Source organism: Emys orbicularis, chromosome 9 (assembly GCF_028017835.1).
Source record: "Emys orbicularis isolate rEmyOrb1 chromosome 9, rEmyOrb1.hap1, whole genome shotgun sequence".
Taxonomy (NCBI): domain Eukaryota; kingdom Metazoa; phylum Chordata; order Testudines; family Emydidae; genus Emys; species Emys orbicularis.
In genome coordinates this window covers 55576071-55648159 of record NC_088691.1, presented here as the reverse complement: position 1 = coordinate 55648159, position 72089 = coordinate 55576071, and the positions used below count along the sequence as shown (strand labels likewise).

General features: G+C 45.9%; 1 protein-coding gene across 1 annotated transcript; it reads left to right on the top strand.

Moving 5' to 3' along the window:
* Positions 1-18078: 18078 nt before the first annotated feature.
* MAP3K13 (mitogen-activated protein kinase kinase kinase 13) lies at positions 18079-61316 on the top strand. Its single transcript, XM_065410796.1, has 13 exons — positions 18079-18627; positions 28833-29016; positions 32114-32305; positions 34240-34398; positions 36532-36690; positions 40247-40355; positions 42510-42619; positions 43022-43138; positions 44116-44253; positions 46214-46976; positions 52030-52100; positions 56129-56426; positions 60299-61316. Exons 1-13 carry the CDS (start codon positions 18126-18128, stop codon positions 60398-60400), a joined length of 2904 nt encoding a protein of 967 aa, XP_065266868.1. The 5' UTR covers positions 18079-18125; the 3' UTR covers positions 60401-61316.
* Positions 61317-72089: the final 10773 nt, after the last annotated feature.

Below are 72089 nucleotides of genomic sequence, written 5' to 3'. Positions count from 1 at the left end.
AGCCCATTGTGTGAATAAAATAAAGGTCTTTTGACCTTGAAGTAAAGCAGCTCCCTTGAAAGAGTAGAAATGTAATTTTTTATCATGGTCAGATGATAATGTGTTCTTCCATTTTCCTTTCAAGGCCATTTCACTTCTGTAGGGCAAACGCACGGCACCAGGAGCCTGGGGGAGTAGACGCCTCCAACTACGTGCAGGGAGAAAGAGTCCAAGATGTATTGATGGGAGAGATTCTCGATAAAACCGGTCAGCAGACTGTGTACCAGAAGGACCAGATTGAGTACCAGAAAGAGGAGGATGCAAGAAAGGTGGAAAGAGAGAGAGGGTGCATAGCACAAGAAGCGATTGGTGGCACAGTTCTTGGAGCATGACCTCAGGTTGAGGAAGGAAGAGAGACCTCAGCAGAAGGAGCTGTTTGAGCATTTACTTATGGTTGTGGCCACCAGACTGCAGGTTGCAGCATCCGCTCCACTCCCACATTCACTTCCTGCTCCATCCCTATGTCCTGAGTCCCCTCCACGTTGTTATGTCTTGCAGACTGTACATCCTTTGGACAGTTCAGGGGTTGGCTGGACCGTGTCACAGCCATGAATACTATTAAAGGGAATGTTCAAATGTACACTGTGCTTTCCTCCGCTCCAGTCCAGTTGCAGGCTGCAAGTACAAAATACACTAGAAAGGTCAAGGAGAACAGAGGAACAGGGGCACCCAGAAACAGCTGTCAGTCTTATTTGGAAACATGCACTGTTCACTGTTTTTGCACTGTTTGGATATTGTGTTGTATGTTTGGATGGCAGCTGGTCTGCATGTCTGGGTTTTACACTGGTATTTCATGTTTAAAATAAATATTAAATTTGCACACATGGCTTCTTTAGCAAATTTTATTATATGTAATGAAGTAGAACTTCATCACAGTACCCTATAAGCTGTGGGTTCAAGTACATAGCTGGCCTCACTAAAGATTTTTTTTTAAATGCAATGTCATATTAATCCATAAGCATAAAAAATGTCCATACATTTCAGCACAGTGAGCAATACACTGTGTGTAGTGGTACAGTAAAGTGTTTACAAAACACACCCCAAATCAGAACAATTACAAATACCATTTCAGGCCCCCCGCCTCCCCCAGTGCATAGGACCATGTAAACCTATTATGTGGGTGCATGAAGCATCCCTGATTTCCACTATGCATGTGAATCCAGCCCTGGTAACAGATGCACTTTCCGGCTGTGTATACGAGTCCACTCTTGGTGAAAAGGTTTTCCCTTGTCCCCATAGACACTGTGCACAGCACAAAAGGCCACAACGTTGCAGACGTTGCACAATGGCATCCAAAAAGTTCTGAAGGCAGCGCCAATGATATTTCAATCTTCCAAATGCATATTCAACCACCATCATATAACTACTGAGTGTGTAGAATGAAACTTCTTTTACCAGGGCTTCTGCAAACAGGATAGGGTTTCATAAGTCATGGAAAAATAGGGTATGCAGGGTCCCCTAGAATAACATTGGGGACAGTGATTCCATTTATAACTGTTATTTGGTGGGAATAGTGTCCCAGCTTGTCCACAAAGGTAAAGTCCTGATCTCTGGAAAACCCTGGCATCATGCCCCTTGCCAGTGATCCCAGATTAGTGTCCATGAATCTGCCGCAGTAGTTGACGAGGGCCTGCATAACAATGGAGTAGTACCATTTGTGGTTTATATTCTCATGTGCTCCTTGTGGAGAGCAAACTATAGGCATATGAGTCCCATCAGTGGCTCCTGAGCAGTCTGGAAAGCCCATTCTCTCAAAGTCAGCAGTAATTTCAGGAACACTTATGCCTACCACCTTTGGCTATATCAGAATCCTGATTGCCTCACAAACCTCCACCACAACTACCTCCCGAGTCGACTTGTCAACTCCAAACTGGTTAGCAGCGAACCTGTAGCAGTGTGGGGCAGCCAGCTTCCAGACCGGCATGGCATGTTGTTTCCATAACTGGTATGGCACGTTGTCCCTCATGCATGTGTCCTGGTGCGGAAGGGTTAGGGGCAAGCTGATCACAAACCTCCAGGAACCTAAGTTCCCTGTAAGCTGCGTGGCTGTGCCGCGCAGGTGCTCAGGGAACCTGCCCAGGGACCTGACGGGGTGTGTGTGTGTGTGTGTGTGTGCGCGCGCGCACCTCCCCTGGCCCCAACCTAGCCCAGCTCCCAGTCTGCCATGGCAAGGGTGGCCCTGTGGCCCGGACCTGGCTTAGGACAGGGTGGCATGGCCCAGACCCAGCCACATCTGGGGCAGCCCGGCCCAAACCCGGGCGGCTCGGTCTGGACCTGTCGCAGGATGCCCCTCCCTAAACCCAGCCCTGGCTGGACCTGTGTGGGCCGGGGGAGGGGTGCCTATCCTGCGGCCCCAGCCCTGAAGCTGCCACGGTGGGGAGAGGCGCCTCTCCCCCGCAGCCCAGGTGCTGGTGCAGGGAGAGAGAGCTGAGGGGAATCCTCTCTCCCTGCTGTAGCCCCGGAGCACCCTCCTGCACCCCAAATCCCTCATCCCAATCCCAGAGCCTGCACCCCCAGCCAGAGCCCTCCCCCCAACTCTCTGCCCCAGCCCTGAGCCCCTCATCCTCGGCCCCACCCCAGAGCCCGCACCCCCAGCCAGAGCCCTCACACCCCTGCACTCCAACCCTCTGCCCCAGCCCTGAACCCCCTCCCACACTCCAAACTAATAATGTCCCATGTGGTTCCGTGGAAAATGCTTTACTGAAGTCCAAGAATATTAGCGCTACTGCACTTCACTTATCTAAAAAATCAGTTATTTTCTCAAAGAAAGAAATCAGGTTAGTCTGGCATGATCTACCTTTGGTAAATCCATGTTGCATTCCAGCCCCTTTAGCTCTGTGAATTTAGTTATTCTTTGTTTCACAATTTGTTCTGAAACCTTGTCATACTACTGAGGTCAGACTAACAGGTCTGTAATTGCCCAGATCACTTTCCCCCCCTCTTATATATAGGTAGGACATTAGCTATTCTCCAGTTACATGTTACTAACCCCAAATAGATAGATGTATTAAAAATCCTGGCTACTAACTAGACTAGCAATCTCAAGTGCCAGTTCTTTCAGTATTCTGGGATGGAAGTTTAGTCCCCCCAGTGAGTACACATTAAGCTCTACATGTTCCTTATTATTATTATCCTTATTGAAAACTGAGGCAAAGTATCATTGAGTTTTGGGGCCATACCTATATTAGACTTTCATCTCCTTCCTATCCATACTGCATAGCAGCCAAATTTCATCCATCCTTATTCTCTTTTTATCTATATAACTAAAAAACCTTCTTATTTATTTTAATGTCCTTGGAAAGTGCTGATTCAGCTTGACTTTTAGCAGTTCTCACTTTATTCCTGCATTTTCTAACCTCCATGATGTAGCTTTCTTTGCTGATCAACCACTTTTTCCATTCTGAATAGGCTCTCTGCTTACTTCTAATAAGCTTTTTGAGATGGTTCTTCATCCATCTGGGTTTGGAGCATTTCTCTACACCGTGTTTTTTTTCCCCTCTTTTACTTGGTATTCCTATTTTGGATTGTTTTGGATAGTTGATTTGAAGAAATTCCAAACCTTCTCCCCATTTAAATCCTTAAGCTTTTCAGTCCAGTTGACTTTAACTAATTCCCTTTACTTCCCAAAGTCTTCCCTTTTGAACTTAAAAAGCCTAGTTGATTACCTGGTTTTGATTATCCTTCCATTTAATTTAAACTGAATCAACTTGCGATTACTCAATCCAAAGTAATTCCTACGACCAACCCTTCTATGATGGCCTTACCAAAACCAAGTCTAAAATTGCATCAACTCAAAAATCTCTGCCAAAAGGTTTGCCAATGTCTCACAGATGCTCTGCCTGATTCCTGAAATAGGAGTGACCCAGTGAGCTGGAGAAATTCTTCCACCAGGTCGGAATCCATGTTGATGACTCTTGCTGCTGGGAGCATGCATATCTGAAAATGGCTCAGCTGGATGTGTCAGTGGGCTCAAATCCCTTCCTGTCAAATCATGGAGTATGGACACACAAGGTGTCCCACAGTCCACTATGAACCAAGCCCTAGAGTGGCGATAGCTGGCGAGGGTGCTAGGAAGGAACCCTGGGATAAGTTAGGGTATGGCACCAGAACTTGAAGCAGAAGGTCTGACTTGAGTCTGCATCATGCAGTATGGAGATGTCAGCTGTGTTGGGTGGCCCCTGCTTACAGTGCAGTGTGGATGCTTAAGTACGGGCTTGAAAACACCGAATCTGGAAGCCTGGGTCCCACAGACACAGGCTTACTATGCAGTGGAGCCAAAGCCACAAAGGCAGAGCATTCGTTAAGGTCACAGACTGCATTTACCTGACTGAGCTGTCCATTCAGAACAGATCATTACTTTTGAGTGCTGTTGTCATGCCAAACCCTCAGATGTTTGGCTTCAGTAGGCTGTGTGCGTGTATGTGGCTGCTGTTAATGTGTCTCTCTGTGTATGTGTGAGAAGCTCATTTATGAAATGGAAGCCACCAAGAGCAGAGATGGAATTTGGCTATTTAGCTAGAGGGAATTTCCTCTGAATTCCTGGGTTTTTCCCAAATGTGAGTTATGAGACTGACTCAGCTGCTCTTTTATTCTCTTCTGGCTGAACTGCCTTTTCTAATGCTTTTAAACTGCAGCTAAAGGCTATCTAATGTGCTGAGATATCAGGGATGTCAGGTCTGGCTCTTCCATAAACAAAGATGCACTTCCTGTTTCCTTCATTCAGGGAGCTAAATTGTAATGGTGTGGATGGAAGACTGTTTTCCATGCGACTGAGAATAATTTACAGCAGCTTGTGATCATACAAAATTATACTGTGCTTCAGAAATTCCGTTGTAGATTTAAAATACCTTTTTTCTTAGCTGCAAGAATAAGCATGAGCTGATCAAAATAGCTAAGCTCAAATCCGAGGTTTTGACTTGCAACATGCTGCTGCAGTAGCATTCAGTGAAGTCTGCATAGCTTAAATACATGCATAATCCTCCCCAAATACACACACATCTCAGAACTTTTGACTTGAAGACTGTTTCTGCAGAGGCATTATTAAGTTTGAAAAACAGAACACCCTCTGAGCAGGTTGCCTATTATAATTGTTCAGAATACCTTAACTAGTGATGGTATGATTGGCTGTAAAATCAGGTTCTAAGTGTTTACAGAGACCCACTATGTTGTACATTTCCTTACACCCTCCTCTAACTAAACACACAAGTCTTCAGATCTAAGCCTGGCTAAATCAAACTAGTATTTTTTCTACCTTATATCTTGATGTCAGTGACTCTAAAGATGTTAATGTGGTTCCTTGCTAAAGAAGTCCTTTTACAGAATACCGGTTTTTTAATCATGCTGGTCCAAATTCTCTGTTTCTCTTCCTGACACGCACATTATTACTGGATTGCTCAACAGCATTAATATACTTCTGGTGTAGGAATAAGGTATACATTTTAATACCTTTAATTTACCTATTATGAAAATACCATTGCAGTTTCACAGTTAAGATTGAGTTGAATTTTAGTCCTACAGCAGGGATTCAACTACTTTGTTACATACGAAGAATACAGCATATTCTCCTCAGAATTATAGCACTTGCTCTTTAAGGACAGGTTTTATTTTCTGGGCATTTACAAGTAAATCCATTAAGTTATTTAGTATTTAAAATTAAAAATGAGTCTACAATGAAGCAGAGAAACTGCCAGTTAGCCCTGCCCCATTATACCTGCAGCCAATTCCAGGCCTGTATGGTGGAGAAAAGGAGAGAGCCTGGCTCGTTTGGGGGCTGACTGGTGGAGCTAGGGCAGGAGCTAGCCTCCTCCCTATGTGAGGGGAAGGATCACTCAGCTGCCCACCAAGGCAGCCACCTGGGAGGAAGCACTGTCACTCTAGCCATGGGAGACTGGAGGAGACCTAGGAGCCTTCAGCTCTGGAGACAATTGAGTGGGCAAAGCCCTGGGACGTTGTAGGGCTCAGCCTGACCAACTTGCAGCTGCCCTGCCTGAAGGAGACTGAGACCGTGACAAGGTGTTGCTCACAACCGGTGAGAGGACCCTAAGGGAAGCAGGCCGCCCAACTAATTGGACTAGAGTGGCCACGCCCCAAAATGAACAGACACTGGTAGGAAGTAGCGCAGGGCAGCAAATTTGGACAAATTTGGGGCGTGGCCACTCTAGTCCAATTAGTTGGGCGGCCTGCTTCCCTTAGGGTCCTCTCACCGGTTGTGAGCAACACCTTGTCACGGTCTCAGTCTCCTTCAGGCAGGGCAGCTGCAAGTTGGTCAGGCTGAGCCCTACAACGTCCCAGGGCTTTGCCCACTCAATTGTCTCCAGAGCTGAAGGCTCCTAGGTCTCCTCCAGTCTCCCATGGCTAGGGTGACAGTGCTTCCTCCCAGGTGGCTGCCTTGGTGGGCAGCTGAGTGATCCTTCCCCTCACATAGGGAGGAGGCTAGCTCCTGCCCTAGCTCCACCAGTCAGCCCCCAAACGAGCCAGGCTCTCTCCTTTTCTCCACCCTACAGGCCTGGAATTGGCTGCAGGTATAACGGGGCAGGGCTAGCTGGCAGTTTCTCTTAACTTTCTCTGCTTAACTCCCCATCTGGGAACAGTTTCTACAGTTTACCATTACAATTAACTCTCACCCTTATCTCTCGAGGTGGGGAGGGGCTTAACTGCAATCATGCCGGGCTCAACAGGATTTAAAAAGTGTGACTGCTGCCGTGAACCGATGCCAGTCTCTGACGGCCACACATCCTGCATTTGCTGTCTGGGAGAAACTCGTATCTCCCAGAAATGCATACATTGCACCAACTTAACAACAAGGGCAAGATGTAACAGGGATCTCTGCTTGAAAATGCTTCTGCTGGAGAAATCCCTCCAACTTCCGCAAGAGACGTCCTCCGGGGAGTCTCATAAACCGAGATCCCTGAGCTCGGATAAGGCTCCGACTTCCAAAACTGTCAGGAAGCGAGACTCAACCTCTCCAGCAAGGGTCTCTCAGAAAAAGAGAGCTTCCCCAGCAAGGTCTTTACCCTCAGTGCTCCACTCATCCAGAGTGAGCACTTACGAGGCACCGGGCTCCTCTGGCACCGTCCCTCAGCGGACCCCTGCTGAGTCCCAACGCACGGCACCGGAGTTGAGACATCAAGTCTCCTCCACAGCACCGACTACCCCGGTTAAGAGCGCGGCACAGGCAGTGGCACCGCAATCAATGCTGCTGCCACCGGCACCGACCCAAGACTTGCTGCCGCCTAACAAGCTGAATCCAGCACCGGTCAGCACTCCAGCGGTCGACCCCAAGGCAGGACCAGTGCAACTCCTGTGTCCTGCTGACATAGCAGTTTCTTCGGCACGGCAGTCACCACTGCTTGGCATTGAACACTCCCCGAGCTACATAGCATGGTACCATCCTTCATCTCCTGCACCACTCTCCATGCATAGTGGCGAGGAACGAGACGTGCAGAACAACCGCTTCTCCTCTTAACGTTCATCACAGATGAGACCTACATGGAATGCTGTGAAGCCTAAGCCTCATCCCTCCGAGGATTCACAGCCCTGGTATGCACAGCACTGGCCTTACCCATTATCACCTTACCCCATGCAATGGCCACAATGGGGTCCTTGGCCCACATACCAGAACCCCTATTCTGGTCCCCCTTCCCCAGCAACAAGAGGTTCCAGAGTACACCCATCGTTACCACACAGAGAAATCTCTGACCCCCCGATACAGAGATAGAAGAGGAAGAGATACTATCTCAGGCAGACCTGGATGATTTACCACCTGCCCCACACTCGTCTTCCGTATCAGACGAAGCGGTGACGCCATCTACCCCTACGACACCAGGTGACCTGAAACAGTTCCAAGAACTCTTCAAAAGAGTAGCAAACAGCCAATAAATTGCCTTACATGAGATGCAGGAGAAACAACATAAGTTGTTAAAAATCTTACAATCAGCATCATCGACCAAGATTGCCCTCCCCATGGATGAGGCTATAATGGAGCCTGCAGAGGTAATATGGCAAACACCAGCATCAGCAGCACCCACCAACAAAAGGGCTGACAGAATATACTTCGTTCCAGCCAAAGGCACGGAATTTTTGTTTTCACACCCTCAAGCCTGTTCTCTGGTAGTAGAGGCTGCTAATCAGCGCAGTAAACAGACTCATTTCCGCTCCTTGCTGCAAGATAAAGAACACGAGAGACTGGACCTCTTTGGGCGGAAAGCTTACTCGTCAGCCACCCTTCTGCTTAGAGTTGCCAACTATTCTGCTCTACTAGCAAATTACGACTACTCTAACTATAGTAAAATACAAGAGCTTGTGGAGGACCTCCCCGAGTATAAATGTCCTCAGCTCAGCGCCATTATCAACAAGGGTCAGTTAATAGCCCGCACAGCGCTGCAAGCCTCAATGGATGTAGTGGACACAGCTGCCTGAACAACCGCAACAGCTGTGATTATGAGAAGAACATCATGGTTGCAGGCTTCGGGAATTCCAAAAGAACTACAACTAAAAGTGGAGGACCTACCCTTCGATAGGGATAAACTATTCTCGTCTCAAACAGACGATGTCTTCCATACCATGAAGGCCTCCCGAGTGACGCTGCGTACACTAGGCATACACTCACCGTCTGACAAACGCCCTCGCTTTACACCATACCAAAGGTCACGAGACACCTCGTTTAACAGTCAACCATGATATTTCACTCAGAACAGACCCAAACAACAGGCTCAGCGACGACGAGCGCCACAGAACCAGGCCTTGTCCACCTGTCCGTCTACATCTAAGCCACAATTTTGAAGTCTTGGTCGAGGGTATGCACGACCTCCCCACACCTCTAGCACCAACAGATACCCCATCCCACAATTTTGGTCACCGCCTACGCCCATTTTACCATGCCTGGGCTGCAATAATCACAGATCAATGGGTTTTGGAGATCATACAATCTGGCTATACCATTCCTTTTACAGCCATCCCCCCCTTCCCCGTCCCTCTTCAGGGACCCCTCTCATGAGCACCTTCTGCAACAGGAAGTAGACCACCTCCTACTGCTGGGTGCTGTAGAACCAGTACCACATCAATACCGAAGGACGGATTTTTATTCCAAATATTTCCTGACAGAGAAGAAAGGAGGGGGATGGAGACCAATCTTAGATCTCCGAAAACTCAACAGGTTCGTACGCAACCACAGGTTCAAAATGGTCACTCTGGCTACAATAATCCCAGCGCTAGATGTGGGAGACCGGTTTGCAGCCCTTGATCTCCAAGATGCATACTTCCATATTACAATACATCCTGCCCGCAGATGGTTCCTGCGGTTCACAGTAGGACCCAACCACTACCAATACAGGGTCCTTCCCTTCGGACTGTCCACCACTCCCTGCATATTCTCAAAAACGCTCGCGGTAGTAGCAGCACATTTACGATGCAAAGGAGTCATAATCTTCCCCTATTTGGACGATTGCCTTCTCAAGGGTGCCAACCGACAAGAAACGGCAGGCATGCTGAAGACCACAATAGACCTGTTTCACCAGCTAGGTCTACAGATAAATGAAAAGAAGTCCACACTGGAACCAACCCGGCGATTGGAGTTTATCGGACCCAACCTAGACTCCATACAAGCCAAAGCAATATTGCCAAACCACAGATTCACTACATTGACCAATCTTATTTCCACGGTGACCATCAGCCCACAAACTTCAGTGAGGACATGCCTTCAGATTCTGGGACATATGGCAGCTACGACTTTCGTAGTAAAGTATGCCAGACTCCATATGCGCTGTCTGCAGCACTGGTTGAGCACAGTCTATGCACCCAGCAAACACTCTCTCAACAGGTTTATGACACTACCACTACCACTATCCTCTCCCTACAGTGGTGGATGCAGCCAGGGGATGTATGCTTTGGGATTCCCTTTCAACAACACCCCCCATCAGTGACTATTACAAACGATGCCTCCCTGATAGGTTGGGGCACCCACTTGGGTCATCACAACATACAAGGCAAGTGGTCTGCGACGGAAACCCGACTACATATCAATCTCCTGGAACTTCGCGCGGTACACAACACATGCCGACACTTCCTCCAACTCATACGAGAAACCTCAATCTCTAGTCTCACCGACAATGTGGCATGCATGTTTTACATCAGTCGCCAAGGAGAAGACAGGTCTCACTCGCTATGCGTAGAAGCCATGAATTTATGGAACTTCTGCATCCGCAACAATATAAACATCACAGCATCATACCTATAAGGGTGCCAAAACACTACAGCCGACAACCTCAGCAGGCACTTCTCACAGGAACACACGTGGGAAATCCACGACAGTGTTCTCGGCACGATATTCCAAAAATGGGGTCACCCAGTAATTGACCGTTTCGCCTCAGCAACAAATCACAAATGTCCACTATTTTGTTCCAGGGCAGGCCTGGCACCAGGATCGTTAGGGGATGCCTTCCTCATCCCGTGGAACGCGTCATTCATGTATGCCTTCCCGCCCATACCACTGATCCCACGCGTCATCCGCAAGATACGACTCGACAGAGCATACATCATTCTCATTGTCCCCACGTGGCCCAGACAGACTTGGTTTCCATACCTCTCACATCTAGCAGTCTGTGCCCCACAACTGCTGCCTTTCCGGACGGACCTCCTTTCCCAGAACAAGGGCCTGATGCTCCATCCAGACCCAGCGAAACTCCATCTCGAAGCGTGGCTCCTCTCTGGTTCCAACATGGGGAATTGAACTGTTCGGAGAAAGTAAAACAGGTATTACTAAATAGCCGTCGCCTCACCACTAGAAATACTTACCGCCACAAGTGGAGAAGATTCTCCCTTTGGTGTCAGCAAAAACAGCTGGACGCGACCACGGCGCCTCTATCTATGATCCTAGACTACCTACTAGAACTGAAGGAAACGGGGTTAGCCATAAGTTCTATTAAAGTACACCTGGCTGCCATCACGGCCCTCCACGAACAGATAGAAGGGGCTGCAATATTCGCTCACCCGATTACACGGCGCTTTCTAGCAGGTATACAGAACATGTACCCAGAAGTACGCCAACCTGCACCACCATGGGATCTCAATCATGTGCTCAAATGTCTCACAAGACCACCCTTCGAACCTCTAGCAACCTGCTCGCTCCTTCATATGTCAATGAAGGTCGCATTCCTAGTGGCAATCACGTCTGCCAGACGTGTCAGCGAAATAGGAGCATTGATGGCTGAACCACCGTACACTGTATTTACCAAAGACAAAATCATGTTACATCCTCACCCAAAATTCTTGCCCAGAGTGTCTACAAATTTTCATATTAACCAAACCATACACTTACCTGCCTTCTATCCCAAGCCACATAACGACTCTTGAGAAGCAACGTTGCACGTGCTAGATGTCAGATGGGCTGTAGCCTTCTACTTGGACAGAACTAAACCATTTCACAAGTCACCAAGACTACTCATCTCTACAGCAGAGCGCACCAAGGGCTCTACAATATCGACCCAGAGACTCTCCAAAGGGTCTCTACCTGTGTTCAAACTTGCTACCGCCTGCATCACAAAGAACCCCACGTGGGCATCAGATCCCACTCAACGCGAGCCATGGCGACGTCGATTGTATTCTTGAACAATGTCCCCTTAATAGATATTTGTTGAGCTGCAACCTGGACATCGCAGCACACTTTTGCAAAGCATTACGCTATCACCCAGGGCCTTGTCTCAGACTCTATCATTGGCCTCACAGTGCTCTCATCACACACTTATACATAACTCCGAACCCTTACCACCCCTGGTGGGGTACTGCTCTACAAGCACCTAGAGTGGAGCACCCACAGGGACACCACTCGAAGAAGAAGAAGAAGTTACTCACCTTGTGCAGTAATGATGGTTCTTCGAGATGTGTGTCCCTGTGGGTGCTCCACTACCCACCCTCCTCCCCTCTACTTCGGAGATCACACAGCCGAGCTCTGCGGTAGAGAAGGAACAGAGGGGACGGTCGGGGGTGCGCGTGCCACAGGAGGTGCCAATGGCTGCACGAGACAACTCCTGTGTGCACCCTTCCCCCGACCAAGTATTGCTGCGAGAAATCTCCAATCTCTGGCTCAGGGACGCACCGACACCTAGAGTGGAACACGCACAGGGACACACATCTCGAAGAACCATCATTACTGCACAAGGTGAGTAACTTCTTCTTTATTGCAAGTCTGTCAAATTAAAGCTAATGTTCTAAATTAATTTCAAGATATATCTAATTAAAAATCAAGATTGATTGATTGATCAGGAATTAAATACCATGGATTAGGGAGGATAAAAAGTCTTGATTAGAATAAATCAGTTGCTTTTATTTAAATTTTTCAAATTTAAATCAAATTTTTATTTGTATTGTAAGTTCTTTTCTTTCTTTATATTTTATAGTCTTAAGTGGATGCTTTATACTTGTTTCTTTCATTAGTTTCCTAATTGTTAGGGTAATTTCAGATTTTACAGATTATTTTCATTAAGAAGTTTCATTTAAAATGCTTATCTATACTGAAGAAGACAAGTTCAGGCCTCATTAATATCCTCACTGCCTGAACAACTCACTCAGACGCAAAGTAGATAGGGAAATCGGTTGTGCTGTATTTGCAACCAACACCTCACCTTGCACAAGTCGAGAAAGTGGAAATGCCTCAACTAGGCTATACTCCTCTATCAGCTTTTGCAGTTTGAAGACAATGAGACGTTTGCTGCTAGATCATTTATGTACTTTGAAGACCCCACCCTTAGGTGCCTAAATGGGAGCCTAACTTAAAAATGTTGGCCTGTGCACATAAAAAAGTTCACAATAACTTTGTTAATAACTTTTCATTGTTAACAGTGAAGCAATTTTGTTTTCAAGTGACAAAAATTTTACGCTATGAAGAGAAAAGCTTTAAAAAATTTTAGCCCCTGATGCTACAAACATGGGATCAATCATGTGAGTAACATACCTGCTCAAGTGTTTGTAGGAACAGGGCCTTTATTTTCAATGTTTTGGTTTTTGTCTAGAGCAGTTTTGTAAAATTTAAATTAAATTCCCTACCACCTTGTCATGGGGTCTGCTCCCTACCCATGGCAAAGATGAGAGTGGTGTTAATTCAACCAACAACTGACTAAAAATGTTGCCTGTGGCAGCAGAACCCTCTCCCCACTGTAGAGCCTTATGGCCTTGCAAAGAGTGCTGGAGAGTCCACATGTGTGGATATCAGGCTTCTTAGTGGCAGTAACTTGGTATCTTTTATTAATGGCTGATAACGGTAATAGTGTTGATATAATAGATTTCTGTACGGCCTTTCACTTGGTACAGCATGCTATTTTGATTAAAAAACTAGAAAGATAAAAAATTAACATGGCATACATTAAATAGACTAAAAGCAGGCTAACTGATGTAGGCTTTGCATGAACAATGAGTGAAAACAGAAGTTAATGGACAAAGCAAGAATTCACAGGTGGCCTTGTAAATAACATGTAGTTAGTAGATAAAGAAATAGTAAGACAAGTAAGTGATAAGTTTGCTGCTGCAGCTTTGTTTACTAGCATATTTTGTAGCTTGTGGACAATTCAGGATTTGTTTATGTATTGTGCCTGTGTTAGTCTATGTATATAAACTGATTTATATTTATGTGCTTTTGGATTTGTAGTAAACCCCCTATACCCACCCTACTGCATTTGAGCTTGATCACCTCAGTGTAGTGTTGCTGTATGCCAGTAAAGAAACTTCAGTGACAAGTCTGGATTCAAACCAAGTTTTTGGATTCCAGGGACCGGGATAAAGTGTCATCCAGAACTGGATGAGGTGTTCTGGATAAGCAGTGCGGAAAAGGTCTCAGATGGAATCCCAACAACTGATAGGTCTCAAAATGTAATTGTAATCCGGGAATCATCATAGAATTGGTGTGTTTCTAATAGGGTCACTCAGGGATTGGTTCTTGGCCCTGCACTATTTAACCTTTTTATTAATGACCTGGAAGAAAGCATAAATTCATCATTGATAAAATTTTGCAGATGACACAAAAATTGGGGGAGTAATAAACAATGAAGAGGACAGGTCACTGATTCAAAGCAAAATGGATTGTTTGGTAGACTGGGTGCAAGAAAATAATGTGTTTTATATGGCTAAATATACATATATACATCTATGAACAAAGAATGTAGGCTATACTTACAGGATGAGGGATTCTATCCTGGGAAGCAGTGACTGAAAAAGATTTGGGGGTCATGGTGGATAATCAGCTGAATGTGAGCTCCCAAGGTTATGCTGTGGCCAAAATGGCTAATGCAATCCTTGGATGCATAAACAGGGGAATCTCAAATAGGGGTAGAGAAGTTATTTTACCTCTGTATTTGGCATGCTGGAATACTGCAATCAGTTCTGATGCCCACAATTCAAGAAGGATGTTGATAAATTGGAGAGGATTGAGAGAAGAGACATGAGAATGATGAAAGGATTAGAATACTTGCCTTAGAGTGATAGACTCAAGGAGCTCAATCTATTTATTTTAACAAAGCAAAGGTTAAGGGGAGACTTGATTAGAGCCTGTAAATGTCTACATGGGGAACAAATATATAATAATGGGCTCTTCAACCTAGCAGACAAAGGTATACCATGATCCAATGGCTAGACGTGGAAACTGGACAAATTCAGATTGTAAATAAGATGTAAATTTTTAATGGTGAGGATAATTAACCATTGGAACAATTTACCAAGGGTTGTGGTAGATTCTCCATCACTGACGACTTTTAAATTAAGTTTGGATGTTTTTCTAAAAATATCTACTCTAGGAATGATTTTGGGGAAGTTCTATGTCCTGTGTTATACAGGAAGTCAGACTAGATGATCACAGTGATCCCTTCTGGCTTTGGAATCTGTGAACCTATGTGTATGGGGGAGTACAGTCTGGCACACTGCTTTCCCAGAACTTCTCTCATTCTCCAGCCTTCTATCCTTCTCAGTACATTTGATTTAAAGCCAAAAGTCAGTGTAACACTACTGAGTTTTAATTAACCAGTTTATTATTATGTATGTCTCATTTAATCTTTTATGCAATCTCCTTTAGCTGTTTGAGTAAAAGTTTGAGCCACTTTTGTTGAGAGACTGCTTTTCCTTACTAATTTTTTTCCAATACTAATTTCTCCCTATTGTTACTCACACCTTCTTGTCAACTGTCTGTAATGGGCAACTCCCTTATCACTTCAAAAGTTATTTTTCCTCCCTTGGTATCCTGCTGTTAATTGATTTATCTTGTTAGACTGACCTAACACTTGGTAAAGCACCCCCATCCTTTCATGTATTTATACCTGCTCCTGTATTTTTTACCTCATACATCTGATGAAGTGGGTTCTAGCCCATGAAAGCTTATGCCCAAATAAATTTGTTAGTCTCTAAGGTGCCATAAGGACTCGTTTTTTTTGCTGATACAGACTAACACGGCTACCACTGAAACCTGTTTTTCCTTAATCCCTTGTCTGATCTTTTAGATCAGGCCTCATTACTGGGGAAGCAACCCCTAAGTTTAGGTTGTTTTCCAGTATAAAAGATTCTGGAGATTTTTATTTTATTTTTAGAAGCTCTAACACCTCAGTTGTTTGCAGCAAGCTTTTGGAATTTGGTAAGGAGAAAGCTCTGGGGCCAGAGGAAATGCCCTTAGTTTGTCTCATGAAATTCTGTTCAGGCTTGAATGAAAGATGAACTATTGAAAATTTTAATTTCCTTTCTCTTGCTTGCATTGTCAATAAAAAATTGGGAGTCTGCCAAAATTCTAACTAAACATGAGCTCATCTAAGGTCATGACCATGCTGCTGCAACCGTCACATAGCACACAGTGCTGGAAAACTTGGGAACAGCCTCTCTGGGAGGGAGAGAAAATGAGATGGACTCTTCCTGTCCATCTCCCCAACCCCAAAACAAGCCCCAATGGCCAATCCCCTCCCCCTGCCCCGGAATGGTAACCTGCTGTGAGCGAATGTAGTTAGTCCTATAGCGCAGACTATGCTATTCAAAGTTCATACCCTGCTGATGATGCATGATGGGGTTGTTAGAGGTGCAACAAATATAATTTACTTTTACTTTTTTCCTTTAAAAAACCCTAGGAAATGACATGCAGTTCTTTAAAGAATGTTATTTAGGTTGCAAAGTCAAACACTCAAAAGTTAGGAAATGCCAGAATTCAGGTTGCCTGTGCAATCTTAATTCAGCCTCCTGTGCTCATGCATTATGATAGTCTTTAATTACACGATTACATACTATTTTTGTTACTTTCAAGTACTTGACTTTGTAACCTTAATAGCATCCTTTTAGTGTGTGCTTTATATATAAAACTGTATGTGTATTCAGAGAAAGAGATGAATGATACCAAAAAAAACCCTCAGGCTTTTGAACTTCCCCCTGTGATATTCTTATTATTTTATCTATGCAATGTGCTGCTCCCTCAAAGAGGGGTAGAACACAAGCTCAGGGGTGACGATTTTCAAACATCCTGATGTTAGCTGTCTAACACCATATTTAGTCACTTGAATTAAGTGGTCTGATTTTCAAAAGTACAGAATGCCCAGCACCTCCCATTGAGGTTCTGTGGTCTCCAACCTCCTCCATTTCTTCCTTTGGTGACTGTTTTCAGACTTCAGGACCTTTGTTCTTTGCCTAGGGAAACTTTTCTGGCTTTTTAATCAAAAATCTCCTGTTGACATATTGAAATCAAGGGGAGTCTTTCCATTAACTTCAGTGAGATTTGGCTTGGGCCCTCAGAGCAGAGGGAGTGGGATAAGCATTTTGTCTCTGACTAGCGTGTGATGGTGGGTTATGTCTGTATAAAAGGGGGAACTCCATTTTGTATTATGTGCTGAACTCATGTCTAACCCAGCCCAGCCAAGGTTAATGAATTGCATTCCCGGTAACTTCCCTCCTCAGGAAAGGTGCTTGACACCAGCACTGAGAAGCCATCAGGGGCTATAATTCTGGAATGGCTCTCTATTACTACCCCACCTCCATGGAACAATGGGTGTTCGTCCCCCTTCCCCAGGCTGGAGCACTCCAGGGGAGCACATGGCAAGGAGAGGAATAGTCTTTTAAAGAGGGTGTGCTGCTCTGAGCAGGGGGGGCTGACTGTCACCACATCAGCAGGCGAGAGAACGCAGAAGGGACGGGACAGGGGGTGGGGGATAATAGGAGCCCCTATATAAGAAAAAGACCCAAAAATCAGGACTGTCCCTTTAAAATCGGGACATCTGGTCACCCTAGCCTGAAATGCTGACAAACCTTGGACTCACAGAAGGGACACAGATCAGACTAAGGGAGGCTGTGTCTCTGGACTTCCGTTGTGTTTGAGGAGATCTGTAACTCTTGATGCTGTCAAGAGTAAAGTGACTTTGGTCAAGAAATTTGTTTGCTAATCCTTTGTTCTTTGATGTCCCTGAAGGGGCTGAACTAGAAGCCAGAGTGACCACATCAAGGTGGAACTCTGGAGGAATGCATGTAAGCAACTGGGGGGGCTCAGGAGGTCTGAGGCACTGGTTTCAAGGTCTGGGGTGGCTGGACCATCCCAAGGGAAGGGCTCAGACAAAGGGTCTGTCCTACATAGCCAGAATCTTTACCCAGACCCAGTTGACATGGAAACACGTGAGACCGAGCAGTTGGGTCCACTTAGAACAGACTGGTGTCTGTGCAGAGGGGTACTGGGCCTGGTGGTAACATAGTGGACACAGGCCTTTCCTGTAAGAAGACTCACAGGTCAGCCTTTGCCAGTTATTTGCGTTTCCCAGAAAAGACTCATGGTGGGTAACCCAGAGGAGAAATAACAAGGACCATCCCATTGATGATGTGCACAAAGTTAAGTGTCAAAGGGAACAAATGTTGTCATTTGTTAATTTCAATAATCATTTACCAAATATTATTGGGCCTCCAGTTTTCAAGTTAAACTTATTATCAGGCCTTCTCCAGAAAAGAGCACACAACAGAAATACCATACAGTAGTGATTAAGAAAAGAAAAAATATTTCTTATCCCATTTTCTTTCATTTCAGGTCCTGGGGCCATTTGTTGCATCTGAATTGTGTATCATTAGTTCTCTAAGCACCGTATCGTACTACCTGCTTCATGCACATGCACGGCACCATGGCCAGTCCTCAGGAGCACCTGAGCTGGCCTTCCTCTACAAACTTGATCAACAAAACTTTCAGTGAAGACAAAGACTTCAGTGGGATACATGGTGATCATGCACCCACCGGAAACCATCCTTCACCTGAGATCATAGAGGATGTGCGAGAGAAGGGCTTACTTCAGGCAGATCTAATAGAAAGTGTGGGCAGTCCAGTCACCACAGCGGTGTTGACCAGCGTCAGCGAGGACTCTAGGGACCAATTTGAGAACAGTGTGCTGCAGTTGAGAGAACAGGATGAAGCTGAAACAGCTGTGCCTCAGGGCAACAGTAACACGATGGATGTAGAGAATAACAGTGGGACAGATGACATTAAAATCCAGTTCAGCAGATCCGGGAGTGGGAGCAGTGGGTTTCTTGAGGGACTTTTTGGCTGTTTGAGGCCAGTATGGAACATCATAGGGAAAGCATACTCCACGGACTACAAACTGCAGCAACAAGGTAAGCCTGCACCACAGAAATGCTCCCAATGCATTTCTTCTTCCCTTCATTTCTTTTAAAGTGGAGTTTGTGAGGATGAGGATGCTAAAAGCAATGAAATCCCTTTCCCAGCTTTCCACATGACCATTTGTCTGACACTCTCTCATACCTAACACAAAGAGTTGCACAGAAAACAGTTACTCCGTAGTGAACCACAAGCGTGGAATTGTATAAGCTAGAGCTGGAAAAGACCACTTACATGATCTACTCCATCCCCTGAACTGGGAGGTGACAGACATTGAAGTTGAGACAATTATTTAAATTAGTCAGGACTAGAGAAATCTATGGGGAACCTCAGGGACATAATCAAGTTAGGTGATTGGGCAGCACATGGCTGATTAAAAATAATGTTGACAAATGCAAGGTAAGGTACAGTGGAGGAATAGTTGGAACTGCTCACACACTTTCCACCATACAATCTTAATGCAGGATTTTCCCATGCTGTATGTATTAGTTAGTGTTGTGTCCAGTCTGGTACTAAATATCTGAGACACTGGGGCTTCCATCACTTCCCTGTGAGAATATTCCACCGCCTCACACATCTTGTTGTCAGGAAGACTTTCAGCATTTAACATTTCGCTCCACTCCTTCCTTTTACTTCCCCTCCCTCCCACACAGAACAATTTTTCTGTGATCTTGGTGTTTACACTTTTCATATATTTGTGGACAGTTATCATGCCCTGCATCCTTTAATTCTGATATAAAAGAGCAGGACAGAGAGAGGTGATGTGAGAACAAATGGATCGCCAAAAATTGTGGATATTAATGAAAATTTTTAATATGGGTTAATAAGGTTATGAGCTTACGGCCTATGTATATTATATCTTTAAAAATATAACCTGTCCCCAGCTTTGGGAAAGGAAAAATGCAGATTAGAAGAACAAGCTGTCATTTGAAATAGGGAAGTGTGATGGGGTGAACTCACCCCGCACTGGACTGGGAAGGATTAACTCCTCACTGTGGGCAGAGGAAGCCACACCCCCACGTCCCTACTGGGCATGCTCCAGGTGTAGCACCAGTATAAGAGGGAGCAGCCCAGCTCAGTCTGGGCTGACCGCTGGAGAGGAAGGACGCTCCTTGTCAGCTCCTGCCCAGGAACCACTGATGCCCTGGACCGCAGAAGCCAGAGGCGCCAAGACCCAAGCAGATACCCATCTACCTGTGGATGCCCCAGGGAGGTCTGAGCTACAGGGAGTTGCACCGCCCAAGGAACCCGGAGACCCCAAAGATGCGCAGACTGCCACCAGGTAGGAAGTAGCCCAGAGGGGGACTAGCCATCCAGTTGAGCAGGGAGGACCCAGTCCCCCTTCCTGTCCACCACCCTCAGGTGGTGGCCCACACACCCCAACGGGCCTCTAGGTCATACAGCCCCGCCTGGAGGGCAACTCTGTTGACTCCAGCTGCTAGGCCATACAGCCCTGCCTGGAGGGCAACTCTGTTGAGTCTGGCTGCCAGGCCTTACTGCCCCATGAACCCGGGGTATCTCTGTTGACTCTGGCCACTAGGCCTTGCTGCCCTACAAACCCAGGATATCTCTATGGACTTTGGCCCCTAGGACTCACTGCCCTACAGAGAAGGGCTACCCCCCTGACATAGGTCATGTGACCCTACCACCCTGTGGATCAGGGCAATTACATTGGGCCTTAGAGCCCTGCAGTTTGGGGCAACTCTATGGACTTCAGCCCTTAGGTCTCACTGTCTAGAGACAGAGGGCAGCTCGAAGGATGGGGTGAACTCACTCTGCACTGGACGGAGTCTCCCCCACCCGTCAAAGGAAGTAAAACTGTTGTAAGGGTATCTGCTAATGTTACTTTGGCATAGAGCTATACTGCACATCACTGTGTTGGATCCAGACAGATACTTGCTGTCAACCAAATAATTTACTGGAATATGGACATTGACCAAGCGATTTATCAGATATATGGTGAAGAACACCTACATCAGCATCTGAAAATGGGTTATGTCTGGACCCCAGAATTTTTAAAAACACTGACAGTTGGTGAAACCTGCTAACCTGTGAGATTCTGTGATTTTCAGGAGAATGAATGAATCTGGACTCCCATTAGCTGTGTCAGATGAATTGGTTTTAATGTTGATCCCTGGAGGATCCCAGAGGATATGCTACAGGGAGGAATAGCAGAGATATTGATGGCTAGAACTAGATCCAAACACCAAAACATGACTCCACAATCTAAACAGCTGAATGTGACTCCAGCAACTTCACTTCTGAGCTAAGTACCTGATAGAAAGGGGAGAGCAAAGGATGGGCCAAGCTGCAAGAGCTTGGCATGCAGGAACACAAAACGACCTGTAAAGTAACTCTCCATCTCTCCAAGTCTAGTGTAAGGGGATCTGCTAATGAGAAACAACAAAACCACAACAACACAGCTGTAAATACCACCTTGGATGATTGAACTGAACTTGATTGACCCCTGACTGAACTGAACTTCTTATCTTGAAAATCAGTCACTGCTAACTCTCAGACTCAACTGGGAAATCCACATCTACCCTGCTTCTACCTGATAAGTAGTAGAGGCTCTTGTAAATATATTTTCTTCTACTGAGTGGCAGTTTCATTAATTGACATTAAATACTTCTTACAAATTATGTAAATCTGTTCCTATTCATGGGAAAGACAGTTCTAAGTCTCCTCTGTGGGGTTTAGTGTGTGCTGTTGGTGAGTGCCACCTTTTCCTAGAAGAGGAGAACAAAGGTGAGACAAAATTATGATGGTCAACAAATAGCTACGACAGTGGTGCTCTAAGGAGGGCTTTGGGATGTTTGACCACTGGGAGGCATTCATGGACAGAGGACTGTTATCATGGGATGGACTCCACCTGAGTAGGGAGGGAAATAGACTTCTGGGATAGAGGTTGGCACAAATGATAAAGAGCACTTTAAACTAGGAACTCGGGGAAGATGGTTGGGAGATGCTAATGTAATCTCCACGCCCGATTTTAATGTTACAAGGGAGGAAAATCAAGTAAGAAAGGATACAGCAATGGAGAAAGGAACAGCAGTGGGCATAACATAAGAGGAATGATAGCTTCGTTGTTATCAGTACTAACAGTCAGGTAGGTGATACTGGCAGTAGAATGACTGTACCTAATTGGGAAAGGAATGTGGGCAAAGCCAAGCAGCAACAATGAAGATGTTTGTACACCAATGCAAGGAGCCTAGATAACAAAATGGAGGAACTAGAACTACTGGTGCAGGAAGTGAAACAAGATATTATAAAAAGCAACAAAGAGTCCTGTGGCACCTTATAGACTAATAAATGTATTGGAGCATAAGCTTTCGTGGGTCTGTACATGCATCTGATGAAGTGGGTATTCACCCACGAAAGCTTATGCTCCAATACATTTATTAGTCTATAAGGTGCCACAGGACTCCTTGTTGCTTTTTACAGATCCAGACTAACAAGGCTACCCCTCTGATACCAGATATTATAAGGATAACAGAAATATGGTGGAATAGTAGTCATGACTGGAGTACAGGTATTGAAGGATGCGTGCTGTGCAGGAAAGACAGAAATAAAGGCAAAGGTGGTGGCGTAGCATTGTATATTAATGATGAGGTAGACTAAAGAAATTAGAAGTGATTGAATGAATAAGACAGAGCCTGTTTGGGCCAAAATCACTTTGGGAAAGAAAGCTACTAGAGGTTCCCCTGGGATAGTGTTTGGCATATTCTGCAGACCCCCAGGATCTGATTTGGATATGGATAGAGACTTCATTAATGTTTTTAATGAAATAAATACTACTGGGAATTGTGTGATTATGGGAGACTTTAACTTCCCGGCTATAGCTTTGAGGACAAGTGCTGCTAATAATAGTAGGGCCTAGATTTTCCTGGATGTGATAGTTGACAGATTTCTTCACCAAATAGTCAGTGACCCAACAAGGGTGATGCCCTTTTAGATTTGGTATTGGTGAGTAGTGAGGACTGCATGGAAGAAATGGTTGTAGGGGACAACTTTGGTTCAAGTGATCATGAGCTAATTCACTTTGAACTAAATGGAAAGCTAAATAGATCTAAAAGTAGATCTGCAAGTAGGGTCCTTGATTTCAAAAGGGCTAACTTAAAAAAAAAAATAAGGGAATTAGTTAGGGAAGTGGACTGGACTGAAGAACTCAAGGATCTGAATGTGGAGGAGTCTTGGAATTACTTTATCAAAGTTGCAGGAACTATCTGAAGCCTGCATCCCAAGCAAGGGGGAAAAATTCATAGGGAATTGTTGCAGACCCAGCTGGATGAGCAAACATCTCAAACAGGTGATTAAGAGAGAGCCTACAAGGAATGGAAGATTGGATGGATGAGCAAGGAAAGCTACCTCTTGGAGGTCAGAAAGTGTAGGGATGAAGTGAGGACAGTCAAAAGCCAAGCAGAGTAGGACCTTGTAAAAGGGAATCAAAACCAATAGTAAAAGGTTCTATAGCCATATAAATAAAAAGAAAACAAGGAAAGAAGTGGGACCGCTAAGCACTGAGGATGGAGTGGAGATTAAAGATAATCTAGGCATGGCCCAACACCTAAACAAATACTTTGCCTCAGTTTTTAATAAGGCTAATGAAGAGTTTAGAGGTAGTGGCAGGGTGGCTAATGGGAACGAGGATATTGAGGTAGAAATTAGTACATCCGAAGTGGAAGTCAAACTCAAACAGCCTAATGGGATGAAATTGTGGGGTTTAGATAATTTTCATCCAAGAATATTAAAGGAAATATTAAATGAAATTGCAAGCCCAATAGCAAGGATTTTTAATGAATCTGTGAACTCGGGGATCGAACCCTATGAATGGAGAATTGCTAATATAGTTCCTATTTTTAAGAAAGGGAAAAAATGTGATCTGAGAAACTACAGACCTGTTAGTTTGACCTCAGTTGTATGCAAGGCCTTGGAACAAATTTTGAAAGAGAAAGTAGTTAAGGACATAGAGATGAACGGTAATTGGGATAAAATACAACATGGTTTTACAAAAGGTAGACCATGCCAGACCAACCTGATCTCCTTTTTTTGAGATAACTGGTTTTTTAGACAAAGGAAATGCAGTAGATCTAATCTACCTGGATTTCAGTAAGGCATTTGATACAGTTTCACATGGGAAATGATTATTAAATTGGAGAAGATGGGGATTAATATGAGAATTGAAAGGTGGATAAGAAACTGGCTGAAGGGGAGACTAGAGACTACAATAGGTCATACTGAAAGGTGAACTGTCAGGGTAGAGGGAGGTTACTAATGGAGTTCCTCAGGGATCAGTCTTGGGATCAATCTTATTTAACATTGTTACTAAAGACCTTGACACAAAAAGTGGAATTGTGCTAATAAAATTTGTGGATGACACAAAGTTGGGATGTATTACTAATATGGAGAAGGACCAGAATATCATACAAGAAGATCTGGATGACCTTGTAAACTGGAGTAATAGAAATGGGATGAAATTTAATAGTGTAAAGTGCAAGGTCATACATTTAGGGACTAACAACAAGAATTTTTGCTATAGGCTGAGGACATATCAGTTGGAAGTGACGAGGAAGAGAAAGACCTGGGTGTACTGGTTGATCACAGGATGACTGAGCCACCAATGTGGTGTGGCTGTGAAAAGGGCTAATGCAGTCTTAGGATGCATCAGGTGAGATATCTCCAGTAGAGACAGGGCAGTGTTAGTACCATTATACAAGGCACTGATGAGACCTCGTCTGGAATACTGTGTGCAGTTCTGGTCTCCCATGTTTAAGAAAGATGAATTCAAACTGGAACAGGTGCCAAGAAGGGCTACTAGGATGATCCGAGGAAAGGAAAACTTATCTTATGAGACTCAAAGAGTTTGGCTTGTTTAGCCTAACCAAAAGAAGTCTGAGGGGGAGATATGATTGCTCTCTATAAATACATCAGAGGGATACATCCAGGAGAGAGAGAAAAGTTATTTAAGTTAAGTGCCAGTGTGAACACAAGAAAAAATGAATATAAACTGGCCCTCAAAAGTTTAGGCTTGAAATTAGACAAAGGCTTCTAATGATCAGAGGAGTGAAGCTCTGGAACAGCCTTCCAAGGGGAGCAGTGGAGACAAAAAATCCTAACTGATTTAAAGACTGAGTTTGATAAGTTTATGGAGGGGATGGGTATAATGAGACTCCCTACAATGACATGTAGCCGATCTATGACTGCTAGCAGAAATTATCTCCAATGCTTGGTGATGGGACACTAGATGGGGAGGACTCTGAGTTAATACAGAGAATTCTTTCGCAGGTGTCTGGCTGGTGGGCCTTGCCCACATGTTCAGGGTCTAACTGATTGCCATACAATATTTGGGGTCAGGAAGGAATTTTACCCCTGGTCTGATTGGCAGAGACCCTGAGGGTTTTTCACCTTCCTCTGTAGCATGGGGCACGGGTCACTTTCAGGTTTAAACTAGTGTAAATGGCAGTCTCTCTGTAACTTGAAGTCTTTAAATCATGATTTGACAACTTCAGTACCTCAGCCAGAGGTTAGGGGTCTATTACAGGAGTGGATGGGTGTGGTTCTGTCGCCTGCAATGGGCTGGAGGTCAGACTAGATATGGGGTTCTCAAACTTTTTTTTTTGCTGAGCCCCTCTTTGAATATATTTCATGCTGTGATGACACACACACCCCAAAGTGAGAGCAAATTACTGTGCATACTCATAGGAGCACCAAATTAAGTATGTAATCTTTATCCCTGCAGTCAAAGGCAGTGAAGCCTTTCAATAAGTGTAAAGTAGGCTTACCATATTTCAATATTCCAAGTAGAGGACACTGCCGGGGAGAAAGGGAAGCTGGGGGTGAGTGGATACAGCAATACCATACCAGGCCACCCTTACTTCTGCACTGCTGCTGGCTGCAGTGCTGCCTTCAGAGCTGGGCAGCAGCCCCCACTCTCTGCTCCCCAGCTCTGAAGGATCGCTGCCGCCAGCAACATTACAGAAATAAGAGTGGCAATACAATACCATACCATCTCACGATGCCCTACAATAGCCTTGTGACCCTCTCTTGGGTCAGGACTGCCAGTTTGAAAAGCGCTGAACTAAATGATCACGATGGTCCCATTTGACCTTAAAGTCTACGAGTCTATGTGTGTAAATAAATATGATGGCTACAAATGTTCCTTGGAAAATTTTAATTGTTTGTTGAATAATAGAAAATCAAATTTTTAGAGGAAACTGTCCAGACTGCATCTTCCATAAAATGCCATAGTCTCCCTGTCTTGATGATGCATCCTGAGAGTCCATTAGACATGGTGTGTCATGGAAAATGTAGTCTTGCTAGGGAACCTGGCCCATACAGGAGACTCTGGTCAGAAGACCCTATTGCAGTGTTGTGGAAGAATATCTGAATCAAACTTTTTGGATTTTCGATGTTTGGATTTTGGCAAAAAACTTTCCACCGAAATCAGACACAGCCCATTCCATGATGCAATCTGCTTCTCAGGTGGAGTGTCCTTGTTTGGTGAAGGCAGTTTTAAAACCACCAGAGAAGTAGATTGCATCATGGAACAGGCCATCCAGATACCCAGGAGAACCTGTTTCAATATAAAGGGAAAAAATCCCACTAGCCACACTCCGCTAGTTGTCACCTGTCACCCCACACTAGACTCCATATGGGATGTCATCAAACAATTACAACCCATATTTGATGGGGACCACTTCCTGATACAAATCTTTCCCAAACCTCTTCTTCTGGCTTTCAAACAACCCCTCACCCCCAACCTCATGAAGCTTATCAGAAACAAGCTCTCCATAGACCAGGACTCACCAATTCAAAGTGGTACCAGATTCTGCCAGAACAACAGATGCAAAACCTGTAGACATCTCTCCACTGCTACAATGATCAATACCATTTCAAGATCCATGGGTCTTATGCATGCCTATCACAATGTGTAGTGTACCTCATCAAATACCCAAACAACCACTATGTGGGTGAAATGAGACAATTCTTATGCTCTCGAATGAACTCACACAGAAAAATGATAAGACAAAAATACCATACCTTTCATGGGCAGATACTCTTCATAAAGCAATCACTTGATGTCTGACCTCTCAGTCCTCATCCTTAAAGGAAATCTGCACAGCACCTTCAAAAGAGCCTGAGAACTTAAATTCATAACTCTGCTGGACACTAAAAACCATGGACTTAACAGAGACACTGGTTTTGTGGCCACTTATAGCAACTTGTAACACATGCTGCTTCCTACTAACCCACCATTCTTCTACCGACTGCAGAGGTGTTAATTGTACTCTTCATTTTAAGTGGTCTCTTACAACATGTGACCCATTTATGCTTAACAATCTATCCCACTTGTATTTATCTTTGACACTGTAGTTTCCTTCTCTAGACCTGAAGAGGAGTTCTGTGAAGTGTGAAAGCTTTCCATCAACAGAAGTTGGTCCAATAAAAGATATTGTCTCATCCACTTTGTCTCTCATATCCTGGGACCAACATGATTACAACACTGCAAACAAATACATTAACTGACATTTCCCATTTAACTATATGCCTTTAAAAATTAGAGATTCATAGATTCCAAGGCCAGAAGGGACCATTGTGATCATCCAGTCTGACCTCCTGCATTACACAGGCCAGAGAACTTCACCAAAGTAATTCCTAGAGAAACACATCTTTTAGAAAAAACATCCAATCTTGATTTAAAAATTGTCAATGACAGAGAATACACCATAACCCTTGATAAATTGTTCCAGTGCTTGCTTACTCTATTAAAAATTTATGCCTTATATTGAAATCAAGATGATAAAAATAGTATATATCAAAGCACAATTTGGGGGGCAGAGTTCAAGTTGCGATGTGAGGAAACATGCATTTCTTTGTAGTTCTGAAGAAAAATATGTGTGTTTTATTATGTGGTCAGTGTAACACTTATGATGTAAAAAGCGACAAAGAGTCCTGTGGCACCTTATAGACTAACAGAATTATTGGAGCATAAGCTTTCGTGGGTGAATACCCACTTCATCAGACGTATTCACCCACGAAAGCTTATGCTCCAATACTTCTGTTAGTCTATAAGGTGCCACAGGACTCTTTGTCGCTTTTTACAGATCCAGACTAACACGGCTACCCCTCTGATTCTTATGACGTACTTAACTTATCTTGCTTTAAGTGCTTGGGTTTTCCAAATGATGTGTTAGGTAACTTAGCTGTTGTCACTGAGCAACCTTAGCTAGCTTTTTAAACAGTTTTTAGTTTGTATACCCGTGGTTGGCAACTTGCGGCCCATCAGGGTAATCTGATTGCAAGCCGCAGGTTGCCCACCACTGTTTTATACTCTGCCCACTGTTGGCTCCATATTTATTGCCTTCCCTTCTATGCCCTGTTTTACCCCATTTAAACAAAAATGATTAAAGGTCTAGAAAACATGATCTATGAGGAAAGATTGAAAAAATTGGGGTTGTTTAGTCTGGAGAAGAGAAGACTGGGGAAGGCAGGAGGGAACATGTCAACAGTTTTCAAGTACATTAAAGGTTGTTACAAGAAGGAGGGTAAAAAATTGTTGTCCTTAACTTCTGAGGGTAGGGCAAGAAACAATGGGCTTAAATTGCAGCAAGGGAGGTTTAGGTTGGACATCAGGAAAAGCTTCCTAACTGTCATGGTAGTTAAGCACTGGAACAAATTGCCTAGGGAGGTTATGGAATCTCTGTCATTAGAGGTTTTTAAGAACAGATTAGACAATGGTCTAGTTATAGCTTAGCCCTGCCTTGAGTGCAGAGGACTGGACTAGATGACTAATGAGGTCCCTTCCAGTTCTACACTTCTATGGTTCTGTGATTTTCCTGTAGAAAAACCCTTCAATTTGTTTTGGCCATTGTGGATTTTAAACGTTTCCTTTTATCGGAGTATTTGGATTGTCTATAGTTATATGTTTAATGTTGTACAGCCCTCCTCCCTCCCTCCTTGAACTTCACCGAAGAAGGGACACTCTCCAAATCCTCAGATGTGAAAGTCTCTAGTATATTAACTTATTGTATCGCATCAGCAGCTCACAAAGATTTTGAATGTGTTACTGAGCTACTTCGTGAAAAGGTCATAAGAGATGACAGAGGAGTTGACAGTTGCTGTCTCTGGTATGACCTTGCAGCAGAGCATTGCATGAACTTGGAGATTTTCTAAGCTGTGTGCCTTGCTTGTGTATTACCAGATACATGGGAAGTTCCATTTGAGGAGATCTCAGAGCTGCAGTGGTTGGGCAGTGGAGCACAAGGAGCTGTCTTCTTAGGCAAATTCCGAGCGGAGGAGGTGGCAATCAAGAAAGTGAGAGAACAGAATGAAACAGACATCAAGCACTTGCGGAAGCTGAAGCATCCTAACATCATCGCCTTCAAGTAGGTCATGACTTCTGTTATCTAGATAATTACTAGAAAAGTAATAACCTGTTTTTTCCCAAGAGAAGGCATTGTTAGCCATCATGTCCTGGCCAATTGGTGAGACCCGAGTACAGGAATTACCTTCTGGTTTATCCAATCTTCTATAGTTAAAACTGGAAATGCATTCTGCCCCTCCTCTCACAAAGAGATATGTAGTGTTGTGGGCACTGTTAAGTGGCGTGCAACATTCCAACCCAGAGAGGTCTTATTGACATTCATACACACAAAAACACAGTCCTGTGAACTTCGCACATCTACAGGAAAAGGAAAGACCAGAGAAACTATTGCCACAGAGATTTCCCCCTGCACAAAGCCCATGGGAAACTTTTCCTGTCCTGTCCATCGGGGAGAGCCTCACTACTGGGTAGAAGGAAGGCAATGCGTAGAGCTGTAGTCAGGCAGAGTGAACAGATCTGATCAGAAGAGCAACTCCTCTCCCCCTTGAGTGAGTATGAGTTGCTCCTTCGACTGTGCTCCACGGGCTCCAGCTATGCTTAGTGAAGCTATTTAAAGACAATGGTGAGAACCAAGAACATTCAGACAAGAGAACAGGAACAGCTTCAGGTTTATGGTGGGCAGCAACAACTACCAGTACAAAATGCTCCCTTTCCAACTGGCAGCAATCCGTGGGTGATCACTGAATAACTGGCTGGGGTGGTGCCTAATCCATGTCACTGGGGCATGCAGGTCTATCCTTATCTAGATGACTGGCACAAGAGCACAGTCTTGCAATTGGTGTAGCTCACACTCTGTCGAAGGTGCATTCTCTAGTCATAACTGTCTGGGAGCGAACAAAGAAAGATCTACTGTAGTCCTTATTTAGGTTTTAAAATTCCCAGGGACTACCAAGGATTCCTCCTGGGCTGTAGCTTGCCTGCATCAGGACAGGTTCAGGGTCTCATCCTAGGAGCAGATCTCGGCAGGACAAGTTTGCAAGGCTCTGTGAAATGTGATTTGAGAGGGCCATGTGATGGTGTGCTCTCCTCAGCAGGTTGAGGACTCTCTGAGATGGCCCATACGCCAGAGAATGTCTTAAAGGACATGGCCTTTTTTCCAACCTGCTTTTTAGTTAAATCCCGACTTTTCAAGGTACTTAAGCACAAGCCTAACTCTGTGTTATGCGAGTATCCCATGAAAGTGTGAACACTCAGGGCAACTTGCGTTCTATGTTGCACAGGTGTGTTTAAATCAGAAGAGCTCTGAGGGTGCTTCTTCCTCTCTCTCACAGCAAGTGGGGAGGATTTCCTTGTCAGTGTCTATTGAGTGCTAGGTCAGGGCGTGGCTGATGCACTGATGGGGTGTGTGCTGGCTGTGTTGGTGTGGGCCCATCCACCTGCATGTATACTGTAGTCAGCAGCATACGTGGGGATTGGAAATGCTGCTTTTTAGGGGACAGAATGAGGTATTCTGCACACTGCATTCAGCCTGGGCTGGCAGGATGGTGTATGGACCCTTCCTAAAGCCAAAACTTTATTGCTTCCCTCCAACAATGTTCTTGCTGCAAGGGCAGAATTTTGCCATTAACCAGATCTGAATTCATGTTATTGCAAAACATAAAGGCAAGAGCTCCCTCAGTACTATCAGTCTCTACTGCCCTCGTCCTCTTAAAGGACTGAACTGAATTGTACTTGAACTTGCAACAGATCTTCTCGGAGCAGGCATAACACTAGAGTGTGCATAAAGCAAAACCAGGTCTTGCAGATCTGTGGTGTAAGTAGGTAATTTATTACTGGAGTTACTTACTGGACATGGTTGATATGCTCAGTGCTGTACAAAACATGGACACAGTCCATGTCCTAAGGAGACAAACCATATAGTACAGACATTTAATCTAAGTAGATTTTACTCCTAACCCCATTTGTTATCCAAGTGATGCCTGCAGATACTTCCCAACCTAATTTCACTTTTGCTGCAAGAGGATTTTTGAATAGTACTAAAATATATGGTGGACAGAAATGATTTCCTTACTGGAAGGAGTGTTAGTAAGAATTTAGCTCCAAATGGAGTGGAGATGAACCCTTATTCTGTTAACCTGGCTGAATACTAATACAAGGTCCAGGTTAGAGCTGCTTTAATGTGGAATTCCTGCTGATTCGGTGGGAGCTCTTCATGTGACGCAACTGTAAAACTGAGCCCAGAGTGACTTAGTAGAAGGCAAGCCAACCAAACGAATTATGTGACAAGTTAGAAGGTGACTGCAGTGGTTGAATGAACACAAGCCGTGTTTCTCCAAAGCATGTCTGACAATATATGGAATAAATATAAAACCTACTATTTTGACCTAACTTTGACGTAGGAACACCACACAAACAAATACAAACAAACCCGAAGTAAAAAATAAAGTCTAAGTCCTGCTGACTAGAGATGGATCTGTTTTCTGTAATCTTAGTGGGAAGGGAGGAGGAGAAAATGTAGAGGAAATAGTAACAGAAATATTACTTTTAAGCTAATAGTGTCACATTATTAGCTGGTTAATCAAAATGCTGGGAGACTAATGGGGTCTCATAGAATGGAAGTTTTCTGATGGAAGGTTAGCTCTCTTCAGGCATTTTGGCAATGAACTACACTAAAGTTTGTATTTGCTATGTGTCTGGTGTTCCAGAGCTCTTCCTGATTGAGCATTTACTAAGGCATATTTTTTGTTTTCCTGTGAAGCATTGGAAGCCCCTGTCATTGCTTGACCAGGAGGCTCTGTAGTCTGATCTGGACCTGTATGGCAATGTCTGCGTTCCTGTGCCTGTATCCCTGGAGAATGAAGGTCAATACCAGAACATAAAAGCCAAAGACATAAACCTACAGAGCAGCTTCTGCTTCTATAGAGAAACTTAATTTCTCCACGTATGAGTCAGGTGCACAGTTGACACGTTCCAGATAAAGAACAATGGTCTAATTTTCATATGTGCTGAGCCCCTACAGCTCCCTGCCATGAAAGTCAGTGAGCTGTGAGCATTCAGATCACAATGGTATATTTTTGAGTTCAGAGAATCCCTTTGATACTGAGTGTTGGGTTTGATTTGCAGTAATGTGTATGGTGTTTGTGTGTGTTCTCTGACAGGGGAGTTTGCACTCAAGCCCCATGTTACTGTATTATCATGGAGTACTGTGCACATGGACAGCTCTATGAAGTGCTACGAGCAGGTCGGAAAGTCACGCCTCGGCTGCTTGTGGACTGGTCCACAGGGATCGCAAGTGGAATGAATTATTTACACCTTCATAAAATCATCCACCGAGACCTCAAGTCACCAAAGTGAGTCCTTGGGTGCTTAAAACTAACAAAGTAGATTTTTGAGTGAATTCCTCCAGCAAATGGATATCGAGCTAAATCAGGGGCCCTTAAACTTTCTCATGGTCTGGCCCATAACTTGAGAGAGATTTGTCCTGTGGTTCCTCTGACTTGTTTTTAACTGCCTGGACCATCTCTGCTCCCATTTATACTAGCATAACATCCCTGTGGCAACTGAACCAGTTGCTTATGTGGGAAAGTAATAGTAGGGAAACGTCTGCTAATGAGATGGCTATTTTGCCCTTTTGAAAAAGTGAATCACTCTGTCTCCTTCTGCTCTTTATTTTGTCTGTCCTTCGTGTCTGTTTTGTTCTGGTCTCATCTCCTGCTCTCGTGAATGTGTATCTCCCTCTTCTCCTACACCTGCTCCCCTGCTGATACTGCCCAGCTGCCTTATCTCGTTCACCCTGGACATTGCTTCAGCCTCACCCTTCCTTCACTGTTTACAGCACGCGGTGTGACTGTGGTTCTGTTATTGTATCTGTATTTGACTGTAAATGTTTTAAATGGTATGTTACATTGTTTGGGCAGTGAGGTTATTATTATTACATCACTTATTATTTTTATTATTGCTAGTTTGAATATCAAGATAAATTTTCCAACAAATAGTTCTACATTTTTCTGTAATTGTTACCTCTAATTATACTGTATACCAGGGATTGGCAACCTTTAGCACACGGCCCGCCAGTAAGCACCCTGGCGGGCCGGGCCGGTATGTTTACCTGCCGCATCCGCAGGTTCGGCCGATCGCGGCTCCCACTGGCCGCAATTTGCCGTCCCAGGCCAATGGGGGCTGCGGAAAGCGGCGCAGGCCGAGGGATGTGCTGGCCACCGCTTCCCGCAGCCCCCGTTGGTCTGGAGCGGCGAACCACAGCCAGTGGGAGCCGCGATCAGCCGAACCTGCGGATGTGGCAGGTACCGGCCCAGCCCGCCAGGGTGCTTACCCTGGCGGGCCATGGGCCAAAGGTTGCCGATCCCTGCTGTATACAGTATATACCTGTATATGGCTAATTACATCTTCTATCTTAGTAGTCATTTTGTGTTAAAACATGCATTTACAAGAAGTTTGAAAGTCCCCCAAATATAGTCAACCTTGATGTTCCCAGTTATGACTCTGTTACAGTCCGTTTACACCAGGATGGAATTTGGCCCCTAGAATTTAGAATCAGAGTTTGGAAAAAAATCAAAAGAATTTTGTGGTAACTCATCTGTGAAGCTGCAGTATTATTAACCCTGTACTCTGACCCTGTCAAACAGCCTCACCAATGCTTCATACTGATTTGAAACAGAGCGTTTGCTAACAACAGCTATTGCACTAAGATCTTGAGTGACTGTGGTTAAAATTGAGGTTTTATATAGGAAATGTTTGAACTGGATTCCAAGAGGGAGGAGCTTTGTTTCCAGAACAGTGTAGTTTATGGGGCAGTGGGTTTTAGCAATGATAGAAACCAGGAGCCCTTGATCAGTAGGGTTGGAGACAGACAAGCAAAAATGTTAGTGTAGATTGCTTTACTGATTTTATTTCAGCACTACCTCATTTATGATGCAAAGCAAGGAAGAGGTAATTGTGACTCCCTTCCGTGTTGGCAGAACAACTGGATCTGGTGTTGTTACACAGGAAAAAGTTGTTCTGAACAGAGGGAGAGAATTTACTGAAACTAGCAAATTAATTCCATTTACTGATCAAACTGTTTTAAAGCTTTAGTTCCTTGCTGCTAGGTCCAGATAAACCACTAATTCCTACACCATCACTTTGCCCATTGATAAAATAGGTATAGTTTATACCTGGCAGTGTTAGTAGATGACAAAGAACTTTAAGATCCACTTCTGAAAGTTGCTATGGAAGTGCAAAGCGTTTTCTCATTGCTGATACCTTGTGTTTTTCCCTCTCTCTCCAGTGTATTAGTCACTCATACAGATGCAGTAAAAATTTCAGATTTTGGTACATCTAAAGAACTCAGTGATAAAAGTACAAAAATGTCCTTCGCGGGCACCGTGGCTTGGATGGCCCCAGAGGTGATACGGAATGAGCCCGTCTCTGAAAAAGTGGATATCTGGTAAGCATGAATATCCTAGGGTCCTACCAAATTCACAGTCCATTTTGGTCAATTTCACGGTCATAGGATTTTAAAAATCATAAATTTCATGATTTCAGATATTTAAATCTGAAATTTCATGGTGTTGTAACTGTAGGGGTCCTGACCCAAAAAGGGTGCGGAGGGGCGCAAGGTTATTGTAGGGGGGGTCACGGTATTGCCACGCTTAGTTCTTTGCTGCTGGCAGCGGCGCTGCCTTCAGAGGTGGGCAGCCAGAGAGCAGCAGCTGCTAGCCAGGAGCTCAGCTCTGAAGGCAGTGCCACGGCCAGCAGTAGCGCAGAAAAAAGGATGGCATGAGATGGTATTGCCACCCTTATTTCTGCACTGCTGCCTTCAGAGCTGGGCCCTTGGCCAGCAGCTGCCACTGTCCGGCCACCCAGCTCTGAAGGCAGTGCAGAAGTAAGGGTGGCAGTACCACAACCCTCTCCAATAATCTTGTAACCTTTTGGATTGGGACCCCCAGTTTGAGAAACGCTGGTCTCCCTTGTGAAATCTGTATATTATAGGGTAAAGGTACACAAAAGACCAGATTTCATGGGGGAGACCAGATTTCATGGTCTGTGATGCATTTTTCCTGGCCGTGAATTTGGTAGGGCCCTAATTATATGCTCCACAATGAGGAGTGGGGCTATGAAAGCAATAAAAATTCAGTGTATTTAGATGTTTGATGAAGTTGAGAGATGAAGGTCCTTAGCACCTCACAGAAGTGAGCCCCAAAAACCTGCCCCTTTAAGAATTAAAACAGTGAATATACACAGGATCATGTTCTTCTGTTCCATGCAACGTTGTTGTAGCCAGGTTGGTCCCAGGATATGAGAAAGACAAGGTGGGTGAGGTAATATCTTTTACTGGACCAGCTTCTGTTGGTGAAAGAGACAAGCTTTCGAGCTTACACAGAGCTCTTCTTCAGGTCTGGGAAATGTAGTCAGTGTGCAAGGATACGTAGAGAAAGAGATAGAAAGATGCTATTCCTTCTGGGATATAGTAATTTTGGACTTTGAAACTCACTACCACATCTCTGCATCTCAGGCTAATTCTAGCTTCTGGAACGGTTATTCAGTGAGTGCTTTTCTTTGTCTCTTGGTTACCTCTCTTTTGTCTTTGTACTAACCGTTTTGGCATCAGTTTACTATTTTATGATGCTCTCTATGTGGTTGGTAGATGGCAGTCATTCCTTGCTACCTTTTGTGAATTATGACTTCTCTCTGGAGCCTTGGATTCATTACAGGAGAAAGACAAATTTAGTTTTCTTATCTGTAATTTTCATTTCTTGTAGTGTGGATTGCCTGCTCTGGACAGACCCTCCTTATACTTCTCTAGCCATGATTGGCTTTAACACAATTCTCGTTCATCTTTCTTCAAGTTAGAACTAGAGGGAATCTCCAATGGAGTCTGAAATGTCCAAATAGTGGCACCTACACAGTGGCTGTGTTTGTTTCCTCACTTTCACATTGTAATAATTGCTGCTGTTTTGTGTTTCATTAGCTTTGGAAGCATTTGTCTGCAGAGGGAATGGATAGTTCAGCAAACACGCCAGCAGGGGGAGTGTTTGCTTTAAAAAAAAAAAAACCCAAAGGAAATCTGTTAGCTGGTTTATAATGAATACACATAAATTCTCACTTTGTCCCAAAGCAAAGGAGCCCTGATCAACAATGATTACAGCTTGGAAAACTAACTTTGCCATTTAGTTTACTGGAATTGGCAAGACTATGACCTTCCATTGTAGATTTTACCCATATTCCATTGTATTTTGCTCATAACTTCATGTCTTTTTGAGATTAAAAACCCCAAAAGGAGGAGGATTTGGTTTAGCTTTTCAGTGTAAAGTGAAAGTTAAAACCGATGCAGCTGTGGATAAGAGGCTAGGACTTAGGACAGTGGCAGAGAGAGGCTGCACAAAGTGTAAAATATCCCTGGATAACACCCTTATGAATATATGAACATTACCATTCTTGAATCCATTTTCAAGATCCAAAATCAGATGTAACCTGCTGCCCATTTTGATAACCAAACAGAAAGTCTGAGTCTGTTACAGAATTTTTTCACAACCTGTGTAACTCACTGTGAAGGTTTGTCCTTATGTTTCTACAACAGGTCGTTTGGGGTAGTTTTGTGGGAGCTGCTTACAGGAGAGATTCCATACAAGGATGTAGACTCCTCAGCTATCATCTGGGGAGTGGGCAGTAACAGCCTGCACCTTCCTGTCCCTTCCACCTGTCCAGATGGGTTCAAAATCCTCATGAAGCAAACATGGTAAGAGCCACATCTCCTGCACAGACTTGGTGCTTGATCCTGCAGTCCTGGCTCTGCCAAACTCCCAATGGGGTCAGTGGGAATGGTGCCTGAGTAAGGACTGGAGGGTGGGATCCAGAGCAAAGTTCTCTTTTTAAAAAACACCACTGCTGCTGAGAGAGCGACCGTGTGCTGGTGGCACACTATGCTGGATTTGACATCCCATGTCCCGCTGCCATGAAGCAAAATGACTTGTGATCAGCAAGGCATTGGAGTTCCTACAAACAGCATGCACTTACTTATGCTGTTGATGTTGAAAGAGACCAGGGTGGTCAGAGAAAGGAACTCAGCGATGGAGAGATCAGACACGGCAGGGCTTGGGGACGACCTGGGCAAGTGAGAGAGATGCTGGAGAGCTGCAGATCGAATGGGGAGGTGAGGGCGAAGAGGCAGGTGGCCAAAGGCTAATCCTGACCATGGCTGAGTATGGGAGAACCAGGAGTCACTCAGAGAGGACTGTGGATCTGGAGCTAGGTGGGTGGTACGTAACAGCTGCTCGGAGGGTGGGAAGAGAGGAGAGTTGAGTGGAGTGCTGTTCAGAAGAGGAGGAGGAAGAGGGAAGAATTGGAAGCAATAGGAGCAAAGGAGGAGGAACCCAGTTCCCAGCCTTGGCATGGTTCTAGGTGGCGAAAGAAGGGGAGGCTGCGATCTGCAGCAGAGGCAGTCTGCTCTCTGTTTCCGCTGGGAGCTGGAGAGGTGCGCCCTCTCTGTGCTGTAGCTAATTCTCTTTGTCAATTTGAGGATGATGCTGCCTCTTGGCTCCCTGAGCTATATTATTCCCGGCCTCAGGACACCTTCTCAAGCCCCTCCCTGCAAATTCTGTGGTCTGAGGGTGAAAATATCCAAATTAGCAAGAATGTTTAAGAGCTTAGAAGCCCCAACAATCTTGTCTGACTCTGTCCCGTCTGTGTTAGCAGTCATGTCTCCCCTCTTTCTGGTCCTTTATATGGGGAATCATCATTGAGTAGGTGTGTTCCAGTGGGGTCGCACAAGACTCAGTTCTTGGCCCTACACTGTTTAACATTTTTATCAATGACCCGGAAGAAAAACAAAATCATCACTGATAAAGTTTGCAGACACAAAAATTGAGGGAGTGATAAATTATACGCTGATACAGAGTGATCTAGATCATTTGGTAAACTAGGCACAAGCAAACAAATATGCGTGTTGATATGGCTAAATGTAAATGTATACAGCTAGGAACAAAGCATGCAGGCCATGCTTGCAGGATGGGAGACTCGATCCTGGAAAGCAGTGACTCTGATAAAGATTTGGGTCATGGTGGATAATCGGGTGAATAGGAGCTCCCAGTGCGATGCTGTGGCACAAAGGGCTAATGCAATCCTGGGATGCATAAACAAGGGAATCTCGAGTAGGAGTAGACAGGTTATATTACCTCTGTATTTGTCACTTGTCACTGCTGCTGGAATCCTGCATCCAGTTCTTGTGCCCACAATTCAAAAAGGATGTTGGTAAATTGGAGGGGTTCAGAGAAGAGCCTGAGAATGATTAAAAGAGTAGAAAACCTGCCTTATGGTGATAGACTCAAGAAGCTCAATCTATTTAGCTTAACTTAGGGCTGGTCTACACTGAGGGGGGGGGATCGATCCAAGATACGCAACTTCAGCTACGCAAATAGCGTAGCTGAAGTCGAAGTATCTTGGATCGAATTACCTGGGGTCCAGACGGCGCGGGATCGATGGCCGTGGCTCCCCCGTCGACTGCGCTACCGCCGCTTGCTCTGGTGGAGTTCCGGAGTCGACGGTGAGCGCGTTCGGGGATCGATATATCGCGTCTTAACGAGACGCGATATATCGAGCCCGGATAAATCGATTGCTACCCGCCGATACGGTGGGTAGTGAAGACGTACCCAAAAAAAAGGTTGAGAGTGACTTGATCAGGGTGTATAAGGACCTAAATGGGAAATAAATATTTGATAATGGGCTCTTCAATCTAGCAGACAAAGGTATAAAATGATCCAATAGCTGGAAGTTGAAGCTAGCCAAATTCAGACTGGAAATAAGCTGTAAATGTTTTCACAGTGAGAGTAATTAACCATTGGAACAATTTACCAAGGGTTGTGGTGGATTCTCCATCACCAGCAATTTTTAAATCACAATTGGATGTTTTTCTAAAAGAAATGCTTTAGGAATTATTTTGGGGAAGGTCTGTGTCCTGTGTTCTACAGGAGGTCAGACTAGATGATCACAATGGTCCCTGGAATCTGTGAATCCATTAATACGATCCTGGCAAATTCTTTTTCATCTGTTGGCTCCACAGCTACCAGCTCTTGGAGCAGTACAGTCTATGAGCTGTTCATTAGTTAAGAATTGCATACCTCCTCATATGCACAGAAACTCTCTATATGACATGCAGACAAATCCACCTATTTTTCGACCTGCGTCTCATACCTGCAAGTTTGACATCAACTTTTCCCAAGGAAATATGTTTCTATTGGGGACCTAGATGCTTCTGTCAAAATGGCTGGTCATGAGCTAGTTATAGAGGAAATCCAGCTGCATGCTGGACTGGGGACTTTACCCATGTGGTTGTGGGTCATGTTCTCCATATATTCCTCTTGCCAGGTTACAGAGCTAAAGTTCTTGTTCTTAGGAAGGGCATTAATGCTGAGTCTTCATACTTCAGGCTCACTAATGGCAGGGAATCCCTAAGGGAAATGGAATATTAAAGAATACCTTGATTCTCCTACATTAGCCAAGATGAGCAGTCATCCGTTCTGGCTAGTATACTAGGAAAATGAGGAAGAAATAATGCTGTGATGCTGACTATTCTTCACTGACCTGTAATTTTCAGGAGGGTGCTCTAAATATGTCAGTCACAGATTCAGAAACTCAAGGGGCACCAGGCTGAAATCTAGTCAGTTTCACCAAATGAGTTAGAGTAGATTCATTTTCTGCCTGCCTTGAGCCACCTGTTGACTTTTGTGATTTTACAATCACAGTTTCCTGTTTTACAAATGTTCTCTCTGCCCTGTTGTTGTAGAAGGGAAAACTGACTACAGCACAACAGTGAAAGGGCTTACACACAGCAAGCTGTCAAGTGCTCCAAGGAAACACACTGGGTGGGAAAGAGAATTCTTTGCTCTGCTCTTTTCCAGCTACAGCAATCTAAGGCCTGTTCTACACTGGGGGGGGATTGATCTAAGTTACGCAACTTCAGCTACGTGAATAACGTAGCTGAAGTCGACGTACTTAGATCTACTCACCGCAGTGTCTTCGCTACGGTGAGTCGACTGCTGCCACTCCCCCGTTGACTCTGCCTGCGCCTGTCACCGAGCTGGAGTACAGGAGTCGACGGGAGAGAGCTTGGGGATCGACTCATCACGTCTAGACTAGACACGATAAATCGATCCCCGCTTAATCGATCACTGCCCGCCAATCCGGCTAGTGAAGACAATACTCATAGGGTTGATTGTACCAGTAGTGGGTAAAACACTTTCAGTGTGATTTTAACGCTATAGCATGTCTCCTTAACTTGACTTTGTTGTTCTGTTCAGGCAGAGCAAGCCCCGGAACCGTCCCTCTTTCCGACAGACGCTGATGCACCTAGACATCGCATCTGCTGACGTTCTTGGCACCCCTCAGGAGACTTATTTCAAATCCCAGGTAAATACAGACTGGCCATAGCTGGTGGTGGTTGGAGTGCTATGGGGTCTCACAGCTATTACTGACTCATCCTGGAAGCCAGACCAAGTGGGATTCCAGCCCAGGATGAAATGGGTTGGTTTGTGTCTGAGGGGGAAAGAGAGGACTAGGGCAAGGACAGGAGGGTCTTGCAAGGGAAAATGCAATAATAAGCCAACCTCAGACAAATCTTAGGCTGAGGCATATGTTTTACTATTTATGTTAACAATAAAGGCTTGTGCTAGGAAGGGATTATGCTTTGGACACAAACCATGTGTGTATGCACCTGTTGTGTTCAGAAAACAGGGTGGGGACATTTTGTACCAGAAGTGGTGTTTCCAGACACCCTTTACCCAAAAGACAGAAGTGGAAGAAGTCTTGAATAGCACAACAATAGCTGCAGCAGCTACAAGTTCAGCCTGCAGCCCAATAGGCCTTGATGCAATTTACAAATGGCCAGCAAGCCTGGTCTGCAGTCCGGCATTTATAGCAGTTTACAGCATTTGCAGACCAGACAGACAGAACAATATCAGCAAGCTCAGGCTGCAGCCAAACCACAACTGTCCTAGAGCAGGGACACAAAGACAGCTGTGCAGAATCCCCAGGGTCCCAGCTCCCTGGCCCTATCAGCTGCTCACAGGGTGACAGACGGGGATGATCCCCTCTATCCTGTATGGTGAGTGAGCACACAAAGTGTGATTCTACACATTACGGCCACGAGGGCTAGGGAGGGTTAATACTGTGCCAGTAGACACACTACCAGGCCTCATAGACTTGGGAAGTGACCAAACACTCATTAAGATAGAACTACAATGGGCAGCAGAGCTTATGTCCATGGGGTTCCTGGGATTCTTGGCAGCAGCTTGAGACCTTGGGACTTGGGTCCTGGGTGGGCTGCACAGCGCAAAAATGCAGGCATGCCCTGGCTTTGATTTGTGGGGAACTGATGTGACAGGATGGGAGGGCTTAGTGAGAAACAGGACTATTCTGCTGATCTTATGCAGCTTCTGCAGGAAGCAGACTAGGTAGGGTTCATTACACAACCGACTTGGCATCTAGGGTTCATTACACAACCCGCTGTATGTGAGGGAGCAGGGGCAGAATACAGGAGTGCTGTAGGCATCACTTTCAGTCCCTGATGTCATAGTTCCTGAGAGAACTGCATTTCTCACTCCTTCGTGACCTCCTTGAAGGCAGGCACCAGGCTTAGGTCTCTAGCTATCATCTTACTTGGGGCAAGGTTCTGTGACTTTCTCCCTCTAGAGCAGGGAGTTAGGCTGCAATTCACTATGATCATTTTAGCAACCCCGGTTTAAGTTCAGCACCTGCCATCCTGTTCTTTTGAGAGCAATGACAGGGTTAACCAGTGACCAGCCAGCCTTTGTAGGCTTCATAAGTATTATTTATTCAGAACAAAGGCATTACTGAGAAAACATATCTTAAGATCACTAAACAGCGCATATGCAAGTCTTAGCTTACCAGGCAGTCACCCAATGTTGATGGCCCTAGTGCCTGCAATAGCCACTTAGAGCTGGAATCTCACAGTACATACTCACTGAGGGACAGTGAATGTTGCGGTTTTATGGCACAATTCAGATCTAACTCAGGGGCCATGTGAAATGACTTTGAGACGCCTAATGCCAGGTGGACATTTGCTTCCATATGATGTGCTTTGTAGTCTCTGTGGGGGAGCCGGAACCTGGAGAGCACTTCCATACTTGCAGGGTGGGTGAAGTTTGAGTCTCGATAGATTGAACACGGATAACAGGAAATTTTGCAGGTCAGGACTGAGTGCATTGCAGAGCTGTGTGTGCAAACGTGCATGATGCCTGCTTGCACTATACCTGGCTCTAAGTGGTACTACTAGGCATTGCTGAGGGCAGCCCTAATGCTGGAATAGCAAAAGAGAGCTGCAGGCCAGGACTGGGATGGATGGGCTGTAAGGTGGCTCCGTACTGCAGGGGTGTGGCAGTTCAGGACAGAGGCTCTTTGGTGGACAGGTGATGAGACACGCGTAAATGGTAGCCTGAGTATGGGAATGACCAGTAATAGAAGAATGAACTCCTGTGCTGCAGAGTTGTCTCTATCATGAATCATGAGGCTGTGTAACCATGAATATAAAATGCCATCCCACAGGCTGAATGGAGAGAAGAAGTAAAGAAGCACTTTGAGAAAATTAAGAGTGAAGGAACTTGCATACACCGGCTAGATGAAGAGCTAATTCGTCGCCGAAGAGAAGAGCTCAGGTCTGTCGAGGATCTCACCCCTCACCTCTCTACCCCCTTGGGGCTACTGACCACAGTGAGATGTAATGACCCCCCTGCCTCTCTCAGAGCTAATCAGGTCCCTTTGTTTCTAAATGTTAACCTCTAACTTGTCTCCTGATTTGCAAATGCATACTCCCAAGCAGAAATGCACTTCAAGAGCAACCCCACCAGGAAAACAGATGTGTTTTTAGCCACATTAGCTAAAGTGGTAGTTTTCACATGTGTTGGCCTGTCGAGATAAACCCTAGTGACAACTAGACCATAGACCGTTGCTGGTTTACCCCTCCCCCATTCTCAAATAAGACGTGTTTATTCTGCCCTTCTTGGGTCAGGATCCCCGGGTTGTCCAGCTGAGCCTTAGTTTTCCTTTCTTGTTAACAGGCACGCGTTAGATATCCGTGAACATTATGAGAGGAAGCTAGAGCGAGCCAATAACTTGTACATGGAGCTCAGCGCCATCATGCTGCAGCTGGAGGTCCGCGAGAAGGAGCTTATTAAGTATGTATATCTGGGGAGAGGGGAACATACATGCACATATGCTTGTATACAGGAGATGGTTCTGAACTGGGAATAAATAAACTATTCTGCATGCCTTCAGATTGAGCCTCTAGCAGCAAGCTTCCAGACATGGGTAAAGGACCAGGCGGCTGAGTCTCTGCTTGATTTCTCTAAGTCATTGTCCAGATTGGAGGGTATTCTTTTTAAGGATGGTGAATGACAGACTCCTTATTGTAAACATCCTCCTTTTCATCCTGCAGCTGATGACTGAGAGAAGAGAGCTTTCATATTTTGCTACCAGCTGTGTTAAATGGCCCCTTCTATCAGCCCCTCTGTAAAGAGAGGAGACAGTGTTCCCTAAACTGTGTACCAGGGCCACAGATAAGACACCTGCTCCCTGCAAAGAACGTAGAAAATAATTAGGCCCTTTCTAAGTGCAAAACACACCACACACCTTGTCAGTCCGTGAAACAAGCACACAGTATGCATCACCATTTATGCCACAGCTGCTTTTCCATCAAGCCAGAGATGGATTACAATTTTGTGGGGTCCTGGGCCAGAGCAATTCCCCCCACTCCCTCACCCCAGCGCTCCTGCCGAGAAGCAGGGTCAGGGCGCAGGGGCTTGCCCCGCTTCGCCCGCCTGCCCAGCACTCCTGCCGAGGAGTGGGGTCGGGGCTTGCCCTGCTCCCCCTGCCTGGCGCTCCTGCCGGAGAGTAGGGTTGGGGTGCAGAGGCTTGTCCTGCTCCACCCACCTGGCGCTCCTGCTGGGGAGCGGGGTTGGGATGTGGGGGCTTGCCCTGTTCTGCCACAAGAGGGGCGGGCAGAGCAGGGCAAGCCCCCGCGCTCCAACCCAATTGGCTGGGGCCCCTGGGCACAGGCTCCGTTGGCCCAGTGGCTAATCCGCCATTACATCCAGCAGTAACTTCCATTTTACAGAGAGGAGACTAGGGATTTATTCTTTGTTCCGTATTTCAGACGGGAACAAGCTGTGGAAAAGAAATATCCTGGGACTTACAAGCGTCATCCAGTCAGACCAATAATCCACCCCATTGCGGTAGAGAAGCTGATGAAGAGGAAAGGGGTCTCTCATAAGCCAGGGAGCCAGACGAAACGGTAGGAAACTTCTGCACAAAACAAAATCCTAGCCAGGGAAGCAAGTCCTACACAAGAGAGTGACAGTGTAGTTCGTCTTGGAAATGTGACTGGGTGAAAATGGCTGATTCTTGCACAACAGATCTGCTTCCTCTGTGTGTTCTGTAATATGCCTGCTTGCTTCAGTGCCAAGCGGGGCTCTGTCCTTTGAGTCCTGCTAGCAAAGCAGAACCAGCGCAGCTAGGAGTGAGTAAGCTGAACTCTAGTCTGACTGCCACACCATCAACACTGTTGTTAATTAAGTTCATGTTGTAGGGACAAATTCTGCCCTCAGTTACACGTGGGCAACCCTGTTGAAACATTGGGTCCACAGAATCTTTTTATTGGTGGTGATACAGGAGCCAGAAAGAACCCAGCATGACACTCAGAACCCCCTGGAGTTTGCAGGGCTGGCAGGGAGAAACAAATATCTTCTAGTCTGAGCAAATGTAATGCCAGCTCATCGCTGGCCCTGACGCTAATGCAGGAGGGAATGTGGAGAGTGGCCAGAAACAGGATCCAAGTCATCTGGAAGTATGGCCTTGTTGCTGAGGCACCTAGCTCAGCCCCACAGTCCCTGCGTGACCTGAGGCAACTCTCATGCAGACAGATTTTCAGTCGTTTTCCCTAGTTTTGTATTCCTCAGTGGTTGGGATTCTACACACTGATTAACAATCAGTGATTGATGTTTATTCTTGTGTAGCTGAAATGAACTGGCTGCTGTTATTGTTTGTCTTGTGCCACCTGGAGAGCCCATTGTGCTGGGCCCTGCTCAGACATGTCAAAAGATACAGTCCCTGCCTCAAGGCTTACAAGCTAAATAGACAAGACAAAGGGTGTGGGAAGGGGATAGAACATACAAGCAGATGTGTTAGTGTCATGATTATTGGTGGGAAGTTAATGGGTTTTTTAATTTAAAAACAAAAGAGGCTGTATTAGGAGGGGATTAACTAAATGGAAAGACAAAGGGCTGTGGAGGGGACAAAGAGGGAGGAGGGATGGGGAGGAGAGAAAGGTAGGAGGGGACTGTCACCGTTTCTGGGTAATTGCTCCTGTGCTCCTTCAAGGGCACCTGCCTAAGGTTTCCAGCTCCTAGCTGTCACCTCTCTTGGACGCAGACCTGAGTCTCTCTCCCTCCTGACTGAGCATTTTAAGGCTGCACAGCTCCCTGCCTTACACAGTGATATCCCCAGCAAGCCAGTCTGCATGAAGTCCAGTGCCTGTGCATTGCTTTCTCTCCAAGAGCCAGTGTATTGCCAGTAGTTACAAATTACCGCACAGCTCTTTCTAATCAAGCACATTTATTCTTAAGGGAAAGGCATTACAGAGAAAATATTAAAACAAAATATTAAAATATTAAAACAATAAAGGTCCTGCTGGATCAGAAAGAGGGCCCTGAGTCAGTTTAAACACAGCTTTTTTTATGCCCAAAGCCCTTTTTTGGTCTGTTGATCTCTGGAAAACGCAGCTTGAACCAGTATATGGAAGCCTCCCAATGGGTGGTACCTCTCTGCAGATGTTTACAGTCGTGAGTGATTCCCCTTAATCACCCCATACTGTTTTAGTTCCTGGAGGTGCTGTGGTAACGCTCCTGCATCAGTAGAACACAATCATACGAACCATCCCTGGCCCACAGTGATACGTAAACTTAACACAGTATGTTCTGCCAAAGATACTGCATGTGGTTGTGATATCGGTCACGGGGACCGTGGAGGGTGGTAGGAGAGAAGCAGAAGTGAAGGGACCATGAGTGGGGATAGAGGGAAGGGAGTTGGAGCCAACAGCCAATCAGCAGAAGGGAAAGAATGTCCATAGACTGTAGAGAACAGGGTCTGGTGCAGCTGCTTGTGCTTACTCCTGCTGACTGAGTCACTGGTCCCAGACTGATGCCATGGGTTAGTTCTACCTTCAAAGTTAAATCCTGTTTTCACCTGTCTCCCAGGCCAGACCTGCTGAAATCAGAGGGCATATCCAGTGCGGAGGTGGCACCCAATGGCTCACCAGTCTCAGGAAGTCCCAAAATGTCAACACTCAGTAACAAAGGCCGATACCGCTGCAAACCACGTCACCGACGAGGGAACAGCAAAGGCAGCTATAATGAATTTGCAGGGATCTTGAAAAATCAGCCAGCAGACGACAACTCACCCCAGCCACCTCATCATCATCATCATCATCCTCATTCTCATCTTCCCAGCCTACAGCAGCACCAGCAGCATAGCCACCCCCATTACCATGGCCATCACCCCAGGCTAAACATCCAGGGGCAAGACATCGCGAACTGTGCAAACAACCTGAGGTACTTTGGCCCTGCAGCAGCCCTGCGGAGCCCCCTCAGTAACCATGCCCAAAGGCGCATGTCCGGCTCCAGCCCCGATCTCATCTCTACTGCTATGGAAGCAGATTGTCGGAGGAATTTGGAGAATGAGGAACACAAGGTTGATCACTGGCAGTGTTGTAAAGCAGACCCACACAACCCCTGTCCTCAGGGCAGGCAGGTGAACAGTGGTCAGAAACAGATGCCGTCCATTGAACCAGGGATGAACCACCCTGAATCAACAACATGTGGTCCCTTGTATGAAAAGGCCCAGCTTCCTGAAAAGATGGAGGAGGAAGACCTCAACAGCTGCAAGTCAGTGTCCTTGCTAGGCACCCCTCAACACCAGGCTGCCCCAGTGCTACCTTGCAAACCCAGACCTATTCAAAAGGTAAAGACAGGAAAGTAGTCTTTAAAATAACAATAGTCTAATGTTTACAATTTTCCAGAAAAAAACTGTACAATGTGGTATAGTATTGTTTGAGAGATAGTATCTGACTATGTAAAAAAACTTTGTATAGCAATCCATACACAAAGGGGCAGAGTTAAGTGCATGCAACTTTAATTTTAATTTGTGTACTTTGTTTTGCAACCTTGACATCCTTTTTAAAGTAGTTTTTATTGGGAAGATTATGAGTGGAGTAGTAGTACAGCATATGGTTAATGTGGCCTAACACTTCCCATTATAAGACTCTTTTCAGTTACCTATAACTTTGCCAAACAGTAACTGTTTGGACTGAAACTTACGAGGCCAAGTGTCTGACTAAAGGTTTTTTTTAAAAAAAGAAAAAAAAATCAGAAAAAATGGTCCAGCCATTTCTCAGAACAGAGTCAGGGAAAATTATATTGTTTTGCCCATGTTAAAAAAAAATTCTTACAACCATTTCTTTGAAAAGCTTTTAGTTCCTCTATGCTTTGGAGTAGGAGCTCCAAATTTGCCACAGATATTGCCCTAGTGTCAGCAAAATGCCTTTTGGAATTCCTGTGAGATTGTCTAAATTTACCCAAGTTATAAGATTCCAAAAGTTGTGATTTGTTCATGCTCAATAGAGGCTTTGGCAGCTAAATACCCCAAAGATTCTGTTAGCACTGAGCATGCTCCAGCCTGGAGCTGAAGGATTTTCCCTGCAATTGCTCTTCTTTGCAGCCTGGGAGTGCTTTGGTGCCAGGAACAAGACCCGAGAGAAGGGATATAGTCTTCTGTGCTCTCAATACTTCCCCTGCTGGCACTCAGCAAGGAGGAGATGTGGGAACCAGCCTGGCTGGAATGCAGAGAACAGAGGAGCTGGGCTTGGGGAGGTGGCCAGAGGAGAGACTAGGACAAGGGTGGGGACTGGAACCAGGGCAAAGGGGATTGAAATGGGACTGGGTCGTGAAGGTGAAGTGAGATGGGGTGAAGACTGGTACTGGGACAAGCGTAGGTTGGTGGGGCCGGGCACAGAATATGTCAGACTTTGGGGGAATAGGACCCGAAGGGTCTCAACACTGAAGTGCACTCCTTTCAGAACCTGGAATAGAGTGGAGGATTCCCGAGTCGCAACATTTCCTGTACTGGCAACAAATAGCTATGAAACCCACTGACAAAATGTATGCCTCATTTCCCTCTTGTGACTGGTCCATATTGAGGACGACAACCTACTACTGCTATCAGTTACTTTGTTAGCTAAAGTGGAAGAGGTTAGTGCAATGGATCTAAAGCTTCCAACCTTACTGATGGCCCATGTGGTTGGCACTATGGTTCCACATGATGGATTTTTTTTTCCAGTTTGCTTTTTAAAAAAGCCCTAGAAAATTACACACACAAAACTACATTAAAATAACATTATTAAGGTTGCAAAGTCAAGCATTCCACAGTTTGGAAATGCCAAAATTCAGATTGCCTGTGCAACCTTAAATCAACCTTCCTGTGTGTATGCATTATGAGACAGTCTTTCATTACATGATCACATGCTATTTTTTTCCACAGGACCCCTGCCTCAGTCAGTACACAGGATGAATCATTGCTCTAGGGATGAATCATTGTTGCTTTTTTCTATAGGGCCCTGTCTCATTTGTTGTGGAAGTTGGAAGGTGTTTAGTGAACAAGGCAGGGGATTGCAGGAAGAGAAAGGATGGTGTCATGGTTAAGGCAGTCATATAATTAAAGAATGTATCATAATGCATATACACAAGGGAGGCAAATTAACGTTATGCAGGCAGCCTGGCATTTCCTAACTTTTCAGTGCTTGACTTTGCAACCTTAATAATGTTCTTTTAATGTAGTTTTTTGTGTGTAAGTTAATAAACAAAATAATCAATTTTTCAAGAGATAGAAAAGAAGATATAAGAAGGGAGTGTCACCACATAAAAGGACAAGCTACATTGGAGGAGAAATACAAAGGGTATTTGTATGAAGTCTGCCAGGAGGACATTAGATTTTGAGAAAAATACCGGAGAAAGCGGTTAAATCTCATTTGTAGTCAAATCTTAATACAAAAGCCATGCTTGATCATTTCTTGGCTGGATTATTGCACTCAGCATACTGTCAAAGCTAGCTTGCTCCCAGCTTCCAGTGATGCTGTCATGGCTACACGGCTAGCTGCACCTCTGTGCCATCTCTGGTCTCTCTGAGTGCAGCCCAGGTCTCGGGCCCTATGCCTTTACCTGGTGCCACTCTTACACAAGACCCTGGGTTGCCATACCCTGTGGATCAACACCACTTACCCCAACAGGTCCAACTGGCTTTGGCGCCTGTGATTCTTCCTTTTAGGAGTCTGTGGTTGGTGGTGTATATAGTGACCAGCCAGCCTTCTTGTATCAGGGTGGTGTTTGTTTCAACAGTAGAGACAAAGGATTTAGGATATGTCTACATAGCAATAAACCCTGTGGCCGTGATTCTCCGAGGCTGGGTCTGCAGGCTCAGGCTTGTGGGTCTCGCGCTATGGCCCTGAAAATAGCCATGTAGGCATTGGGGGTTGGGGTCTGAAGCCTGGGGAGAGGGGTGATGGTAGCCTAGGCAGGCCCAGCTTCTTCAAACACCTCCAACGGGTACCTGCCTCTTTAGCCATGTCTACACTAGTGAGCTTACAGTGACACAGCTGTATCGATGCAGCTGTGCCACTGTAAGAGCGCTCGTGTAGCCACGTTAAACCGACGGGAGAGAGGTCTCCCGTCAACACAATAAAACCACCTCCAGTGGCGGTGGCTATGTCAGTGGGAGAAACTCTCCCACCAACATAGCGCTGTGCACACCGGCGCTTCTGTAGGTGCAACTTATGTTGCTCAGGGGGGTGTTTTCTTCACACCCCTGATTGACATAAATTTTGCCGACATAAGCGGTAATGTAGACATGGCCTTAGTTTGGTTCCTCTGCACAACAACAACTTGTGAGAGAGTGTTCTTTTTAAACTGTTATAGTCCTTTTGATCTTCCATATCTCAGGCTTTTTCCTCTCCTGGTAGCGTCTCTTAACAACCCTCAAATGTTTGCGGAGGAGTGGCTTATCTTCAGCTATTCTTTTCTTTTCTGCTTGTTTTCCCAATAGCCCTGTATTAAACTAAAACTATACAGTAAACTTCCCCATAACCCGGTCAACATCCAATATTCATGATGATTAAAGAACAGTTCCAATTCTGTCACAGTTGCCTTTTTACTTCCTTCAGACTCTGGTGTACTCTCACTTTTAATTTTCTCAGATACCTCCCCTGCTTCTGTGCATTATTGACTAGAGTCAGCTAGCTTGTTCGGAGAGTTATGGGGACTATGTGACTGTATCCTTATTACTCTAATTCTACTTGTTTTATTTCTTCTGGTTATACTCTGCTGCTTCTAATATCATGATAAACCTTTGGGATGTCCCCAGAATCCAGTGCTGTGTTTCATGCCACCTCATTTCTATAAGTTTTCTTTCAGTATTTTTGTCATGTTATATTATCACTCCAAAGTACTGTACATCTCTCCCTAATGATATAATTTTAGAAACAGAGAATTGGAATAATTTTCTTTCAGGTGTGACCTTGTGGCTGTCAAAGAATATTTCAAAACTAGGTACTAATAATTCTACAATAAAGCACATTATTTAGTCCCTGCTGAATTCTGTATCTTTGGTCATCTTGTCATTTGAAGGACTGTAAAACTGTGCCAGTCTCTGGCTTGTCTATGCAGGGAAATTGATTGGCAAAACTCTAGTGGCAGAATTCTACTGCTGTAGGTAGCTATGTTGGTATAATTTCCCATGTGGACACTGTTCTGGAAAAAAAAGTGACTTTGTTCCAGAAAAATTACCCCACTGCAAAACACAAAGCAGAGTAATTATGCAAGGACCAAGTCACTTTTCTTCTGGAATAGAGTATCCATATGGGAGTAATACCAACATAGAATATAGCAGTATAATTATACTGCCAGTCAGTGTCCCTGTGAAGACAAGATCTAAACTCTGTTAAATGTCCCATTTCAGGAATATTGCTGGGATATTCCAGTATCTCAGAAGTTGCCCTGGCTATTTTAACTCAGACCTTTGTAATATTCGCGCATGATGACTCTAAGACCCGATTGGTTGGATTTCCTGTTACATTGATCAGCAGTCAAATGTCTCTGTCCGTCCAGTGTGAAACATTTGCCACATCTCAGAGTTTCCTGCACCATTCTGCTTTTCATAGCTTTTAGCTTGCAGAAGTTTTTGACTCCTTATTTGTTTGGAATGCTGTAGTTCATTCTCTTCCTTCATGGACCATGGAGAGAACAGATTCTCTGAACTGCCTTCAGCATTCTCAGAACACTTGCAGCTCTGCATTAGGACAATGAATATAATTTAATCTCATGCCTCATGGCTTCAGCTGTTCACCTGCAGGGCTCAGGGAGGACTTTTTCCTCTGATGCGTAATTAGCTGGATGTATTTTGAGGGTTAGGGTTTTTCTGCCTTCCTTTGAAGCAGCAGGGACACTAGATGGGGTGGACCAAATGATCTGATGTGGTACAGGGAATCCTGTATTTTAGATGCCTGGCTGGTGTGGCTTTGCTCATGTGCTCTGGATCTAAGTGATCACCAGATTAGAGGTCAGGATGGAATTTTTCTGCAGGTTAGATTGGCTGGGACCTTTGGAGGTTTTCACCTTCCTCTGCAGCGTGAGGGATTGGTTCATCTGCTGGGATCATCTTAGCATATGTCATTGGTGGTGCCTCAGTCCCCCTGTTCTCTGCCTGTGACACACAGCAGCTTAGTCTCTTGAGGACTGAAATGTTTAGTCTACCAAGATACTGGGCTCCATATGATGGTAACTGGGTGTGAATTAATGGCCTGCGATATACAGGAGATCAAAGTAGATGATCTAAGGGTCCTTCTGACTTTAAACACTATGAAACCTTTTGGTGCAGTGGCTTTGTACCAGAGAACCAAGTGGCAGCTAGGTAGCTGTATGATTGTTTTACATCAGTCCAGTAACATAGTTCTCTTTCCCCCTGCCAGAGTGGTGACGACTCTTCAGAACAGGAAGAAGGAGAAGTGGACAGTGAAGTGGAGTTCCCACGGAGACAGAGGTAAATAGCTAAACCCTGCCATTCCTTCCTTGAGTGGTAGGCAGAAATCTTTTTTAATCTGGCTCAGTTTCATATCACTTAACATCATGGCATTGCGCTGGGAATTCTGAGCCTTCTGCCTCAGCATGATAGGTCCCTGCGAAATCATTGCCCAAGTTCCAGCATGAAATGTATCCAACGCTGTAGTGATACTCTGTCAAGGGCCTGGCCAGTCCTGTGGTGACCATCAGCACCATAAACTATGGCAAGAACTCCGGTCCAATTAGCTACAAGCTCAATCACATGAGTGTCCCCTCTGTGATGCCTCATGCTGTGCTGGGCTGTTTTCAGCCCCCTGCAAGTTGCAGGCCTCTCCAGCATAGCTCCTCTCCATCATGGGCTTGTTTGGGCAGGAACCTCACCATGTGTGACCAGTGCAAGAGGCTACTGCTATCCAGGCTGGTATCTCCAATGTCTGTACCATTAAGCTTGAAACTGCCAGGGTCTGGCACCCTCGACAGCTTCTTTCAAAAGTTCTTTATCAGATTTGTTGCTGCAGAGGGCAAGGGAATGACTCCAGCATCTGGGCTAGAACAGTGCAGCCTTGATTACACAGACGTCACTTCATCAAAAGCCTGGTTATCTGAAACAGGGTCACATCCTCCCCATAAGGCAGGGGTCATGACCCCCTTTGAGAAAGTGGGGCTTGGGTAATTGAAGGCAGGGATCCTGGAGAGGAGCCCAGGGACTGAGGAGGGGAGTTGAGCAAAACATTTTAAAGAGCATTAGCTACATCCAACTACAGCCCTTTAGTTTGGGTCTCAACTACAGTAATTTGGCTCACACAGTTTATACTGAATTTCTCTACTCAGCCCCTTGGTTCCTCCCCAGGACCCATCACCCAGATTCCACTCCACCTCCAAGATCTCCATTCTGCTCCCCACTTTCCTCCTATTGGAGGAATTGGTCTGCTGGCTTTGGCTGCTCTAGGTAGGGGCTCCTCCATTGTCCAAACATTTTAGTAAAAGATAATGGGTGTTCCCCATGACTTTCATAGTGTTAGAAATTGCTGAAGCTTGTCTTGAAAGGATTTTCACATGAGTAAAAGTGGAAATGGAGCATGTCAATACTAAAAGCACCCTCCTCTACCCATGTATCAGCTGTGCTATGGGTGTCCTGTGATTGCTACAGAGATTTGTGTGTGAATTAGAGCGTGCTCCCCACAACACATCTTCTCCGTAAGGAAAAGAGAGCTAGGAATAAATGTTCCAGAGTGGGGTAACAAAGGTGCACCTATGTCTAACAAAATATTGCAAAGTAGGATGGAAAGGGGATTTGAAGGATTCACATTTGTGGACAGTGTAGTAAAATCTGGACCGAGTGGCTCAGAGAGTATAGAATCTGGCCCTGTACCACCTTCTGAAGCTGTTTGCCACTGCCAGGTGTGAAGTATTAAAAGCTCTTCTCCTGGGACAGACCCCATATTCCTTTGGATTAATCCTGCAATAAAAGGTGCGGGCAAGTGTTCATAAAACCACCATCAATTGTCATGCAAAATTCAGCATCATTTCTTCCCAGCCAGCTGGAGCAAATAGAGAATGGGAACCTTTGTGTAAATTAGATGACTTAAATGGCTAGTGGCATTTCTCAGCATGTGGAATGAAATCTGCTGTGCAGTGCATTCACTCAGCACCAGGGGACATGGCCTGCTTTCCTGATTAATCGTGAACCATTGCCACCTAGAAAGTACCCTTTTTCTGTGTGGAGGGGCATCAGACAGGACGTTTACACGGGGTCAGTGCCCATCTAATGCCCACTCATTGCCCAGGGGGGTTTCAGAAGTGCTGTGCACTTGACTCAGCATGCAGGGACATCAGCCAGATAGTGCTGCTTAGACTGCACGGAGAGGCGTCTGCTGGGCTAGGGCAGCGATTCAGTCCCCATGGGGGAGGTAAGCTGAGCAGTGCACTGTGCTGCCCCTGGGCATGCTGTGTGGAGGAGAGGGGCAGTGGACCATATGATCGAAGAGGCTCTGAAGAGGGGATCTGCCAGAGCGAGTAGCTGTGATTTTCCCAGTGCAGGAGCGTGCTGAAAACTACACATTGTTAATGCAGAAGCAGGGAGGTGGGAAAGGGGCGAGGGCATGTTCAGTCATTGTGCTGTAGTGCTTGAGCAGTTGTACAGTTATGGGATATATGGAAAGTATTCCAGTGCTTCAGATTTATTATAATATCTATTGTAGTAGTACCTAGGAGCCCCAGTCAAGGATCAGGGCCCCACAGTGCCATAATTAAGGTTAAAGCTAGCTTCACTTTATAAGCCTTTCATGGGATACAATCACTGCTAAGGTGCCTCCTTTTGGCTGCTTTGGGCATTAGCTCCTTCCAGGTCCAACGTCCCCTTCTGTTGTTCATGTGCCATGCATCCTCCCTCTCTACGACTCAGGGTGCTCTCTCTCTGTGGCTTGGTCCTCTGGCCAGGTCACTATAGTCCTTCCTTTCCAGGGTAGCAAAATCCCACTGGACAGCTGCCCCAGGCATTCTTCTGCTCCACTGCCCGGTCTGGGCCACTTCCACCATGGCTTATAGGGGAACCTGGGCCCACCCTATACTCTGGGTTCCAGTCCAGGGATCCTGTGTCTAGCATCTGTGGTCTGCTTGCTCCCAGACCCTGCTGCTATTTCCCTGGACTTCTTCCTGCATCTTCTCGCACCCTTCCCCCCACCCGGTTTTACGAACCCAAACTCCCTTCTTCCAGAGAGTGACTGCAGACTACTTCCCCTGCAGCCCTCTTCTGCTGCCAACTTCCTGGCTTTATACCAGCCCTGCTTGTTCCTTCTCAGATGGGCTCCATCATCAATCAGCCTTTCAAGTCTTGGCTCTCCCTCAGGTGCATCCAATCAGGTTAATTAACCTAATCTAACTTGCTCTGCCTTGTGCAGGGTAGACACCCCATCACAGAGCCCTTCACGCCCCCTCCAAGTTTTCCTTGTCAAGTTCTCTGTAAAGAGACCATTCCCTATGAAATTTAGCATGCCACTTCTCAGCCCCAGCAAGAGCTCTTCTGGGAATTTTGTAAAAATCAGAAAACAAGCTTCAAGTTCAAGTTTTGAACATTCAGATCATGTCATTCACTTTTAAACATTTTCCTAATACTTTGTCTCAAACCATGGCTGTGTGCCTGCAATCTTAGCAACTTGTTTTGCTATGTTTGAATGTTGCTTTGTTTTGAATAATAATACTTGGGGCCAGCAACATATGGTTAGCCTGTTACCGATACATAGAGCAGATTGAAAAAAGTGGGGGGCTCTATCATTTTATACAGAAATGAAGGTGACATCACATCTGGCAGCCCCTCCACCCCCCATCAATTCTGCCTCCTCCAGTCCCCCATCTGTTCTCCTCCTCCAACCTTACCTCTGCTTTTCCTGCAGCTCGTGGGGTTTCTCACCCCTCTCCACGGCCTGGGCCAGGGCTCAGCAGGATCCCCACTGTCCCTTCCAGGTTGGGTGCTGCGGGGAGGAGGTACAGAGGAGCTGTCCCATTGTTCCCAGGGGTTAGGGAGCCACCCTGGGCTCTTTCTGCTCTCTTCCCCTCCCATTTTGTGAGAATGGTTTCAGCTCCTGAGGGGTGGGGAGAGCAGCTCTGATTGGCTGCTTACACCTCTGGAGTTGGGGAAAGGAGCCAGTCAGAAGGGGTTTTCCCCAGGCAGGGTTGAAATATTTACCATCAGCGACCCGGCTCCAGCTTGAGAAGTATTCTTTGCTGGCCCCCTTGCCCTGCCTAGTGAACTTTACAAAAGTAGAGGATGGGACTGGAACTACCAAAAAGGTGGCAACTGAGGGGCAATTGGAGACGATCCTAACGCAGGCTCCCACAGAGTGTTCGGTGTAAGTGGGTTAGCTTGTCAGGGCCAAGCTCCTTTGGGTATGAAGTGGAGCAGCCCGGCCAATAATGTGGAGCGGGGGAAGTGATTTACCAGTATAAACAGAAACACTGCAATGCAGGGATTGAGCAAAGTGAAGCTAAGCTGTTCTCCTGGGCTTGCAGGCCTCACCGCTGCATTAGTAGCTGCCAGTCCTACTCAACCTTCAGCTCTGAGAACTTCTCTGTGTCTGATGGAGAGGAGGGGAACACCAGCGACCACTCAAACAGCCCAGATGAGCTGGCCAACAGGCTGGAAGACCAGCTGACTGAGAAGCTGGAGGACATGCTGTCCCAGACTCCGGAAATCCCCATCGAGATCTCCACTCAGTCTGATGGTCTTTCGGACAAAGAGTGCGCTGTGCGCAGGGTGAAGACACAGATGTCATTGGGCAAGCTCTGTGCAGATGAACACAGCTGTGAGGTGAGTGGGGCCTTCAGTACTCCTCTTCCTCTTCTGTCAGATGGTGAAAATAACTAGAAGCCAGACAAGAAATCCGTATGACTAGAGAGGCAAAAGCCTGGGACTACACAGAAAGGGGCCATGAGAGAGGTACTGCAGAGCGAGAGGGTAGACTGGGCACTTCTCTTCACCCTGGAAATTGAAAGGCAGCAAATGTATAACTGATAAAAGTTACACAAGACACAATTAGCATGTGGAACTCATTGCTACTAGATATTGTTGAGGCCAGGAGCTTAATAGGCTTCAGAAGAAGAGAGACGATTTATATGACTAATGAGGCATCCACAGTTACATTAGATAGGATGAAAAATCGGAATTTAAATAATAAAATGGAAGGGATATAAACTAGGGCTACAAGCGATTAAAAAAATTAATTGCACGATTAATCGCACTGTTAAACAATAATAGAATACCATTTATATAAACATTTTTGGATATTTTCTACATTTTCAAATATATTGATTTCAATTACAACACAGAATACAAAGTGTACAGTGCTCACTTTATATTTATTTTTGATTACAAGTATTTGCACTGTAAAAAAACAAAAATAGTATTTTTCAATTCACCTAGTACAAGTACTGTTATGCAATCTCTTTATCATGAAAGTGCAACTTACAAATGAAGAATTATGTACCAAAAAAATACATTACAAAATAAAAAAAGGTCACATTTTAGAACCTGCAAGTCCACTCAGTCCTACATCTTGTTCAGCCAATCACTCAGACAAACAAGTTTGTTTACATTTACAGGAGATAATGCTGCCTTCCCCTTGTTTACAATGTAACCTGAAAGTGAGAACAGGCGCTCTCATGGCACTGTTGTATCCGGCGTCACAAGATGATTACGTGCCAGATGAGCTAAAGCAGTGGTTCTCACTTTTGTACTGGTGACCCCTTTCATATAGCAAGCCTTTGAGTGTGACCCCCTTATAAATTAAAAACATTTTTTTATATATTTAACAACATTATAAATGCTGGAGGCAAAGCGGGGCTTGGGGTGGAAGCTGACAGCTCGTGACCCCCCCGTGTAATAACCTCGCGACCCTCTGAGGAGTCCCGACCCCCAGTTTAAGAACCCCCGGGCTAAAGATTCATATGTCCCTTCATGATTCAGTTACCATCCCAGGGGACATGCGTCCATGCTGATGACGGGTTCTGCTCGATAACAGTCCAATGGTGTGTTGACAGACGCCTGTTCATTTTCATTATCTGAGTCAGATGCCACCCGCAGAAGGTTGATTTTCTTTTTTGGTGGTTCGGGTTCTGTAGTTTCCGCATTGGAATGTTGCTCTTTTAAAGACTTCTGAAAGCGGGCTCCATACCTCATCCCTCTCAGATTTTGGAAGGCACTTCAGATTCTTAAACCTTGGTTTGAGTGCTGTAGCTATCTTTAGAAATCTCACATTGGTACCTTCTTTGCGTTTTGTCAAATTTGCAGTGAAAGTTTTCTTAAAATGAACATGTGCTGGGTCATCATCCGAGACTGCTATAACATGAAATATATGGCAGAATGCAGGTAAAACAGCAGGAAACATACAATTCTCCCCCATGGAACAAATTTAATTAACGCATGATTTTTTTTTAACGAGTGTCATCAGCATGGAAGCATGTCCTCTGGAATGGTGGCTGAAGCATGAAGGGGCATACAAATGTTTAGCATATCTGGCACGTAAATACCTTGCAATGCCGGCTACAAAAGTGCCATGCAAATACCTGTTCTCCCTTTCTGGTGACATTGTAAATAAAAAGAGGGCAGCATTATCGCCTGTAAATGTAAACAAACTTGTTTTTCTTAGCAATCGGCTGAACAAGAAGTAGGACTGAGTGGACTTTTAGGCTCTAAAGTTTTACATCATTTTGTTTTTGAGTGCAGTTATGTTAAAAAAAAATCTACATTTGTAAGTTTCACTTTGATGACAAAGAGATTGCGCTACAGTACTTGTATGAGGTGAATTGAAAAATACCATTTCTTTTGTTTATAATTTTTACAGTGCAAATATTTGTAATCAAAAATAATATACAGTAACTCCTCACTTAACATTGTAGTTATGTTCCTGAAAAATGCGACTTCAAGCGAAACAATGTTAATCGAATCCAATTTCCCCATAAGAATTAAAGTAAATGGGGGGTTAGGTTCCAGGGAAATGTTTTTCACCAGACAAAAGACTATATTATATCTCTATCTATCTGTGTGTGTGTGTGTGTGTGTGTGTGTGTGTACACACACACACACACACACACACACAGAGTATAAGTTTTAAAGAAACAATTTAATACTGGTACACAGCGATGATGATTGTGAAGCTTGGTTGAGGTGGTGAAGTCAGAGGGTGGGATATTTCCCAGGGAATGCCTCACTGCTAAATGATGAACTAGCAATTGGCTGAGCCCTCAAGGGTTAACTCACACTCTACAGGGAGGCACGAATGGAGGGAGGGGAGACAGCATGGCAGGCAGAGACAGAGACACATACCGTGTGTGTGGGAGAGAGAGATGCGCATTGCCCCTTTAAGTATGCTGACCCCACTCTAAGTACACTGCCTTGTTAAGTAGATCAGCAAGCTGAGAGGGCAGCTGCTTCCAGGAAGCTTCCTCCATCCTGAGCACTCTTGTGTGTCCTCCCTGCTCTATGGAAGATGGTGTAAGTGGGGTGCAGGAGCAGGGGGAGGGGGACATCCTGACATTAGCCCCCCACTTCTCCCCCTCCCCCCGTACAGCAAGCAGGAAGCTCCGGGGAGCAGCTCCAAGGCAGAGGGCAGGAGCAGCACATGGCAGTGGGGGGAGGGACAGCTGAACTGCTGGCAATTGATAGCCTGCTGGGTGGCTGCTGCACAGGGAACTTAGGGGAACAGGGAGCTGATGGGGGACTGCCGGTCCACCCTGGTTCCAAGCCCCCACCAGCTAGCTACAACGGGCTGCTCTTTTTGCAAGCAGTGGGCAAAGCAGGTGGCTGCCAAATGACGTTATAAGGGAGCATTGCGCAACTTTCAACGAGCATGTTCTCTAATTGATCAGCAACGTAACAACATTAACCGGGACGACTTTAAGTGAGGAGTCACTGTACACTTTGATTTCAATTACAACACAGAATACAATATATATGAAAATGTAGAAAAACATCCAAAATATTTAATAAATTTCAATTGGTATTCTATTGTTTAACAGTGTGATTAAAACTGCGATTAATCGTGATTAATTTTTTTGAGTTAATCACGGCTGTTAACTGTGATTAATTGACAGCCCTAATATAAACCCTCCTATTTTGGTCATACGGCAGCCTAAGGAGTTAGAATAACTTCCTCTAGGGCAAGTTATTCCTCATTCTCCACTAGGGGGTTTCTTGCACCTTCCTCTAAAGCAACTGGTGTGTTCACTGTTGGAGACAGGAGATTGGTCTGACTAGATATGGCATTTCCTGTGTGCCTGTGTTCTCCCATCTTTCTTACTCTGCCTTCCCTCTTCCCCTAACTTCTATGGTTTTAGGAATTTTGCATTAGATCGGCCTATCTGCTGCTCCCCTTCCAGTTCTATGTAAGTAGGACAGTGGGCATGTGTCTGGGGGAAGGTCCTTGCTTTCCCTTTCCCTGTTCCACCAGTTACACACTCTAGCCAGCAGGTTTCTGTGGCTATGTGTTGGGGATCAGAGGTGACCTTCTGTGGATCCGCAATGCCCCCTGCTGGCTGCCAGAAGACAGGAAGTGATAGACTCACTGATGGGGACCTTTCCCTATCTCCTGCTCCTCCACCAATCAGCTGCTGATCCTGCCAGTGCAGTCACTCTGCAGTGCAAGGAAATCACTAAAAGAGTTTCCCTGTCCTTTTGCCTTGCAGAACCAGGCACAGTTTGGAGAATCGGATTGTGACTCTTCCGAGGGGGAGTGTTCTGATGCAACCGTCAGGACCAATAAGCCCTGCAGTTCTGCTACTTGGTAATGACAAATTCCCCACGAAAGCCCTCCTGATACTGGCATTTGGATTCCCCAAGACTCCCTTCATTTCCCCCACCCCCTCATACTTTGACAGGAAGAGAAACTGATTCCCCTTCCCATCCCAGAAATGATCTGCAATAACTTGAATCTCTGGAAAAATGTCCAAATGAAATTAATTCTCACTGAGCATTTCAATCAAGAATGGCAGGGATGTATTTTATTGAATAATCTAGCTACTGTAACATTGATATTTATTATTTTTTTTTTACATTTTAACACTTTTTACTGTAAAGAGTGGACTATATATCAAGAGAGACAATAATTTGTTGCAAAAAAGTTAAGAAAGCAAGCAAATGAGAGACACATCCTTGTGAGTCTTACATAAATAGCATGATGGACACATCAGAATCTACTGCTGCTCTCCCAGGGGACCAGGCCTCATGGCCCTAAATGTTGGAGAATAGATAAAGAGAAACAAACCAATCAGTCTTATCAAATGAAGAAGCATAAGAGAAACCTTGCTAAAAGGTAACCTATGAACAAATGGCATTCAGTATAACCAGCTGGGTCACTTTTAATCAGAAAGTGGACATGTTCCTGGAGAAATTTGGTACCAAGGTGCTTACATCCAGGGTCTTCTGAATCAATACATTCCCCCAGGAATGTGATAATGGGGGTTAATTTATGGGGTTTTGGTTTATTTTTTAATCAGCATTTTGTTGTGAGATCCTGCAGCTGTATTCTAACCTCATTCTCTCTCAAGACTTGGTATAACAGCACTTTTTACCATCACCAATCATCTTCACTATGGCAGACAAAACAGTGTGAATTTCCAGCTGAGCAGAGAAAGATCTTTCAGCTGCAGAGTGCCATTTTCCCACAGTTTACTTCCTCTCTTTACTTCCCATTCGCCCATTTGTTTCCTTCGATTAAAAAAAAAAAAAAAATCAAACCAGTGCTGGAAACACAAGAAGCATGGAAAGCACATTCTGCAAAGCCTGAGAACTAGTCTGGGGAGGAAACCGGAGACACCTGTACTGAACCTTCAGAGGCAACCTATCATAACATCACACAACTGGCCAGCGCCAAGGGAGAGAGCTGTGTATTGGGAGCAAACCAGGGAATACGTTGGCCTGGACAACAGTATCAACCCTCCCTTTGTTCTGTTTATTAATGATTTGGTTTTGGAAGCATTAACAGCTGCCTGCCCTTCATGTCAGGCTTGGTGTAAAACAGAAAGCAAAATTTGGACTCAATTACCCAAGGGGTGGGTGGGAGAGGAGAGAGCACTTGATTTTGGTTGTGGGTGTGTTTTATGTGGGGGATCTCAAAGGGTGTATCCCACTTCTGTAAATTCCAGCCTGGAGGAGAAACTGACGCATTGTGGGGGTATCTGAAAGGCAGAGGCACTGACATTTGAGTGACCAGCCTAGCACTCCCAGGGGCCTCACTGGGCCTTCCGTTCAGAAACAAACGGCTCCTTTTAACTGACACACAGAACAAAGATTTTAGTCCGTTTCTCAGTTATTTTCCCTCTGGAACAATTTCCGCTCTGCCTCAAGAGACCTGGGAAAGGCAGCTGCTCTTCCTCATAGTCTGGATAGAGCAGTGTGTCCTGGGGAAATCAGCCCTCTTATAGAAGCCATGCATGAGCCTCAGATGACCGGCAGGAATGGACCGTAGGCAGGTTCTTCTGTTGCTTTGTTTGTTTACATTTTATGTTAAAATGTTGATTTGAACGTAGCCTTGATAATTTATAGCCTAGTGGCAAGAATGAAGGAAAATGTTTTGCTTATACAAAGAGCAGTATTGTATGAGTTAAATTATTCCATATTTTAAATTTTTTGTAGCTGGACTACATGTAGATCTTAAGTTATTACATTATTTTATTTATTAACTTTTCTGTAGATCAGAAGGTTGGCTTTACTGCTAGCACAATTGTTCTCTCTTCATGTAATGTTATTTCCTCCTTGTGCATCATAGAAGGATGGGAGCAGAGCTGGTTTCAGGGGCTGTCAGTATTTGCTCCCCTGCTGTGACCTCTGCTGATGTCATGCAGAGCACAGTCATTCTGGAGGCTGTGTCAGTCTGGGCTGGCCTGCAAGGCGAAGGAGGAGGTACTCAGTTTCATGGGCTTTAGAGATCTTCCACACGGGTGAAACTGTGCAGTTTGGGTTTGCTCCTGATTAACGGAGGGACCGCAGGGTGTGTGTGTGCGGGGGAGGGGGAGGCAGATGGAGTGATGGGAAAGGGTTGGACAGGAGTGAGTGCTTTATAGTGAGAAATAAGCAAAAAGTTTTGAGCGAGCCTCTCTGGAGAGGCATTCTGGGCTGCTAGTACAGAGCAGGGCATCAATTCTAGTGGTAGTGCTACAGAGGAGGTCCCAAATGCTCGCATAAAACAGCTAGATAAAGGAGGAGAGAGGACCAACAGCCACCCCGTAGAAATTGAAGGCAGGGGCCAGATTGACCACCACAAATGCAGGGGGGACCAAATTCAGTGTGCCAGGGATGGGGAGGTTCACCCCAAAATGGAGTGCTGATGCCTGGCCTTGCAGAGAGTTTTAAGCTCCAGCAGAGGCTGTGCTGCTAAGGGTGATCTGGACTGTGATGTGCAGAGAGGGCACCCATGTGCCAAGCCAGCCCTGCTCACCTGAGATGTCAAGTGTTTTCTTAAGAGAGCGCTCATTTCCCAAGGCAGCTGTAGAGCATAGGCAAGAAGGGACCATCCGACCTCATGCTGTAGACTGCCAGAGCCCTGAGTTAGGTGCTTCGACTCCATATCAATCAGACCCTGCCTGAGAAGGCATGAAGGATTCCCTGGTGCCCACAGGAGTTGTTTTGCCAGCACGCAGAGATAGTGGTAGCCCCGGTGAGTGTCATGAGGGAGTTCTCTGAAAGTTCTTAGACTTACAGTAGCACCTGCTAACATATACCGAGAAGCATGTGAGTTTTGTGGCCCTACCTGCTTTCTGTACTGTACGCCTCTTTAGGCTTCTTCATGGCCTTGCCTTCAACCACATTGCTCAGCTCCACTGTCTGTCACAATCACTCCTCACTCTCATGGAGAGGCAGTACAAAATCATCCCCTTTGGTGTGAGCACACTCTGCCCTAGCATTGGGCTGCTGCCCCTGTTCATACTCAGAGGCACTTCCCCCATTACCTGCTGGCAGGTATCTGAAATCCTGCCAACAGCTAGTGCCTCCCTCAGGACTCCTGCTAGTGTTATTGCTCCTTGTACACTGGTGGCATGCGGACAGCAGCTATGCTGTATGAGGTGCCGGGCTCTCCTGGGTCATGACTGGATCTTGGTGTGCACTGTGCAATAGCTCAGGCAGCCCCTGAGTGCACCTGTGCTTGTCTCCATCCCAGAAGGTTCAACATGGTCTAGTTTAATTGAAGGCATGTGCACTTTTCCCAGCAAAGAGTATGCCATGCATGTGAGGATGTCCTGGCACTGGAGCCCCTGGCCTACATTCCACACACACTCATGACAGCTTCTCTCTAATGTTCCAAACCTCTACACACCCTGAAACAACAGGTAGTTAAAAAGGAAAAACCTATCAGAGCCAATCACCCCCAATTTTACTGGGCCAAGGATCAAAGCAGGCAGCGGTCAGGTGTAGGTCAGAAGTAATTTTAAGGTCCAAGATCTTGTCATCAGAACTAAAAGCAGAAGCTGTGAAGCCCTGGGATCTGGATATTTCAGTTCTTGCTTCTGTCCCGAGATATTGGGCCTCAAACATGCCACACTAGCACATAGAACTACTATTACTTGTGGAAGTTTCCAACCTATTATTTAGTCCCCGTCAGACTAGATGACCTTATGGCCCTATCCAGCCTTGAACTATGATCGTTTCTGGGCTCCCCTTGCTCAGGGTGCTGCACACTTGGATTTACGTCACTCAGGCAGGCTGCCTTTCCAAGCCAAGGGATGGAGCAACAGCCTGAGCTGTTTTTAAAAACTCCTTGAAACATCAGTGAAATAGTTTGCTCTGTAAACCATGTCTTATCCAGCATAGGATGCTGCAGGGCGTTCAGGGGTTTGTTTTGGGGTGCTGGCTTTGCCACTCACAAAAAGTGCTGTTATAACTGATAGCACATCCCATCGCCACTGTCCCTCCATAAGGGCAGGGCCTCACACATCGCTGTATGTCTGATTCCACAGCACTGGGAGCTTTTGTAAATAGTGTGCAGAGGGTGAAAACCAAACCAAGGTATAGGAGTAGGATAAAAGTCCTAAGGCTACAGGTGCTGGCGCTCCTGAGGAGTGCTAGGTACCATATTTCTGAACGGGGGTTGAGTTTATGAAAGTATTCAAGGAACAAGGTAGCCTGAGGAATACTGTAGTAAGGATCATAATCTGACCTGTGACATGAATAAAATCCATGCACCTGTGCCAGTGTTGGTGCAGTCTGATGTGCCAAGGTAGGAAGGAGCAGGCCAGGTTTTGTATTTCCAGGCAATAGTTCTGTAACGTCTGCAAAGGAATGTGTCCATTGTATTGCAAAGTCTAGACTTCAATTGCTGGTTAGACTGTAGCTCTTAGGAAGGTGAGAACTAGAGGCCAAGGCTGTAAGCCCAGTGTAACCTCACCGAAGCATGTTGACTTACTGTGGATTTACATGGGTGGAGCTGAGCGCAGGTGCCGCTGTCTGGCTTGAGTGCAGAGTTTGCACTAGGAGATTACAAAGGGTGAGCTGCAGGCAGAAGCGCTAGTAACAGTGCCATTCAGCCTGGGCAAGGGCAGGCTCGAAATGCCCAGAGAACAGCCCTGGGGGTAGACAGGCTACTTCATTTTCTTTTCTTCCCTATAAACTCTCCTTCCCAGGAGAAGGGTGAGTTGTGGGCTCACTGCCCACTCCTCACCCAGCATGGCTTCTGACAGCTCCTCAACACCAGCCTGGCTTCTAGCGTTTATGGTTAATGTTGTTTTTCCCACTGTGTGTTAAAAGTGACCATTTCATCTCAGCCCTTCCCAGTGTCTCACATCTCCCTTTCTCTCCTCCTTGCGCTGTGGCTTCCTGATACAAACTTGATTTCTGTACTGAACAGTGTACAGTGATGGGAACAAGAATGAGTGTCAAAGCAAACAAATGCATGGAATAAAAAGCCAGTGTACTTCAGTACGTCCCAGGCTTGGCCTGGTGTCTGGGTGGTGTGTCGTGTCTGAAGAATTTATACTAGAAGTTGTTGAACTAACAGAAAATGGCTGATCAGTTAAAGTGTCTTTGAAGTGAGCTGTGTTTCTGACTCCAGCTGTGCTGGTTCTGACCAGAGTCCCTGACTCTCCAGCCAGGACTGGTGGGGCTTGTCTGCGTGTACACTCCCAGCCACGGGAGCATGGCCATGAGCACTGTATTTTTATAGAAGTGCTGTTTTTCATCAGCTGACACAGATCCAGGCTCCACCACTACCTGCACCTCAAGCACCATTCTTCCCCCCACAAGTAGTCTTGGCTCTGCCTCCCCATGAGCCCTCCCACTGGGCTTACCCACTGTCCTCCCTCCAGTCAAGTCAGGAGTGGGGGGCCACCCTCTTTCTGTCCAGAGTAGAGTTTCCCCCACCAAAACCCTCCCCTGCCAACTGTTCTGCTTTGTACTTTGAAAAAATTTCCCCCTCCCCAAGTCTCCATTCAGAAAACAGTACCTGTCCAGTCATGAAAGCAAACAGCCATGCAATCAGAAAGGAGAGCTGGACTCCAGCCCCTTAGGGTCCCACGCATCCTTTTGTCAGATGGCTCAGCCGTTACCGCCACATATTATGTTCACAAGCCATGGATGATGACCTAGCAAACATGTCAGGTCTGGTTGTAGCACAGTCCACATCATGGCAGCCAGATTGCACAGACAGACATGCACACCACAGGGTCAAACCCTGCTTGGTAGGTGAGAGTCCTGGCTCCTAGCTGAGTGATGGAACAAGAGTCCTGTGCTCAGGGGCTGCAGGAGCAAATACTCGGCTTTGCACCTGTTATTTATGCTGCAGGGACAAACAACCCTGGGGCAAAGGAGACTACAAGTCAGCCCTTCTGGAAATCTACCTACACCACATGGGTAACAAGCCCCTCCAGGCCAGCTGTGCAGTCAGTTCCGCAGGTGCTGACACAGGCCATTACGCTGGATTCATGCAGATGTAACTGAGCAGAATTGGGCTCAAGGACTTGAACAAATGAAGGCTGCTCGCTGCAAGGTGGGTACGACTCTGCCTTGGAGGGTGGTGGGCAGAGCTTTCCAGCACAGAGGTAACTTAGCTGAAGCCCTGCAGCGACTCAGTGTAACAAGAAGAGCTTGGGCCCTTCTCCCTGCTTGTCCCTTCCTTAGCTACTTCTCTCCAAGTAGGAAGCCCCAGTTCCCAAACGCAAGCCCTGGATCCTTGCTAACGCTGTTTGATTTAGCCTAACGTAACCAAGCTGCCTTCCAAATACCCTCCAGCTCAGTTTCCCTTCCCTGGGGGTGGCGCTGGCAGCTCGCCGCAATTGTAGGCAGGGGAGACAGTGCACTGAAGCCACAGGGCTGCTCCCTGCCACCAGGAACCTCCAGGGAGAGCAGCAGAGCACCCATTTCTTTACAGTGCTCTCCCCTTGCAAGGTGCGAGCCGACCAAGCTCCACGTCACCCACTTCCAAGGTTTTCGCTACCCTCCTCTGTCTGGGGGTGAGCTCAGTGCTGCGGTGAAACAAATTAAAGCTGCACCCTCTTTCTTTGTCTCAGGTCGGTCTTGCCCCTCCTTGACAGGGACCTGTCGCATCTCAACAGCTCACGCACCAGGAGAAAGCACAATTGCCTCTGTGAAGACTGCTTGACATCACATGTCAGGAAACTAAAATAACTAGATAAGCTACCAAATACAGATTTGGAAAGGACACTATGTGAGAGCTCAGAACCTAGGAGCAAGGGTGCGTGTCTGAAAGCAGCCACAGCCTGGTGCCACACATACTTTTAAAAGCAAGTGCGGCTTGGTGCTGCGCGTGTGCTAGACAGCAGGCGTGGTGCTGGGTGTCTGCCCAGCTGCCCCCACCTCCCATGAGAAAAGGAGAAATCAGAAAAAACTTCATTTGTAAAAGGAGACAGACAAGGCCAGGCCCAAGGCCTCCCATGCTTGCCCTCCTGCATTATTAGCCGGTGTCTTATCTAATCCCAGCTGCGATGGTACAGTGCTAAAGGAGCTATTCATTAGAGCCCTGGTTCAGGAAATGCTTGGGAGTCTGTCCACCCTTTTTCCCAAGCAAGAGGCCTCGTCGTCATCTGGCAAACAAGCACATAAGATACAGGAGAATGCTGTAGTTGAATCTGTTTCCTATGAAGAGGTGTCTGGCCCTAGGTACATGGGCATCATGGCATATTATTAATAACTCACTTTAACGCACCTGATATGCTGTCACAACTGCTGTCCACAGGGGCTATTTATGGGATCACTGACACCATCTAGGGTGCCCAATGGCAGGATGCTGTGACTGTTGTCAGGTTCCTTAAGTTGACAGGGCCTCAAGTTGTTTCACGTACAGTGCCTTCACCCTCTCACAGACCTGTAGTAACAGTTCCCCTAGCATCTGCAAGACACCAGCTCCACTTTTATATAACTTGGAAAGGGGTCTGATAAGGCCTGAGGTGGGAGCTTACATCACATTACCTTAAGCCTGCTTTCTGGTAATGTTCTAGAGGGACTTAAAATGTTGGAGCATGAGGCAGTATGAAGTGCTGGGCTGCAGGACCATTCCCCCAGCACTTTTCAACCACACTAAATGTACTCAAACAAGAGGAAAGGCTGGCGTGATGGGGTGTTTACCCCACACCAGCCTCTGAAGGGGTTACGATGGCTACTTAAGCCAATTAAGCACTTTGGCTGCACCTGGAGGAGGAGCCAGGGAACAATGAGAACTAATTAAATGATGAAGCTCACTTAGACAGGGCTAGTATAAAGCCAGGTAGCAGACGGCAGAAAGGGGCTGCAGAGCAGAGGTCTGCAGTCACTCTCTCTGAGGCTATGGAGAGCATGGAGCTGGCCCGGAGGGCAGGGCATACCCAGAGGAAGGTGGAGAAGGAGCCTGCTAGAGGCAATGTAGGAGGCAGTCCAGGACAACAGTAGCAAGGTGTGAGACAGCGCAGACCTTAGCCACTGGTTATAAGGTCCCTGGGCTGGAACCAGGAGTAAAAGGTGGGCTCAGGTTCCCCTACCAGCCACTGAGGAAGTGGCACCATTGATGGGCAGTGAATTGGAAGATTGCCTGGTACAGAGACCTTGGTACACAAACCCCCCTGGGAGGGGAAAATTACAGTGACCTGTCCAGAGGGCCAAGCCATGAAGAGGGAACTGGAGAGTCCCAAGAGACATAGTGAGCACCCACAGAAAGGGCATCAGACTGGCAGAGCTAATCCCCAGCCATCACCACACGGAGGTGTGCCAGTGGGCCATAGAGAACATCCTGTGCCAGATCCACAACGGGGACTTAGTTTCAGCATTGCAACGCCTAACCTGCAGGTGCCCTGCTGCCTCATGGAATCTGCAGCCCCGAGTTAGGTGCCCAGGTTCCTTGTACAAGACATGGAGCAAAACAGGTGCCTAAGACTGGGACTCTCAGAGGGCAGCACACTGAGCCAGCCATGAGGTAATGCCAAGGTGAAGTGTGTGGTCTAAGCTCTGCCCTCAAAGGGAACTGGGCTCTGCCAGGGGGAGATGCCTATCTCCACTCAGGAATCTCAGCCATGAATGCTCCTGGAGTCAGGGACCTGAGCCAGGGCAGTTCGTTCTTGCCAAAATAAAAAGGGGGGTGCTAGTGCCTCTTCTACCACTAGCGGTGGGGGTCTAGCACTCACCCAGGACATGGGAGACTGAGGCTCCCATTCCCCCTTGACCTGAGAGCAGATGGAATTTGAACCCATCTCCCATGTCACCGGTGTGCATTTGGTGGCGGGGCTCAGTCTCTCCTGTTGCAGCTCTTCCCCTCTGTATACGTATTATAGTCAGCAGAACACGGCCTTGAACTCGCTCTCCCGCATCCCAGGTGATGCCCTGGACTACTAGTTTTAGTGATTTTCTCTCGCTCGAGCCCAGTCTGTTATGCAAAGTGGAACAGCTTCAAGAGGTGAGAGCGCGAGACGTGCCCCAGAATGCCCCACAGCCCAATGGTTAGGGCATTCAGCTGGGTTCATGTCCCTGCTCCTCTCAGGCAGAGGAGGGAACTGAACATGGCTCTTTCCCAGCCCAGGCATGGGCTCTACAACCTTCTGCGTACACAGTGTGTGTTGGGGGGACGGGTGCACTGGCACCACCAGTGGCTAGGTTTTGTGCAGGGCCCAATTGGGTAGGCATGCTCTAAGGTAACCTGTGAGCCCGCTTACTGTATGACTACTTGGGGGAGCAGATAGTCCTGGAATTAATACAGCTGAACTGCTTGGTAATAGCAACCATAATGTAACTACATTTAACCTTCTTGTAGGGGGAAATACCAAAGTATCCCACCACAGTAGCATTTAACTTTAAAAAGGGGAGCTACACAAAAAGAATCTAGGCCATGTCTACACTACTCTCCTTGTGTCGGCAAGGGCCGTGTCCTCACCGGGAGCGCTTGTAGCAATACAGAGTGCAGTGCACCATGGGTAGGTATCCTTCTGTGCAACTTGCCACCACCCACTGCAGAGTGGTTTGAGAAGTATTTCCAATGCCTCATGGAGCCAAAATAAGCTGCACAGGGATGATTGGGAGCATGGCTTCAATTGCCTGTAATGCAATATTCTCCAGCCCATAATTTCATCTGCTTCCCATAATAGTTCCCATCTCTTCAAAATCCCCACAAATCCACCCATCCCTCCTCACTGGCTGTCAGCTCTGACAGAAGCATGGAACCTGTACAGCTCTGCACTATTGTTATGAGCATTGTGAGCACAGGGAAGGCACCTGATCCTGCACTATTTGCAGACACACAAGAGGAGCCATGGGAAATATGATTCCTTGGAGGCTACATTGCTGTGGGATAGAAAAAGAAACAATTCAAGGTTGTTGGTGTTCTTGGAGCAGCTGGAGCACTAGTTCTCGGCCCAAGAAACAAGCACTGACTGGTGGGATCGCCTTGTAATGCAGGTTTGGGATGCTGAGTAGTAGCCACTGAACTTTCAGATGTGCAAGGCCATATTCCTGGATCTCTGTGCTGAACCTGCCCCAGCCCTCCAATGCAAGGACATCAAAATGAGATCTGTACTGACAGTTAAGAAGCAAGTGGTGATTGCACTGTGGAAACCTGCCATGCTAGATTGATTCCCAACTGACCAGTAGCAAGTGGGAGTCAGAAATCCACCACAGAGGCAGCTCTCATGGAAGTGGGCAGAGCTATTAATCACCTCCTGCTACGCAGAATTGTGACTCTGGGCACGAGCAGCCAGATAAAAGGGCTATAAGAAGAGCTCAAGTGGAGCTGTACAGCTCAGGGAGGCTGTGAAAGACTATTTTAATAGTGAGCCAGAGTAGTATGTGTTGCTGGAGTATGCTCTACCTGGACTTTCTCATTTCCAGCCCAGAATAAATCTTGTAGTAACTGCTGCGTGTGTGTAGGAAATAGAGCATTGTCAATGTACCTATTAATGTCTGTGAACGTTGTTATAGGTTGTGACAAAATGAAGTAACAGGAAATTGGTGGGTGTCAGACCTGCTCAGCACCAGCCAGCATATATTGTGAACTAATAAAAATGAATTGTTCCAAAAAGTGAAATTTTATTCTTGCAGAACCAGGCAAATAACATTTAGAACTTAATAAATTAAGGAAACAACTTATGAAGGGGAAAGAGCAGTCATTTCTATTTCAGATGCACATACACCAACCATGGCTTCCACAAGTCAGTGCATGGGCAGCTCTGATGGTCTTTCATGTCCCCTGGGGTGGAATGGTAGTGCAGCAATTGCTCATGGCACATGAAATATTGCCCGGGGGGGGGGGCACGCAGGGAGGGAGGGAGGTCCCAACATTGAGTTCTCCATGGGCTGCAGAGGGATGTGAGCATGGGATTCTTGGACCTGCACGTTTACCAGTCTGCAGCATCTCTGTTTGTGGCCTGTGAAGCCCCACTATGTCCTTGTGCATCCCCCTCTCCTTCTCCATGCTGGCTGCAAGGGTGATCCTCCAGGCCCGGGTCTCATTCTCTGTTGCAGCACAGGCTTGCAGGATCTCCTGGAACATGTCATCTTTCTCCCACTCATCTGGTTTAGGCGCTTGGCAGGTAGGGAGGTAGAGCCTCAAGGCCACAATAGCAGCAGCTGCAGCTACAACACACAGAGGTTGTCAGTGTGTTCATAACAGAAATCAAAAAAAAAAAACCCTTAGGATACTGAACTCACTCCCCTTGATCCACAAAAGTTGTAAGTACTGCATCCTCACTTCTCCTTGGGATTGATACAGCATGGCATCACTCACAGCACCAGCCCTGCTAAGTATATTTATATAGGGCAATGAAACTCAATACTGGCACCAATTTCCACAGGCAGAAATGAGTGTAGCCGCTCTCTCACTCCTGCAGGTGACAGAGGCAGAGAGCACAGCTACTGCTGGTATTCTGCTGCCACCTGGACCCATATGCTGTTAGCTCATGTACTGCAATGGTGCCTGCTGAATTAATTGCTGAGTGGCATGGGAAAGTGTCCTACCGTGGCAGAATAAGGCAGGCCTCCCCAGAAACCTTTGGCAGAGGATTGCAGAGTACCTCC

Bases quoted from the DNA above. Each gene is read 5' to 3' on its own strand.
- MAP3K13 (XM_065410796.1), top strand. From the start codon at position 18,126: ATGCACATGCACGGCACCATGGCCAGTCCTCAGGAGCACCTGAGCTGG. The intron at 42,620-43,021 runs GTCTGTCGAGGA...TCTTGTTAACAG, and splicing joins CGCCGAAGAGAAGAGCTCAG to GCACGCGTTAGATATCCGTG. The intron at 52,101-56,128 runs GTAAATAGCTAA...CTGGGCTTGCAG, and splicing joins GAGTTCCCACGGAGACAGAG to GCCTCACCGCTGCATTAGTA.